We start from the raw sequence: 72,089 nt of genomic DNA on the forward strand, positions 1-72,089 counted from the left end.
CTTCCGGCATTTAAGAGGTCCCCGGCAGCGGCGCCAAAAATTAACTTGATGTTTCGCGAGGTGTATATAAAATAGCTTATATTTTTACAGGAAAATCTATTAAATACGATACAATTTTACACAAGATATTTATTTATTTAGAGAATGGATATACTTAAACCTTGCTACAACACTTATAGGCAGTGTACCTAATCGTACAGTAGTGTAGTTTTTAGTAAGTCCGGTTCGTTCCACAGGGAAATCTTTAAACAAAGCTTAACGCTATATTAGTTTACTTTTATAAAAATACAAATATATATATATATATAAGTAATATTATTAGTATAAAGGGGGGTTTTTACCGTTTAATGACCGGTTTGTCGATTTTAAAACTTCAGTCGCAGTTAAAACCAAATGTAAAAATAATAAATAAATACAAGACTTAATTTAAAGCGTAAAGTAAATAACGATAATGAAATTGCGAATAATAAAAGTGCGATAAAATAAACTTGCGATAATTAAAAAGTACGATAATTAAAAGTGCAATTAAATACAATAACAATAAATAAAATGCGATAATTAGAAGTGCAATTAAATATAAAATAAAGGAAATTAAATATGAAATAAAAGAATTATGCTTATTTAAACTTCCGTAATCATGATGTTTGACGTGTTGATTTTAATTTTTTGCCCATGGGTTAATTGTCCTTTGTCCTGGATTATTTAATATGTCCGTCTGGTTTTTGTCCATAACAGTCCATCAGTCATAAATATAAAGTGCGAGTGTCCTCGTCAAATTATCCTTATACCCGAAGTTAAATATTCCAACTAATTGGGGACTAAAACTGTAACAAGATTTTAATACTTTGTTTAATAATTACACCAGGATGTCGACTGAGTGTAACCCAAGGTTTTAATATTTTGTTATCAATTATACCAAGTGTCCTTGTATATAATTTCACCCCTGTTTTAATTATTCTAGTGGCTATTAATCCATTCCCGTGTCCGGTTAAATGAACGATTATTCGTACATATAAATACCCCGCCCATCGTGTCCGATCGAGTGTATATGGTAATTTATAGGGACGCCCAATTGTAAATCTTTATATTAACATTAACAAACTATCATTTAGTTAAACAAATATAAAGCTCATTAATAGCCCATAGTCTAATTTCCACAAGTGTCGTTCTTTTGTCCAAACCCCAATTATGGTACAAAGCCCAATTACCCAATTTTAGTAATTAGCCCAACATCATTATTGCTTCGGATTAAATAAGCATAATAATAACTTAGCTACGAGACATTAAATTAAAAAGGTTGAACATAACTTACAATAATTAAAAATAGCGTAGCGTTACACGGACAGAATTTCGACTTACACCCTTACAACATTCGCTAACATACCCTTATTATTAGGATTTAAAATTAAAATTAAAATTAAAATATAAATTATATATATTTACGTATATGAGAGAAGAGAAAGATAGATGGTTTTGTGGTGCACCAAAGCTCGATTTTTATAGGCATGTGGGCTGGAACTGGGGCTCATGCGATCGCATGGATTTATGCCTTCCAGGCCATGCGATCGCATGGCCAGCTGGGGAGGCTCATATTTGATTGTTTTCTTCTGCCGACGGTTTTACAAATAAATATAATATATTAAATAATTATAAGAATTATTTAAATATTATATTATATTTATGTGCATAGTTGACTTGTAATTTTTAGTCCGTTGCGTCGAGCGTTGAGAGTTGACTCTGGTCCCGGTTCCAGATTTTCGAACGTCCTTGCGTACAATTTAATATCTTGTACTTTGCGTTTTGAATCTTGTACTCTTGTAATTTCGAGACGTTTCTTATCAATAATTGGAACCTCTTGGATTGTATTTTGTACTTTTGAGCTTTTTGGTCGTTTGCGTCTTCAATTCGTCGAATCTGTCTTTTGTCTTCACCTTTTATTATTTAAACGAATATCACTTGTAAATAGAACAATTGCAACTAAAAGCTTGTCTTTCTTGAGGAATAATGCTATGAAATATATGTTCGTTTTTAGCATTATCACTTACAATACCGCTTTTTTTTTTTACATATAGCATGAAATATAGCACATAAAACTTTGATACAAAGTAGTTGCGAAGATAATTCTAGTTAATAAATAAGGCGTTCAGCAAAGGCAATAAAGACACGTAATTCATACGTCCAGAAACAAGTCATGCATTCTGGTTTTACCAATACCACTTCCCATCCTTGGTTTTGTGGAACATAACCGTTGTGACCGATAGTAAGACAATGTGTTGTAACGTCGTCAAAAGGATGAAGGTTACGTAATGACCAACAGTCTCGTAATAACCTAAAAACCTCATTTCTTACCCCAATTACCGACTCCGTCACTTGTGGGAACGTTTTGTTTAATAGTTGTAGCCCGATGTTCTTGTTCTCACTTTGGTGAGAAGCGAACATTACTAACCCATAAGCATAACATGCTTCTTTATGTTGCAGGTTAGCCGCTTTTTCTAAATCACGAAGTCCTATATTCGGATATATTGAGTCAAAATAATTTCATAACCCGTTGCGTAAAATAGCATTTGGGTTCCCCGCAATATATGCGTCAAAGTAAACACATCGTAACTTATGGATTTCCCAATGTGATATCCCCCATCTTTCTAACGAAAGCCTTTTATAAATCAAGGCATTCTTGGAACGTTCTTCGAATGTCTTACAAACTGATCTCGCCTTAAATAGTTGTGCCGAGGAATTCTGACCAACTCTAGACAAGATTTCATCAATCATGTCTCCGGGTAGGTCTCTTAAAATATTGGGTTGTCTATCTATTTTGTGTTTTTATACTGTAAAATAGACAAGAGTTAGATTAATAAAAAAAATACTTATTAATACAAGCAATTTTTACATATATCATAAAGCATAAGCACACTATATTACATATATTACACCACACGAATACAACTATCTTATTCCGACTCGCTTGTTTCTTCTTCTTCAGTTTTGGTTCGTTTTGCCAAGTTTCTAGGGATATATGATGTTCCCCTAATACGAGCCGTCATTTTTCACATTGGTTTAGAAAAACCTGGTGGTTTAGAGGTTCCCGGGTTATTGTCACAACTTAAGAAATACGGGTGTTGACGATACATATAAAGTTCATCGGGTTTGGAATCAAATTTCTCTATTTTTATGCCCTTTCCCTTATTGTTCTCTTTTGCCTTATTAAATTGTGTTGGGGTAATTTCTATAACATCATCGGAATCCTTGTCGGGATCCGATTCATCGGAGAATTGGTAATCCTCCCAATACTTTACTTCCTTGGCGGAAACACCATTGACCATAATTAACTTTGGTCGGTTGGTTGAGGATTTTCTTCTACTTAACCATTTTATTATTTCCCCCACTGGTTCTATTTCTTCTTCCGGTTCCGATTCTTCTTCTGGTTCCGATTCTTCTTCCGGTTCCGACTCTTCTTCCGGTTCCTCTTCGGGAACTTGTGAATCAGTCCACGAATCATTCCAATTTACATTTGACTCTTCATTATTATTAGGTGAGTCAATGGGACTTGTTCTAGAGGTAGACATCTATCACATAATATCAAACGCGTTAAGAGATTAATATATCACATAATATTCACATGTTAAAAATATATAGTTTCCAATAAAATTTATTAAGCAATCATTTTTCAAATAACACGGTCGAAGTCCAGACTCACTAATGCATCCTAATAAACTCGATAAGACACACTAATGCAAAATTTTGGTTCTCTAAGACCAACGCTCGGATACCAACTGAAATGTCCCGTTCATATTGATTATAAACGTTCCATATTAATTGATTTCGTTGCGAGGTTTTGACCTCTATATGAGACGTTTTTCAAAGACTGCATTCATTTTTAAAACAACCATAACCTTTATTTTATCAATAAAGGTTTCAAAAGCATTACGTAGATTATCAAATAATGATAATCTAAAATATACTGTTTACACACGACCATTACATAATGGTTTACAAAAGAAATATATTACATCGACATATGTTTCTTGAATGCAGTTTTTACATAATATCATACAAACATGGACTCCAAATCTTGTCCTTATTTTAGTATGCAACAGCGGAAGCTCTTAACATTCACCTGAGAATAAAACATGCTTTAAACATCAACAAAAATGTTGGTGAGTTATAGGTTTAACCTATATATATCAAATCGTAACAATAGACCACAAGATTTCATATTTCAATATACATCCCATACATAGAGATAAAAATCATTCATATGGTGAACACCTGGTAACAGACATTAACAAGATGCATATATAAAAATATCCCCATCATTCCGGGACACCCTTCGGATATGATATAAATTTCGAAGTACTAAAGCATCCGGTACTTTGGATGGGGTTTGTTAGGCCCAATAGATCTATCTTTAGGATTCGCGTCAATTAGGGTGTCTGTTCCCTAATTCTTAGATTACCAGAGTTAATAAAAAGGGGAATATTCGATTTCGATAATTCAACCATAGAATGTAGTTTCACGTACTTGTGTCTATTTTGTAAATCATTTATAAAACCTGCATGTATTCTCATCCCAAAAATATTAGATTTTAAAAGTGGGACTATAACTCACTTTCACAAATTTTTACTTCGTCGGGAAGTAAGACTTGGCCACTGGTCGATTCACGAACCTATAACAAATATGTACATATATATCAAAGTATATTCAAAATATATTTACAACACTTTTAATATATTTTGATGTTTTAAGTTTATTAAGTCAGCTGTCCTCGTTAGTTACCTATAACTAGTTGTCCAACGTTAGATGTACAGAAAAAAAAAATTGATATATATTATCTTGAATCAATCCACGACCCAGTGTATACACGTCTCAGGCTAGATCACAACTCAAAGTATATATATTTTTGGAATCAACCTCAACCCTGTATAGCTAACTCCCACATTACTGCATATAGAGTGTCTATGGTTGTTCCAAATAATATATACACATGGGTCGATATGATATGTCAAAACATTTGCATACGTGTCTATGGTATCCCAAGATTACATAATATATTAGAATACATGTATAATACAATATAAGTTAGCTAGGATATGATTAATATAGATTTGTTACCAATTTTCACGTTGCTACAACAAGAAAAATTATCCAATCTTGTTTTACCCACAACTTCTTCATTTTAAATCCGTTTTGAGTGAATCAAATTGCTATGGTTTCATATTGAACTCTATTTTATGAATCTAAACAGAAAAAGTATAGGTTTATAGTCGGAAATATAATTTACAAGTCTTTTTTGTAAAGGTAGTCATTTCAGTCGAAAGAACGACGTCTAGATGACCATTTTAGAAAACATACTTCCACTTTGAGTTTAACCATGATTTTTGGATATAGTTTCATGTTCATAAGAAAAATCATTTTCCCAGAAGAACAACTTTTAAATCAAAGTTTATCATAGTTTTTAATTAACTAACCCAAAACAGCCCGCGGTGTTACTACGACGGCGTATGTCCGGTTTTACAGTGTTCTTCGTTTTTCCAGGTTTTAAATCATTAAGTTAGCATATCATATAGATATAGAACATGTGTTTAGTTGATTTTAAAAGTCAAGTTAGAAGGATTAACTTTTGTTTGCGAACAAGTTTAGAATTAACTAAACTATGTTCTAGTGATTACAAGTTTAAACCTTCGAATAAGATAGCTTTATATGTATGAATCGAATGATGTTATGAACATCATTACTACCTCAAGTTTTCTGGATAAAGCTACTGGAAATGAGAAAAATGGATCTAGCTTCAAAGGATCCTTGGATGGCTTGAAAGTTCTTGAAGCAGAATCATGACACGAAAACAAGTTCAAGTAAGATTTTCACTCGAAATAAGATTGTTATAGTTATAGAAATTGAATCAAAGTTTGAATATGAGTATTACCTTGTATTAGAAAGATATCTTACTGTAAATAATAAAGATTTCTTGAGGTTGGATGATCACTCTACAAGATTGGAAGTAAGCTAGCAAATTTGGAAGTATTCTTGATTTTATGAAACTAGAACTTGTAGAATTTATGAAGAACACTTAGAACTTGAAGATAGAACTTGAGAGAGATTAATTAGATGAAGAAAATTTAAGAATGAAAGTGTTTGTAGGTGTTTTTGGTCGTTGGTGTATGGATTAGATATAAAGGATATGTAATTTTGTTTTCATGTAAATAAGTCATGAATGATTACTCATATTTTTGTAATTTTATGAGATATTTCATGCTAGTTGCCAAATGATGGTTCTCACATGGGCTGCTAAGAGCTGATCATTGGAGTGTATATACCAATAGTACATACATCTAAAAGCTGTGTATTGTACGAGTACGAATAAGGGTGCATACGAGTAGAATTGTTGATGAAACTGAACGAGGATGTAATTGTAAGCATTTTTGTTAAGTAGAAGTATTTTGATAAGTGTCTTGAAGTCTTTCAAAAGTGTATGAATACATATTAAAACACTACATGTATATACATTTTAACTGAGTCGTTAAGTCATCGTTAGTCGTTACATGTAAGTGTTGTTTTGAAACCTTTAGGTTAACGATCTTGTTAAATGTTGTTAACCCAATGTTTATAATATCAAATGATATTTTAAATTATTATATTATCATGATATTATGATGTACGAATATCTCTTAATATGATATATATACATTAAATGTCGTTACAACGATAATCGTTACATATATGTCTCGTTTCAAAATCATTAAGTTAGTAGTCTTGTTTTTACATATGTAGTTCATTATTAATATACTTAATGATATGTTTACTTATCATAATATCATGTTAACTATATATATAACCATATATATGTCATCATATAGTTTTTACAAGTTTTAACGTTCGTGAATCACCGGTCAACTTGGGTGGTCAATTGTCTATATGAAACCTATTTCAATTAATCAAGTCTTAACAAGTTTGATTGCTTAATATGTTGGAAACACTTAATTATGTAAATAACAATTTCATTTAATATATATATATATATATATATATATATATATATATATATATATATATATATATATATATATATATATATATAATATATATAAACATGGAAAATTTCGGGTCACTACATCAAGTCTCCTTCGTTCTAAACCCTATCAATTCTTCTATCTAAACACAAAATACCAAAAAAAGCAAAAAGAAAAAAGGCCGTCCGTCACCTTCGATGGCAATTATACCCTACTGCGGTTGTCTTTCGTTGTCCTCCTCTTTCAATTTTCTTTTATCCGATTGTCTATTTTCCCTATTCCCGTCGTTGCTTCTATTTATTCACTCAATCATATTCTTTTCAAACGTGTCTTCCAAACAGAAAGTACATGTATATCATCATTACATCAAGGCCTCTAGTGTTTTAATTTTAATAATACATCATGTTTGTCTCACCTAGATCAGATTTGAACACACCTAACCCATGTGGCCGTCACTTTTTTTCTTTATCCTTTCTTTTATTTTTGTTCATATATATATAAAAAAAAACCCCATAAATTCGGGCCAGTTCTATTCACTTGCACAATAGAACACACCGTAATTTTTTGTTTTCTTTTATAATTGTTTTTTTCTTTTCTATTATCCACGGCAATAAATAATCGGCGTGAGGCTGAGCCGCCTAGCGTAACTAGGTTCCAAACCCCGAAAAAAAGAGAGAATATATTCAAAAATTTATTTTGAAGCATTGAAGAGCATTGTTATCATCGACAGAAGTTGCATACTAAAGTGGTACTTGATCCTTAGGTACAGCAAGCCACATCGTAAAAGAAAAAAAACGCTACGGAAAAGGAGAAGCCGTCAAGAAATATGCGACTCTACAAGTGAATATCAATCGTTTTAATGCGACAAATTAAAACAAAAAAAGTTTTAGATTTTTATTTATTTATTTCATGTTTAGTGTTTTCTTCCAGTCCGAACTTTAGTGATTTCGCCGTTCGGACTGCGGGGAAGTGTTAGAGTATAGATTATGTGAGGCATGTTTAGTATAGTCCGGCCCGTTTGTGGGTTTAGAGCTTCTAGGGTTTCATTTACTCTCTATATATTGACATCAATAATAACATAATACCTACGAGGTTCAATTCTACAACAATATTAAATCTATGTTATTGACATGCTGTATCAGAACGGTTATGTGCTTGTGTTATTCACTTAACCTATTTCAGTTTAATTAAAATATCATGTTCCGAATGAGTAGATTATTACAGAACATCCAAGACATTGTTTCTATCTTGATATCTACAAATAAATTACAAATCATTACTTTTTAGTTTGCAACATATTTTTGTCTTTTGAGATGTTCTATAGGAATTGCAGCATGTATAGTACATACATTTTCTGAAAGTGTTGAGTGAATAAAAATCATTGTATGACTCAAGGGCACGTATAAATTGTGGACAATCTGATTGATTAGAAACAAAAATTTTCACTCCTTAATGCTAAAGGAAATGTAACATTTTTATCCAAAACTGAAAGAAAAAATTACGCAGTTGATCCCCGTACTCTTTTTTGTGTGGTTGCTAACCGTGTTTTGCACAAGTTACGTTTGTAGTCCCTGTCGTTATTTTTTTGACATGGACCACCAGCGTGACTTATAGATGGGCAAAAAAACCGGATCCAGATCCGATCCGGAACCGGATCCAAGCAAAACCGGACACAGCAAAAACCGGATCCGGATCCGAGATCCGATCCGGTTCCACCCGGATCCAGTTTTTCAAGAAAACCGGATTTTTTCCGGATATAAACCGGATTTTATCCGATCCGGTTTGGATCCGGATCCGGATCCGATCCGGTTTTTCAAATTTTTTTTTTTTTTTTTTTTTTTTTTTTTTTTTTTTTTTTTTGCAGTTTCAGCCTTTTTTTTGCAGTTTTTTTAGTTTTTTTTTTTTACCATTTTAACCCCACAAAGTCCATTATAAATACATGGTAATGCCTTGGTTGAAAATGTACCAACAAACATTCTCATATTTATTATGGACTACAACCGCGATATAGCAATGTAAGTCGTTCTACCTTAAGACGTGACGCCTTTAAATTATGGAAAAAAGCTAAAACTGAAATAATTGAAGGTTTTCGAACATATAAACATAGGGTTTCTATAACTTGTGATGTTTGGAGCGCACCACATGGAACGGCAAATTCTTATTTAGCCGTTACCGCTCATTGGTCGACAATCAAACCCAATTGCTGACCAACCCGGATCATCTTCTCGAAGGAGCCGAGACCTCAAAATAAGTCTTTTTAACTTGGTACGTGAAGACGCTTCCAAACGAGCACGAACATCGGCACCCACAAGCGAGTTGGGAAATTATAAGATGGCAAACTTTGCACTAAACATGAGTGAAGAACAATTTAACAACCTTGACATTTTAAAGTGTTTTTATTGTTCGAATAAAAGTGCTTTTATTTTTATTATTGTATCGTTCGAATAAAAGTGTTATTTATATAATTGTATTGTTCGAATATTGTTATTTATATTATCTATTGTGTTGAGCACTTGAGCGTTATAACTTTTCTTTATACCGATTATATTATTGTTGTCAAACGTTAAAAAAAATAGAACCGGTAAAAATATAATTCGCAAAATCGAATCCTAGTCCAAGAAAAATCCGAAAAAATCCGATCGAGATCCGAAAAAGAACCGGTTCCGGAAAAAAATCCGAAAAAAATCCGACGCCGAGAACCGGAACCGGATCCGGAACCGGTTCCGAAAAATCCGGACAAAAAAATCCGGTTTTTTTTTTGTCCGAATCCGGTTTTTTATCCGATTTGTGCATCTATAGCGTGACTTGTGTAAATTACGCTGAACAATTACGTCAAATAAGATATGTATTTCTTTTCGTCAATTTCCTATGCTCTTCCAAAATATGACATGTTTGTATTGACCGTATATGTAGTAATAAAATTGATTTGCTTTTCAACAAAAAAGAAAAAAAAAACAAGTACGTACCACACGCATAATCAATAGTAAACCACATGGATCGGCCGCGGAAAATTTTCAGACTAAAATATAATTGTTACATAATTTTTTTATTCATCATATCACGATCTTATATATCACATGTCTCTTATTTCTAATTGTTGGGAAAATATCCCACATCGATCATGGACAAAAACAAATGTATGCATATAAGTCAAAGGAGAAGTCTCTCTATCACCAATTGGTTTTAGAAAATGATGACTCTTAGACTTATATGTTGTACATGTTGTTGAACTATACAATTTATTAATTCTGTCATGGTATCAGAGCTTAGGTAAACGGTTTTACAAAGCGAGTCCGAGTCAGGCCCCCATGTGTGTGCCGCCGTCGCTACAAAGAGATTGAGTCAGGCCTTCTTCTTGCCGCCATCTCTACAACCGTTCCACGCCTCGATGTGAGAGGGCGTGTTGGGAAAATATCACACATCGATCATGGACAAAAACAAATGTGTGCATAAACAAATGTGTGCATATAAGTCAAAGGGGAAGTCCCTCTATCACCAATTGGTTTTAGAAAAGGATGACTCTTAGACTTATATGTTGTACATGTTGTTGAACTATGCTGAACTATGCGATTTATTAATTCTGTCACTAATTTCTTATTATATGACACACCTAATATTTCATGTGACCTTAGTTAGTACTATAAATCCCTAAGGGAACTCCACAATCATGAGCCCATCTTTCAAGCCTGATTAATTTTTTTTTTTTAATATGCAAAATGCCTTCTGATTATCATTTTTTACTCTTTACAATACTCATGTTATCTTGGGGTTTCACTTTTGTCAAAATCACACATGCAGTAAGTGGTGAGACAGTACTTGTTAATGGTTGGACACCCATCAAGAATTTGAAAAACACAAAGGTTGTGGACGTTGGAAAGTTTGCAGTAGCAAGACACAACTTTGAAGACAAGACACGATTAGTCTTCGACCATTTGGTTAATGGTGAGACCCGATCACAGGGAGGAACAGAGTACAATATAACAATCGCTGCCAATGAAGGTGATAACGATGATGATGATACAATGAAGAACTATGTTGCGGTTGTTTTTGATATATCATTTCGAAATTTCATGCATCTTGCTTCTTTTAGAGGACCTGTCTAAAATGATTTACTACACTTTGAAGTCTTGTATTTCAACAGAATTAATTAAATTATGCAACACTGCCGAAATATTCCAAATAATAATGCCGGTATTCACGTTTATTAAGTTCCTTTCTATTAATTACAAGTATTAGATGTCAAAAGATATAATACAAAAATGAATATGAAGAGTAAAAGTAAAAAAGATAGACACGAGATGTATTAAAACAACAAAATTGAAGCGCTTGACATTTACCAAGGTTGTCCTTTAATTAACACGGTTGTCCTGGCACGCATGAAAGTACACCAGCGCCACTAGTGAGTTGTGGAACGTTTGACCCTGGTTCAACTGGAATCATGCCTTGTTGTTGTTCAGGTGTTAATGTAGGGTCAGACCCTGAATCAACAAAATAGGCTCCGTTTTCAAATACATCATTTGAATCTGTTCTCCAATTCCAGTTCTTCCATTCTGCCTCCGAGGCATAATTCCTTTGTGTCACCTTCAAAATATTCAAACTATATGCTTTAGTATCAATTGAGACATAATGTGCACGTAAATGGTTAAACGGTTAAGTTATTCCATGTTCACATCATGTGATCTTTTTCTACCATTTTTCATGCTAGATAGTGAAGTTTGAACCTTAGACTTCAACAACAGATCCATAATTTTTTCGACGGGATCTGCCCTGCTTGTGAGGATATCAAAACGACAACCACTAGGCTTTTTTGAATGGTTACATAATGTGTACATATCAAAACTTATATAATGGATGCATCGAGTATTTTTAATGCAAAACAAACTACTTGTAAAATATTCTTACAGTTGGTAACGTGTACCTGTTTTGTATTTTTGTCATCGGAAGCCAAGAATTTGTTTCCTTGGCTGAGGATAGTAGGGCTTGCACTACCACCGATGGCGTACATTTTCCATTTGTTGTAGTCGTTGTTGACAACTTGGAAAAATCCAAATCGACATCTAGGCATTCTTTGGGTACATCCTTCATCAAACCTGTTGTATGCAACTGTGACACGCATATTTTTATCTTCACTGTGACTATCGTCTGCTCCAAGCAATAGGACCTGTTTAGATATTGTAAAATTCAGTATGTATGATAGATACATGACATACGATCGTTTTGATAGATACATTTGACATCATATATCACTGATCAAAATTTCAAAGCAGCAAATATGTTACATGCTCTGTCCTTTACACTCGTTTCGCATGTGGTCCCAGTCCCGTACTTTACACTCGTTAAGTTGTATCTGTAAACCAAGGGACCTCTCGTGAACGAGTGTAAAGTACGAGGACCCTACATGTAAAAAAAGTTTAGAGACCCCACATGAAATTTGGAGTAAACCACAATGACTCTTCATTTAATTTTGTCGGTCTTCAATGTATAAAAAGTTAGTCGTTTACACTTTGTTAAACATAACATTTTGTGCAAATTGCTCCACATGCCAACCACGAGGTTTGAATCCCCAAGATAGGGCCCACATAAGATTTTCGCATAGAAATATACTTGAATGCTAAATTTTGATGATTCTTACTTTGTCGTGATCATGGAACCTGCAATTAGAAATGGTTACGTCAGTGCTACCCACAGTGACGTCAAGTAGCCCATCTGGACCTTTACTCAGCGTGCAATGGTCGATCCAAACCTTGGTTGATGTTTTAACAGCGACAGCATCACCATCGCAAGCTGATTTTCCACCATAACCGTCCATAACTTTAACATCATGGATATTAATATTGTGCACAATAACATTGGAGACGGTATGAATTGTTAGACCTCCGCCACCCGTGATCTCAACTTTTGCACCTCGTCCATCAATCGTTTTGTCGCTAGTGAAATGAAGCGTGTGTTTTAACGTGATGACCATATCTTTTTCGAATATGATCCATAACGGTTTAGGTTGGTTGACTGCCCACCGAAGGGTCCCTTCCTCCGGATTCTCACCACTGTCGTCTGCATTAGACGTCACAGTGTAAATCTCCCCGGCTGCACCGCCTGTTGTTCCCTTCGCGAAACCAATGACACAATCGACTAATGCTTTTCGGTTATCGGCCCAATCCGATTTGCATCTCCAACACTTGTCTATTGGGTTTGTTGATCCACATGATTGTAGGTTCCTTGTTGTATTCTTTTCCGTGATAGAACTGAGACAATTACAGTATCAAACGTTAATCTATCTACATCTACATTACTATGAAAAAGAAGAATTTAAGGGAGTGTTTTGTTATATACATATAATATAATATATATAATAATTATAATATATACATGTTCTCTAAATGAGTAAACGTATATGATTTGTTTTTATTGTATTTTTACTCAGTTGTACATGGCCTAATGCCCTAGTCGGTAATACCATGACCATTTTCAACCTTATTCCATGGCAGCCATGCTGCCAGTGAGGGTTGAACCTCACACCTTGAGAATCATGCTGTAACCACTAGGCTAGGATGATTTATGTACGTTTTCTGGTTTTTCATATTTATTCGAATAATTGTCCTAACCTAAAATGTTCGAAAAGTAGTAAACGAAAAAAGAAACTTACGCCTCGACATCTCCTGCGTATTTTCCAGAGAACAACTCGGGATTATACGCAGTGTTGTCATCATTAGAACGTGCACCCCCATAGTCTACGAGATCTGCAATCGTTAATTTATCATCATCATCCCGAGCTAAAATAGATGGCACTATAAAAGCAGAGGTCAAGGTGAAAAATAAAGCGAAATGATGAATGCTCATTGTAGGACTTCTAATCAGTACTTAATGTAAAGTTTGTTTATTAGGGATTTATATATGAATCACTATTGTGATTCTGTATTGCTAATTAGAAATAGTTGTTTGATTACTTTATATATATATATATATATACATATAGAAATAAGAGGTTTACCAATAAAAACTATGTTTGCATCAAATGCTCAGAGCCAAGAGAAAATAGGAGGACCATGATTGAAGAACAATACGCAACATTCATCAAATTTCATTCGGGTCAAACAAGTAAATAAAATGAGAGATAGAGAGTGTTTGTCGAGTGAAATTATCATTTGTATATAGCAAAGTAAATTATGCTTCTGCTAATGATAAACTAAGATAAATTTCTACGTTATATATCGCGATTCATCAAAAAACTTACTTTAAAACTGAAAAAACAAATGTGTATGTGAAACCCGTGATTCACTATTCCATGTTTCATGGATTCTATTTTTTTGATTAACTATTTATTTATTTTGGAAGTTTCAATTAAACTGTATCAATTAGGGGTAATTTCATTTGTCACCAAGTGTTGGGTGCATGTTCCACATTGAAAGTAATGTCTCAAGGGCTGATGGACTTCTCTATCATAGACTATCATAGACCACCAGAATTCAACTGGACTTATATGTTAGACATGTTATACGACTAAGAACTCAATCTTGAATAGTGGTATTATAGCTTTGGTTGTAGCCCGTATGTGGATGGCGCAATGTGGCGCAGACCCCTCACGTATGTTGACCTCGACTAACGGTGAGCCATCCTAGAGCCTTATATCGAAAGTCTCCCTAACACACCTCGAGTTTCGAGTTTCGAGTTTCGGTGATATTAATTAAGGCTGGATCATGATTATCATCAAAGTGGAGGCTTAATGGACTTGGGTTTGAAAGGAAGATCGTAGGGTGCAAACCCAAGTCCCACACTAGAATTCAAAAGAAAATAAATTATGCTTATAAGGTCATATATTACTCTCTCTATCACAAATTGATTTTAGAGTACTTGAACCGTGGTAAACTTACACATTAAACATGTTTTCGAGCTACGAATTCGGACCTAACACTAATATGTTATCAAATTGCAAGAGATGTGATTAAAATTGTGAAAACTCTTATATTCACTTCATGCTATTCATTCCATCTTTAACTACATTCATACGCTATTTGTTCATTCCATCCTTAACTACTTGGTTGGTCCCCACATGTGTTAATCGTAATAAAGACAACGATTTTTTATATCGGCTAAAACGTGACGTTTTTACTCTCGACATTACCCCATTCACATTGAAGTAATCATGTTTATCAAAGAAAAGGGCATTTATTTGCTTTATTTTGTAGTTCAAGTGATTACGAAGGCTATAAAAGAAGAATCGAAGAAAACGGGTTTTAAACAAAGAATGTAGAGCGAAAACGGTGAAACTCAATTTACGATTCCGATGACGAAGTGATGACCGGGTAACGGCCTTAATCATGGACTGGAAGACCAAAACCACCTCTAAGGTGTAACGACCCGACAAAATCGTCATTGACGGCGCCGTTAACTTAGGTCCCGTTGCGTGGTCATAGTCCCTAAATGAGACGCGTTTGACCAAAATTATGCCGCATTCATTTGAAACGTGTAAGACTTACAAAGTTTAGTTACCAAACGGTTCGACAAAGAGTTTAAGTTTACAAAAGTTATAAAGTATAAATGAAATAACTTGCGACATAATTAGTTGAAAATCACGGTTGCTATAAATAGCGTAAGTATGTAAACAGTTGCTTGAACCCAAAGGTGTTATCTCTAGCGTATGCATGTATGCTTGACCTCAAGCAAGTAATCAAAGTGTGCGGAAGCATGTATCAAGTAGCCAAGTATGAACCTGAGAAACATATAGAAAACTGTCAATGAAAAACGTTGGTGAAATCGTAGGTGTATTTGTAAACGTTGTTTTGAACCACAAGATTTTGTATTTCCATAACGTTGATTATCTGAATCGTTTGCATTCCAAAAGTATGTTCGCGAGCACCCAATTATCAAACTTAACTGTTTTGTACCCTGTTACGTAGTGTTAGAACATACACTATACTCGAAAATATATTTCATCCGCTAACGGTAGCGAACCATCCGAATGATGGCTCGTCAAGCCCATGTGATCACATAACATAAGTTCACATTTACACCCTGCAAGTGTAACTAATGATAATTGAATTGAGGCTTTTTGTTCTAACTCGATGTGGAATGTTTGTTTTCGTACTTGTGTTCAAAGTATAAAAGTATGATACGTATATGTTGCTCATCCCATAGTTTAAAGAGTAAAAGTTGTTGAAAAGGTGGGACTATGATCTCACCGTAGTTGCATGCCAAAGTACTTGTAATTAAACGTTATGCAATGAAAGTTGCTTAGCCTTGACCTAAACAAATAAGTTATATCAATTATCGATTACGACACAAGGTCGGTCGAAATGTGTTCAATTAGTCCTATGGCTCGTTACGACTCGATTATATAGCATGTGAATCAAGTTGTCAAGTTTCATGCAAGAATCAAGTATTGAAGAGGATTAGAACGATTGCATAAGTTTTTGGTTAAGTTTGACTAAAAGTCAACCTTGGTCAAAGTCAAAGTCAATGGGGTCGGGTCGGGTATCCGAAATTTTTTCTAAGTTATATAATCATATGTGAGCATGTTGGCCAAGTTTCATGTTAATCGGGGGTGCGTAGCATAGTTAGAATTAAACGAAAAATAACAATTTTGGACAGCCCCTGATAGATCATTTGGACGACGTCCAAAATGGCTGAATGGCGTCCAGCAGTGAAGGGTGGGACCGCGTCCAAGGGATTGGGACGGCGTCCAAATGTATTACAGATTGCTGCTGCTCCAATTTGACAAGTCTCGAACCAAACACTTTCAAACACAATTTATGAACCGAAAACATTCAAAACACGTATCTTATATCATTGGAAAGGTACTTTGACGAGGAATACAACTAAATATATATCATCAAACAATTACATCATTTAAAATGATCAAATCCTCATCGAATGATCGTTAAAAGTTCATCATTGAAGTTTCAAGTTCGTAAAACGCATTTTATGATTCGGGAACTTACTACAAACATATAATATGCCGTTTCGAAGAAAATTACGCATACAATGCAACTAAACACTTACCAACAACATTGCAAAGCATTTGGTGCATCAAAAGTTCGTTTGAAAATCTATCAAACCCTAACCAAGAATCATGAAATCAATAATCATGTTAATGAGGTCTTACAAAGCCAACCAATATATCAAATTGAAGCTAATGATGCTAATAACACATTTAACACGATAGGTTTAACATCTAACAACATTTAATCAATCAAAATCAAAGATTAAACTAACCCATTTCAAGTGTTCATGCTAGTTACACCAAATAACAAGATCGAGCATACAAATTACATACATGACATCACAATGAGCCATAGACACTAACTAACACCATTTCAAGTCAAAAACACCAAGGACATGAAATCTAGAGTTTTAAGAAAATTACCCAAATGAGATGAAATTAGTATCAAGTTGTAGAGGATGAAGAGAGGATCACGAATATGTAGTCGGATTTGTTGTGAGCTTCCTAGATCCGAATTAGATGATGAATCCTTGTTTGTGTGAGTTGAGAGAAAAAGGGAAGTAAGAAAAGGGAAAGAGATGGTGAACGAATGAGTGGAGGTGGTGAGGTGGTTGACTAGTCAACCACTAGTCACCTCTTTGGTCAAGTGGCAAAACTAGTCCCTCGAATTTGGATGCGGGTGCGTGAATTAACCAAACGAATTATTTTGAAATACACGAGAGTAAACGGGAGATGTTATAATCCAATAACGAAAATATTAAGAACGAATCTATATACGAACGATATTATCAAAATAAAAAGACAGACGTTAAAATAATTTAACGAAAAAATGCGGGATGTTACATAAGGAACGACCAAAGAGAATGACCCAAACCAAGAATTAGTTTTTGGCCCAAAGGAACGACCCAAAGAAACGACATCATCATCAATAATGACACAAATCAAGATCCAATCTTGGACCATGGGAACATCCTGAAGGTACGGCTTGGCCTATTCCTTAGCCTAGGAACGGCCTGCAAGAACGGCTTGGCCAGAAACTTTGCCCTATAAATAGTGGCACTTGGTTCTCATTACAAGCACATCCAAAAACACACACACTTCAAATACTTCACTTAGAATATCAATTTCCTAGCTAGTTTTAGTAGTTGTAATAGTTATGGAGGTACTCTGAGACCGTGTGATCAGGGGCAAACTTTCTTGTACGCTACTAGTTGAGGTTTTCTATAACCTTTAAACTATTCGCATTATTTTTAAACATGCTTTGTATATATTTTGCTTATTTGATTATGAGTACTAGAATTTCCATGCTAGCTTAAAAAGTCTGTATGTTGCTATGATAGAAACTTAGGTTAGAGTAGGCATGTAACACTTAGTACGATTATTGTTGTTTAGCCAAAATTAAGATTTCGATAAACTTGTATGTTAGGTCTTAAGGATTATCAAACTTAGGTTGTGGTTGAGACCTGCCAAATAATAGAAACTTAGCTACTTTATAGTTCCAAGGACACTCACTTACTCTATCCTTGAAGCGTCTATGAACTCGGCATGGTCGGTGTTCCAGAGGCAACCTTTGTGCTTTCGAGACACGGAACCTAGGATTTGAGATGAGAAAAACCTAGACTACCTGGTAAATGTTTCCGAGAGACATCTTAAGACATTTACAAATTATTAGATCCGCATCCAAATGTAAGATTCACCCTATTGCATGTTCTTGTCTGATTGTTGCTTTATAATTGTTTCTACCGTTATTGCCAGTGCGTTATTTTATCTGTATTGATTTTCAGCTTCACACTTTAATGTCCAATGTCTGTATAATAGTTAGGATAGTCTGATTTCCCTTAGAATGATGAAAATTTTGTATGCACTGATCCATTATATCAACTTAACCCATAAGCTCCTCCTGTTTGTGGTCATATTAAATCAACGGTATGTCGTTATTCAACCGAGAAATTAGTTATGATAACAAGGTTTATGTAACACCCTAGTTATGGGCCTAAATGAAATAGGTATATTGTGTTATTTTATTATTATAATTTAAATATGATATTTAAATTATGAGTAATTCATACGATTTAATTATAAGGAGTGAAATAATAAATTATGAGTTGATAATTTATTATGTGACTAAATTAATGTGCTCGTGACGATGGTCACAGAAATATTAGTTCGTGTAATTTAGACCTCGTTAGGATTGCTTAACGAGGTACGTTGGGTTCCAGATAACTGATAAATACCTGTGTGTCTTAAATTAAAAAAAAAAATGAGACGTGATGGCTTTTGTGGTAGATCACACGTGTTGGTCCTGTGGCTATATCTTCAATTATTTCATTTGTTTCAAGTGTATCCAAAGACACACACATCCTTATCTACTTTTGGGTAAAAAGAAATTGCACACATATGCATATACTCTCACGCACCATAACTTAAATTTCATAAGTTGACTTTTGAATTCATATGTGCAATTTTGAGTCTATGCAATTCGTGAACTATAACCGTATACAAGGTAATTCTATTTAATTTATATTGATGAATTTATGAGTAATTGTTAGTTTATTAACAAAATTACACACATGTACATATATAATCATCTATTGATTTTAGCATGGGATTACATATGCATACATGCTATTCAGATTCAGAGACAAGATTATATGTATGACTTATATTTATTATTATATGAGTTTTTATATAAATCCTAGATTCTTGTGTAATTAAATGGGGTTTTATTAGTTTTGATAATTATAGGGTTGTGATCAAATCTTGTGGTTTGATGTGTTTATACTTAAACTGAATTTGGTTATAGTTCATATATATTATATACATAATTCGGGTATACTTGATTTGTGTTAAATTTCTATAAATTGTGATTTAAGTTTTAGGGTTCATGTTTGTATAAATTGGGGATTTTGGTACTTTGATCCTAAATCTTGTGTATAAGTATTAGATCTTAGTAATTTTGAGTAAGGAATATGTGTATATATGTTTTGTGAATATTTTCTGTTAAATGTGAAGCGCAATTCAACACTTGAACACTATACTAACTTGAGATATTTTGTGATGATTCTCAGGTGATAGACGAAAAGGTGAAGACTCAGTGATATAAGACAACTGAATGCTTGTGCTTCCAGGTGAGTGGGATTATCTTTATGGATGTGATTATACAGTGACAAGTATAGTGATCCGTGTCATGCTTAATTAGACTGTGTAATGAGTATGTGACCAGTGCAGTGACTATATGTGATTATGTGTGCACCCAGCGAACGTCGAGGTGTTTTGTGCGACATGCGTCGAGGTGTTTTGTGCGACGTAAGAGGTCAATGCTATTTACCTTGGTGTCGGGTAGTAGTATTGGGTCCAAGCGTTACTGATTGGTGGTATAGTATGAATGACGAGTGCGTCACGTCTGGAAGACTATACCAGTGATTCATTAATGGGGGCTATCGGTATATTCCAGCTTGATCAGCTACGGGTTGCCGGTCCTCTTGTTTATGGCTTTAAGTGATTAGTGACCAGTGTCTTTAAGCTGTCCTTGATGCTTGTAGTGATGTCCACCTAGATATTGTAATTCACTTAGCGTTATGCTAATTCCCCCACAGTGTTTTGCCCTGCAGGTGTGTATTAGCAGCTTTTGGTGGGTTTTGCAAGGCAAGTCAAGATGTTTGACACAGTGTATAACTCTGATGTTTTGTAATAATCTATATGGTCAACTAGTTTGTATTAATAACGTAACACCTGTGATTTCGTGTAATCATATTACTATGTATTAATATATGATGTGTAAACTTTAAAGTCTTTCGCTGTGAGTGCTCAAAAAAAAAATGTGTATGTAAAAAGGTACGGTGTTACAATTTAGTATCAGAGCATAGGTTTGGCAGTATGCGCACTGTGTACGTGACTTACTCCCAAACTTATTGAAATGGCCCGTTCATATTAATTATAAACGTTTCATATTAATTGGTTTCTTTGCGAGGTTTTGAGCTCTATATGAGACGTTTTTCAAATCTTGCATTCGTTTTTAAAAATAACCATAACCTTTATTATTGAATAAAGGTCTTAATGACATAATTTAGATTGTCTATCAAAGACAATCTCCTCAAATAAATAAGTTTTTACACAACCCATTGCAATATGATCAAATATATTACAACAAATACTCCGAATGCAAGTTTAAACAATATAAACAATTATGCCGACTCCAAATCTTGACCTTGGGTTGACATACGACAGCGGAAGCGTTTTTAATATTCACCTGAGAATAAACATGCTTAAAACGTCAACAAAAATGTTGGTGAGTCATAGGTTTAATTTCTATATAATAATCATAACATTTAATAAGCTACAAGATTTCATTTAATTAAATGCGCAGGATCATTACAACTGCAAAAATCATTCATACGATGAGTCGCCTGGTAACCGACCTTAACATAGAGCACTTAAGATATCTGGCATCATACATTCCACTATTCAAATGTATGACAAGAACCCTTCGAAGTACTAAAGTATTTCCACTATTCAAAAATGGGGGTGGTTGGTGCCTGTAGATCTACCTTTAGGATTCGCGTCAATTAGTGTTTTTCACTAATTCTTAGGTTACCAAGCATAATAATAATAAGTACAGATATCCGGTATAACAAAACAGTCGTAGAATGTAGTTTCATGAACTTGTGCTTATTTTGTAAAACATTTATAAATTTGCATGTATTCTGATCCCAAAATAATTTAGATAGTAAAAATGGGACTATAACTCACTTGTGATGATTTCCGAATAGATGGTGATAAGACTTGGCCTTTTGACAAATTCACGAACCTAATAATAATATTCTTGTGTCAAATATATATATATATATATATATATATATATATATATATATATATATATATATATATATATATATATATATATATAAAATTAATATTTCATACTTATGATACTTGTGATAATTTTAATTGTCCATTGTTAGTAGTCCAATGTCCGTAGTCCAATAGTCCAATAGTATAAATATATATATAAATATAAATGCGTATATTGTGTTAGAATTCACTAACACTATAATATATTGTCTTAATATAAAAAGACACATAATATGTATATTGTCTGAAGCAATCCGCGACCCATTGTATACACGTCTCATGCTCGATCACAACTCAAAGTATATAATATTTTGGAATCCACTTCGACCCACAGCTAAATCGAAATTACTGCCAATGGTGTCTTATAGTTCATTCCAATAATATATATAGAAGAAAGCAAAATGATATGTCAAAATGCTGTATACGGATCCACGGTGATCAATTCATATATATATATGGTGTCATACGATCTTTATTAAGACTATAATATATTGTCGTAGAACTTAATCACGACTATTATAAATTGTATTTCCATAAGTTCGGGAACAAGACATGTATAAATACATGTAGGATACAAGGTAAGTTAGCTAGGATAAGGTTAGCTTCCATTTTTATTAATCAAAACCGTAGCTAAAAACAAGCAAAAATATCCAATTTTGTTTTACCCATAATTTCTTCGTTACAAATCCGTTTTGAGTGATTCGAGTTGCCATGGTTTCGTATCGAACTCAAAATTATTAATCTTAACAGAAAAAGTATAAGTTTATAGTCGAAAATACAGCTTAGGTGTCAAATAAGAGAAGATAGTCATATCCGTCGTAAGAACGACATCTTGATGACCCTTTTGAAAAACATACTTTCACTTAGATTTTAACCATGGATTTTAGATATATTTCATATCCATATAAAATAAGATTTTTCACCAAAGTAAATCTTTTAATTCAAAGTTTAAGATAGGTTTTTAAAATTAAACTCAAAACAGTCCCCGATGATCTATGACGGCGTATGTTCAGTTTTAAGGTGTTCTTCGTGTTTACAAGTTTTATATCCTTATGTTAGCTTGACATACTTTCATAATACATGTGTTGAAGTATTTTAATAGTCAAGTTAGAAGGATTAAATTTGTTTGTGAACAAGTTTAGAATTAATCTAAACTATGTTCTTGTTGTTGTAAGTTATAAACTCATAATAAGATAGCTATATGGATATGAATCGAAAAAGATTATGAATAAGGTGACTACCTCAAATTAAATGAACAAAGTTGCTGAGAAAATAAGATGATAATCTTGTGATCAAAGATATCCTTGATGGCTTGTAATCCTTGGAGTAGAATCATAGAATGAACAAAAGTTCGAATAAGATTTCTATCTTGAATTAAGATAGTTATAAGTATATGAATTGAACCAAAGCTTATATATGATTCTTACCTTGATAAAGAGGAGTATATGAGTTAACAAAGTGTTCTTGAAGGTAGTTTATGATCAAAGTGAATGAAGATTTTCTAGTACTTGAAGTATGTGTGTTTAAAGAGTGTTTAAAGAGTAAGAAATGGAGAGAATACTTGGAGTTCTTGTGTGTGAGTATTATGAGAGTGAAGGTAAGTTAAATAGCTGATATGAATGAGTAAAAAGAGTGTTAAAAGTCGTGGTTCATGCATATGGTTAAGAGACTTTATCAAAATTTGGAATATAGCATAATAATGCAAACTAGAAGTTAAATGTTGGTTCCCACAAGTCTCCATCATGTTTATCCTTGTCTTGTGACTCATAGGGCTGCTAAGGAGGCTATAATTGGTATTTCATATTGGTATATACTCATAGTATTTAAGTATGGAAGCTGGGTATGATACGAGTATAAATACCAAATGAATACGAATAGAATTCTTGATGGAATTGAATGAGATTATGAGTATAGCTATCTTTGTTGAGTATAAGTATGTTAGTATATATGTTTAAGTCCTTCAAAATTGTATTAATACATATTAATACAATACATATACATACATTTTAATTTAGAAGTTATTACAACGTTAATCGTTATATATATATATATATATATATATATATATATAATCTTGAAGTCTTTAAGTTAGTAATCTCATTTTATGTATATAACCAATTGTTATTATATGTAATGAGATACTTAAATATCATTTTATCAAATCATAAGTATATATATATCCATATATACATCATTATATAATTATTTCGGGTTATGACGTTCGTGAATCGTCAGACAAACTGGGTGGCCAAACATTTGTATAAAATTCATTTCAAATAACCAAATCTTAATGAGTTTGATTGTTTAACATGTTGGAAACATTAATTATGTAAATATTAATCTTCTATATATTAGCGGAAAAATCCGGGTCGTTACATTACACACCCGTTAAATTAAATGTGGGTACTTCAGCTTCATTTGGTCTTCTCGTTCCCAAGTAAATTCAGGTCCTCTACGATCATTCCATCGAACCTTAACGATTGGTATCTTACTTTGTTTGAGTCGTTTGACCTCACGGTCCATAATTTCGACGGGTTCTTCGATGAAATTTAGTTTCTCGTCAATCTTAATTTCATCTAAAGGGATAATGAGATCTTCGGTAGCTAGGCATTTCTTTAGGTTCGAAACATGAAAGGTGTTGTGAATCTTTTCTACTTGTGGAGGTAGCTCAAGTCGATAGGCCACCGGCCCAATGCGTTTTTCAATCTTGAATGGCCCAATGTATCTTGGGCTCAATTTCCCTCGCTTTCCAAAACGAATAGCACCTTTCCAAGGTGATACCTTAAGCATAACCATATCACCCTCCTCAAACTCTAAAGGTTTTCTCCTAACATCTGCATAGCTCTTTTGTCGACTCCGGGCTGTTTTCAATCATTGCTGAATCTGAATGATTTTATCGGTGGTTTCTTGGATAATTTCTGGACTTGTAATCTGTTTATCCCCCACATCACTCCAACAAATCGGAGACCTGCACTTCCTACCATAAAGTGCCTCGAATGGTGCCACCTCAATACTAGAATGGTAGCTGTTGTTATAGGAAAACTCAGCTAACGGTAGATGTCGATCCCAACTGCTTCCAAAATCAATAACACATGCGCGTAGCATGTCTTCGAGTTTCTGAATCATCCTTTCACTCTACCCATCAGTTTGTGGATGATAGGCAGTACTTAAATCTAGAGAGTTCCCAACGCTTCTTGTAATGCCTGCCAGAATCTGGAAGTAAATCTACTATCACGATCAGAGATAATAGAGATTGGTATACCATGTCTAGAAACAACTTCTTTCAGGTATAATCGTGCTAATTTCTCTATATCATCCTCTTCTTTTATTGGTAGAAAGTGTGCTGACTTAGTAAGACGATCGACTCTTACCCAGATCATATCATAACCACCTGCGGTTCTCGGTAACTTAGCAATGAAATCCATGGTAATGTTTTCCCATTTCCATTCTGGGATTTCAGGTTGTTGGAGTAGACCCGATGGTTTCTGATGTTCAGCTTTGACTTTAGAACAAGTCAAACATGCTCCTACATATGTGGCTATATCGGCCTTCATTCCTGGCCACCAAAAGTTTCTCTTGAAGTCTTGGTACATTTTCCCCGCTCCGGGATGTATTGAATATCTGGTTTTATGTGCTTCATCTAGTACCACTTTCCTCAAATCCCCATTCTTTGGTACCCAAATTCTTTCAGCTAAATACCTGGTTCCGTCTTCCCGAATATTAAGCTGTTTTTCTAATCCTTTGGGTATTTCCTTTCCAAAAATTCCTTCCTTCAAAACCTCCTGTTGTGCCTCTTTTATTCGAGTAGTAAGATTAGTATGAATAATCATGTTCATAGCTTTTACTCGAATAGGTTCTCTTTCCTTTCGACTCAAGGCATCAGCTACCACATTCGCTTTCCCCGGGTGGTAACGGATTTCACAATCATAATCATTTAACAGCTCAACCCACCTACGCTGCCTCATATTTAGTTTCTTTTGATTTAAAATATGTTGGAGACTTTTGTGGTCGGTGTATACAATAAACTTGACCCCATATAGATAATGTCTCCACATCTTTAATGCAAAAACAATGGCGCCCAATTCCAGATCATGTGTGGTGTAGTTTTATTCATGAATTTTGAGTTGTCGAGAAGCATATGCAATCACCTTCTTCCGTTGCATAACAACACACCCAAAACCCATTCTTGATGCGTCGCAATAGATAACAAAATCTTTCATTCCATCAGGTAACGATAAAATAGGTGCCGTAGTCAACTTCTTTTTCAACAATTGGAAGGCACCCTCTTGTTCAGAAGTCCATTCATAATTTTTCCCCTTGTGTGTCAAGGCAGTTAAAGGTTTGGCTACTCGGGAGAAATCATGAATAAATCTCCTATAATAACCGGCTAAACCCAAAAATTGACGTATTTGCGTTGGAGTTTTCGGGGTTTCTCAATTTTTGATGGCTTCGATCTTGGCGGGATCAACTTTGATTCCATTACTACTGACTACGTGGCCAAGAAATTGTACTTCATTTAACCAAAAAGCGCACTTAGAGAATTTTGCATAAAGTTGTTCTTTTCTTAACAACTCTAATACAAGTCTCAAGTGTTGTTCGTGTTCTTGGTTATTCTTCGAATAGATAAGAATGTCATCAATAAAGACAATAACAAACTTATCTAAATATGGACTACATACTCGGTGATGAGATCCATGAAAACTGCGGGTGAATTGGTTAGACCGAATGGCATAACCATGAATTCGTAATGGCCATAACGAGTTCTGAAGGCTGTTTTTGGTATATCGGCTTCTTTAACCCTCAGTTGATGATAACCCGATCTTAAGTCGATTTTGGAGTATACGCTCGAACCTTGGAGTTGATCAAATAGGTCGTCGATTCGGGGTAAAGGGTATCGGTTTTTGATGGTTACTTTGTTCAGCTCACGGTAATCGATACACATGCGAAAAGACACATCTTTCTTTTTAACGAACAGAATTGGAGCTCCCCATGGTGACGTACTCAGTCGGATAAAATCACGTTCTAATAATTCTTGTAGCTGACTTTGTAATTATTTCATTTCGGTGGGCGCAAGTCTATATGGAGCACGAGCTATTGGTGCGGCTCCTGGTACAAGATCTATTTGAAATTCAACGGATCGGTGTGGAGGTAGTCCCCGTAATTCGTCCGGAAACACCTCAGGAAATTCTCTTGCAACAGGAACGTCATCGATTTTCTTTTCTTCTTTCTCAACCTTCTTGACTTGTGCTTGTATGGCATAGCAACCTTTTCTTATTAGTTTTCACGCCTTCAAATTACTAATAAGATTTAATTTGGCATTACCCTTTTCTCCGTACACCATTAAGGGTAATCTGTTTTCTCTCGAAATGCAAATCGCCTTCTCATGACAAACAACTTTGGCTTTCACCTTGGACATCCAGTCCATTCCAATAATTACGTCGAAGCTTCCCAATTCCACCGGTATTAAATCAATTGCAAACATTTCGCTAACTAAACTAATTTTTCAATTTCGGCAAATTTTATCAACCTTAATTAGTTTACCGTTTGCTACTTCAACTATACACTTTTTATCCAAAGGCGTTAACGGGCAATTTAATTTGGCACAAAATTCTCTACTCATATAACTTCTATCGGCACCCGAATCAAATAAAACATAAGCAGGTGTATTGTTGAAAAGAAACGTACCCGTAACAAGCTCCGGGTCTTCATGTGCTTTCTCCCCATTAATGTTGAAGGCTCTCCCACGACCTTGCCTATTTCCATTCCTGCACTGGTTTATGGTATGGCCCGGTTTTCTACATCCATAGCAAACAACGCCGTTATTATTTGTTCCGGCATTATTTACTCCTTTGTTTCTATTTGGTCCGTAGACTTCACACTTTGTCGCAATATGGCCATTCCTATTACACTTGGTACATAATTCTCTACAATACCATTCCGGATGAAACGTATCACACCTGGGGCATATAGTTCTTTGCCTTTTGTTGTCGTTGTTGTTGTAGTTGTTGTTAGGGTTATTGTTGTTGAGTCGTTTGTTGTTGTTATTGTTGTGATTGGGATTGTTGTTGTTGTTATTATTATTGGGATGGTTGTTGCAGTTATTGTTACGGTTGTTATTGCGATTATTGTTGTTGTTGGGGTGGTTGCGATTGTTGTTGTTTTGATTGTTGTTATTGTACTGGTGACCCTGATCACTGCTTTCCTCCCACTTTCTTTTTCCCTGTTTCATTATGGCCTCCTCGGCCGCTTCTTTCTTTAGCCTTCCTGTAATTTGGCTTATCAATTTGTGGGCTATACGGCTCGCTTTCTGCATTGTTGCAGGGTCGTTAGCACCTACATGCTCTTGGATTCGTTCCGGCAACCCTTTTATGAATGCTTCAATTTTTGCTTCTTCGTCCTCAAATGCTCCAGGACACATTAAAGCCAGTTCATTGAAACGTCGCTCGTAGGTAGTGACATCTAACCCTTGGGTTGTCAGTGCTTTAAGCTCTGCCTTGAGCTTGTTGATTTCGGTTCTGGGACGGTACTCTTCCGTCATCATGTGCTCGAAAGCGGACCATGGAAGTGCTGTAGTGACCCGAAATTTTCCATGTTTATATATATTAATTGAGATTGATATTTACATGATTAAATGTTTCCAACATGTTAAGCAATCAAACTTGTTAAGACTTGATTAATTGAAATATGTTTCATATAGACAATTGACCACCCAAGTTGACCGGTGATTCACGAACGTTAAAACTTGTAAAAACTATATGATGACATATATATGGATATATATATAGTTAACATGATACTATGATAAGTAAACATATCATTAAGTATATTAACAATGAACTACATATGTAAAAACAAGACTACTAACTTAATGATTTTTAAACGAGACATATATGTAACGATTATCGTTGTAAAGACATTTAATGTATATATATCATATTAAGAGATATTCATACATGATAATATCATGATAATATAATAATTTAAAATCTCATTTGATATTATAAACATTGGGTTAACAACATTTAACAAGATCGTTATCCTAAAGGTTTCAAAACAACACTTACATGTAACGACTAACGATGACTTAACGACTCGGTTAAAATGTATATACATGTAGTGTTTTAATATGTATTTATACACTTTTGAAAGACTTCAATACACTTATCAAAATACTTCTACTTAACAAAAATGCTTACAATTACATCCTCGTTCAGTTTCATCAACAATTCTACTCGTATACACCCGTATTCGTACTCGTACAATACACAGCTTTTAGATGTATGTACTATTGGTATATACACTCCAATGATCAGCTCTTAGCAGCCCATGTGAGTCACCTAACACATGTGGGAACCATCATTTGGCAACTAGCATGAAATATCTCATAAAATTACAAAAATATGAGTAATCATTCATGACTTATTTACATGAAAACAAAATTACATATCCTTTATATCTAATCCATACACCAACGACCAAAAACACCTACAAACACTTTCATTCTTCAATTTTCTTCATCTAATTGATCTCTCTCAAGTTCTATCTTCAAGTTCTAAGTGTTCTTCATAAATTCTACAAGTTCTAGTTACATAAAATCAAGAATACTTTCAAGTTTGCTAGCTCACTTCTAATCTTGTAAGGTGATCATCCAACCTCAAGAAATCTTTGTTTCTTACATTAGGTTATCATTCTAATACAAGGTAATAATCATATTCAAACTTTGGTTCAATTTCTATAACTATAACAATCTTATTTCAAGTGATGATCTTACTTGAACTTGTTTTCGTGTCATGATTCTGCTTCAAGAACTTCGAGCCATCCAAGGAACCGTTGAAGCTAGATCCATTTTTCTCTTTTTTAGTAGGTTTATCTAAGGAACTTAAGGTAGTAATGATGTTCATAACATCATTCGATTCATACATATAAAGCTATCTTATTCGAAGGTTTAAACTTGTAATCACTAGAACATAGTTTAGTTAATTCTAAACTTGTTCGCAAACAAAAGTTAATCCTTCTAACTTGACTTTTAAAATCAACTAAACACATGTTCTATATCTATATTATATGCTAACTTAATGATTTAAAACCTGGAAACACGAAAAACACCGTAAAACAGGATTTACGCCGTCGTAGTAACACCGCGGGCTATTTTGGGTTAGTTAATTAAAAACTATGATAAACTTTGATTTAAAAGTTGTTATTCTGAGAAAATGATTTTTATTATGAACATGAAACTATATCCAAAAATTATGGTTAAACTCAAAGTGGAAGTATGTTTTCTAAAATGGTCATCTAGACGTCGTTCTTTCGACTGAAATGACTACCTTTACAAAAACGACTTGTAACTTATTTTTCCGACTATAAACCTATACTTTTTCTGTTTAGATTCATAAAATAGAGTTTAATATGAAACCATAGCAATTTGATTCACTCAAAACGGATTTAAAATGAAGAAGTTATGGGTAAAACAAGATTGGATAATTTTTCTCATTTTAGCTACGTGAAAATTGGTAACAAATCTATTCCAACCATAACTTAATCAACTTGTATTGTATATTATGTAATCTTGAGATACCATAGACACGTATACAATGTTTCGACCTATCATGTCGACACATCTATATATATTTCGGAACAACCATAGACACTCTATATGTGAATGTTGGAGTTAGCTATACAGGGTTGAGGTTGATTCCAAAATATATATAGTTTGAGTTGTGATCAATACTGAGATACGAATACACTGGGTCGTGGATTGATTCAAGATAATATTTATCGATTTATTTCTGTACATCTAACTGTGGACAACTAGTTGTAGGTTACTAACGAGGACAGCAGACTTAATAAACTTAAAACATCAAAATATATTAAAAGTGTTATAAATATATTTTGAACATACTTTGATATATATGTATATATTGTTATAGGTTCGTGAATCAACCAGTGGCCAAGTCTTACTTCCCGACGAAGTAAAAATCTGTGAAAGTGAGTTATAGTCCCTCTTTTAAAATCTAATATTTTTGGGATGAGAATACATGCAGGTTTTATAAATGATTTACAAAATAGACACAAGTACGTGAAACTACATTCTATGGTTGAATTATCGAAATCGAATATGCCCCTTTTTATTAAGTCTGGTAATCTAAGAATTAGGGAACAGACACCCTAATTGACGCGAATCCTAAAGATAGAACTATTGGGCCTAACAAACCCCATCCAAAGTACCGGATACTTTAGTACTTCGAAATTTATATCATATCCGAAGGGTGTCCCGGAATGATGGGGATATTCTTATATATGTATCTTGTTAATGTCGGTTACCAGGTGTTCACCATATGAATGATTTTTATCTCTATGTATGGGATGTGTATTGAAATATGAAATCTTGTGGTCTATTATTATGATTTGATATATATAGGTTAAAGCTATAACTCACCAACATTTTTGTTGACGTTTTAAGCATGTTTATTCTCAGGTGATTATTAAGAGCTTCCGCTGTCGCATACTTAAATAAGGACGAGATTTGGAGTCCATGCTTGTATGATATTGTGTAAAAACTGCATTCAAGAAACTTATTTTGTTGTAACATATTTGTATTGTAAACCATTATGTAATGGTCGTGTGTAAACAGGATATTTTAGATTATCATTATTTGATAATCTACGTAAAGCTTTTTAAACATTTATTGATGAAATAAAGGTTATGGTTTGTTTTAAAATGAATGCAGTCTTTGAAAAACGTCTCATATAGAGGTCAAAACCTCGCAACGAAATCAATTAATATGGAACGTTTTTAATCAATAAGAACGGGACATTTCAGTTGGTATCCGAGCGTTGGTCTTAGAGAACCAGAATTTTGCATTAGTGTGTCTTATCGAGTTTGTTAGGATGCATTAGTGAGTCTGGACTTCGACCGTGTTTACTTGAAAAATGATTTCTTAACAAATTTTGTTGGAAACTATATATTTTTAACATGTGAATATTATGTGATATATTAATCTCTTAACGCATTTGATATTATGTGATAGATGTGTACCTCTAGAACAAGTCCCATTGACTCACCTAATAATAATGAAGAGTCAAATGTAAATTGGAATGATTCGTGGACTGATTCACAAGTTCCCGAAGAGGAACCGGAAGAAGAGTCGGAACCGGAAGAAGAATCGGAACCGGAAGAAGAATCGGAACCGGATGAAGAAATAGAACCGGTGGGGGAAATAATAAAACGGTTAAGTAAAAGAAAATCCTCAACCAACCGACCAAGGTTAATTATGGTCAATGGTGTTTCCGCCAAGGAAGCAAAATATTGGGAGGATTACCAATTCTCCGATGAATCGGATTCCGACGAGAATTCCGATGATGTTATAGATATTACCCCAACTGAATTTAAAAAGGCAAAAGAAAATAATAAGGGAAAGGGCATAAAAATAGAGAAATCTAATTCCAACCCCGATGAACTTTATATGTATTGTCAACCCCCGAAGTCCTTAAGTTGTAACAATGACCCGGGAACCTCTAAACCACCAGGTTTTTCTAAACCAATGTGGAAAATGACAGGTCGTATTAGGGGAACATCATATATCCCTAGAAACTTGTCAAAACGAACCAAAACCGAAGAAGAAGAAACGAGCGAGTCGGAATAAGATAGTTGTATTCGTGTGGTGTAATATATGTAATATAGTGTGCTTATGCTTTATGATATATGTAAAAATTGCTTGTATTAATAAGTATTTTTTTTTTATGAATCTAACTCTTGTATATTTTACAGTATAAAAACACAAAATGGATAGACAACCCAATATTTTAAGAGACCTACCCGGAGACATGATTGATGAAATCTTGTCTATAGTCGGTCAGAATTCCTCAGCACAACTATTTAAAGCGAGATCAGTTTGTAAGACATTCGAAGAACGTTCCAAGAATGCCTTGGTTTATAAAAGGCTTTCGTTCGAAAGATGGGGGATATCACATTGGGAAATCCATAAGTTACGATGTGTTTACTTTGACGCATATATTGCGGGGAACCCAAATGCTATTTTACGCAATGGGTTAAGAAATTATTTTGACTCAATATATCCGAATATTGGACTTCGTGATTTAGAAAAAGCGGCTAACATGCAACATAAAGAAGCATTTTATGCTTATGGATTAGTAATGTTCGCTTCTCACCAAAGTGAGAACAAGAACATCGGGCTACAACTATTAAACAAAATGTTCCCACAAGTGACGGAGTCGGTAATTGGGGTAAGAAATGAGGTTTTTAGATTGTTACGGGACTGTTGGAAATTACGTAACCCTCGTCCCTTTGACGATGTTACAACACGCTGTCTTATCAACGGCCATAACGGTTATGTTCCACAAGACCAAGGATGGGAAGTAATCCTAGTAAAACCAGAATGCATGACTTGTTTCTGGACGTATGAATTACGTGTCTTTATTGCCTTTGCTGAACGACTTGTGTACTAGCTAGAATTATCTTCACAACCATCTTGTATCAAATTTATTGTGTGCTATATTTCATGCTATATGTAAAATAAGCGGTATTGTAAGTTTGTAAAATATTGTGTAAAAGTTTGAACGCGAAATATTATTATAATCAGTTTTTCATATAGAATTGTAGTAGTTGAATTGTATATTAGCTACTGAGTATGAACTTAACGGGTAGGTACTACCCGAATTTAAACTTATAAAACGCTAATATGAAGAAAAAGCTTTTATAAATGAGTTCATATTATGCTACGAAATACTATTAACTACTCTTAATATTCTGTATGATTAACTTGTTCCATTTGACTATTTTGAAGGAAATGGCACCGACTACTCGACACACCGTGAATATGAATGAAGAGGAATTCCGTACTTTTCTAGCTTCAAACATAGCCGCAGTACAGGCTGTGCTACATACCAACAATAACCTTGGATCTAGCAGTACAGGAAATCGTGTAGGATGCACCTACAAAGAATTCACTGCCTGCAAACCTTTGGAATTTGATGGAACCGAAGGACCGATCGGATTGAAACAGTGGACCGAGAAGGTCGAATCGGTGTTTGCCATAAGTAAGTGTACTGAAGAGGACAAAGTGAAGTACGCTACGCATACCTTCACAGGTTCTGCGTTAACATGGTGGAATACCTATCTAGAGCAAGTGGGACAAGACGATGCGTACGCACTACCGTGGTCAGCATTCAAGCACTTGATGAACGAGAAGTACCATCCCAGAACCGAGGTCAATAAGCTCAAGATAGAACTTAGAGGGTTACGAACCCAAGGATTTGATATTACCACGTACAAAAGATGATTCACAGAATTGTACCTATTGTGTCCGGGAGCGTTCGAAGATGAGGAAGAGAAGATCGACGCGTTTGTGAAAGGATTACCGGAAAGAATCCAAGAAGATATAAGTTCACACGAGCCCGCCTCCATACAACAGGCATGTAGAATGGCTCACAAACTAGTGAACCAGATTGGAGAAAGAATTAAAGAACAGACGGCTGAAGAGGCCAATGTGAAGCAAGTCAAAAGAAAGTGGGAGGAAAACAGTGATAAGAATAACCAATACAACAACAGCAATTACAATAATAATCGCAACAATTATCCCAACAATCGCAACATCAATCGCAACTATAACAAACGGCCCAACAACAACAACAACAACAACAACAACAACAACAACAACAACAACAACTACAACAATCATCCCAACAACAATAATAACCGCAACAACAACAACAATCAGAAGCAGCTATGCCAAAGGTATGAAAAGTATCACTCTGGGTTCTGCACCAAATTTTGCAACAAGTGTAAAAGAAATGGTCATAGCGCGACAAAGTGTGAGGCCTACGGACCAGGGGTTAATAGAACGAAAGGAACAAATGGTGTCGGAACGAGTAATGGCGGAGCAAGTAGTGTCGGAGCAAGTTATGCCAATGTAGTTTGTTATAAATGTGGAAAACCGGGCCACATTATTAGAAATTGCCCAAACCAGGAGAACACGAATGGATAAGGCCGCGGAAGAGTTTTCAATATTAATGCGGCAGAGGCACAGGAAGACCCGGAGCTTGTTACGGGTACGTTTCTTATTGACAATAAATCTGCTTATGTTTTATTTGATTCGGGTGCGGATAGAAGCTATATGAGTAGAGATTTTTGTGCTAAATTAAGTTGTCCATTGACGCCTTTGGATAGTAAATTTTTACTCGAATTAGCAAATGGTAAATTAATTTCAGCAGATAATATATGTCGGAATCGAGAAATTAAACTGGTTAGCGAAACATTTAAGATTGATTTGATACCAGTAGAGTTAGGGAGTTTTGATGTGATAATCGGTATGGACTGGTTGAAAGAAGTGAAAGCAGAGATCGTTTGTTACAAAAATGCAATTCGCATTATACGAGAAAAAGGAAAACCCTTAATGGTGTACGGAGAAAAGGGTAACACGAAGCTACATCTTACTAGTAATTTGAAGGCACAAAAACTAATAAGAAAAGGTTGCTATGCTGTTCTAGCACACGTCGAGAAAGTACAAACTGAAGAAAAGAGCATCAATGATGTTCCCATTGCAAAAGAATTTCCTGATGTATTTTCGAAAGAATTACCGGAATTACCCCCACATCGATCCGTTGAATTTCAAATAGATCTTGTACCAGGAGCTGCACCAATAGCTCGTGCTCCTTACAAACTCGTACCCAGCGAGATGAAAGAACTGCAAAGCCAATTACAAGAACTTTTAGAGCGTGGTTTCATTCGACCAAGCACATCACCGTGGGGAGCTCCTGTTTTGTTTGTCAAGAAGAAAGATGGTACATTCAGGTTGTGTATCAACTACCGAGAGTTGAACAAACTTACCATCAAGAACCGCTACCCACTACCGAGAATCGACGACTTATTTGATCAACTACAAGGCTCGTCTGTTTATTCAAAGATTGACTTACGTTCCGGGTATCATCAAATGCGGGTGAAATAAGATGATATTCCAAAGACTGCTTTCAGAACACGTTACGGTCATTACGAGTTTATGGTCATGTCGTTTGGTTTAACTAATGCACCAGCTGTGTTCATGGACCTTATGAACCGAGTGTGTGGACCATACCTTGACAAGTTTGTCATTGTTTTCATTGATGACATACTTATTTACTCAAAGAATGACCAAGAACACGGTGAACATTTGAGAAAGGTGTTAGAAGTATTGAGGAAGGAAGAATTGTACGCTAAGTTTTCAAAGTGTGCATTTTGGTTGGAAGAATTTCAATTCCTCGGTCACATAGTGAACAAAGAAGGTATTAAGGTGGATCCGGCAAAGATAGAAACTGTTGAAAAGTGGGAAACCCCAAAAACTCTGAAACACATACGCCAGTTTTCAGGACTAGCTGGTTACTACAGAAGGTTCATCCAAGACTTTTCCAGAATAGCAAAACCCTTGACTGCATTAACGCATAAAGGGAAGAAATTTGAATGGAATGATGAACAAGAGAAAGCGTTTCAGTTATTGAAGAAAAAGCTAACTACGGCACCTATATTGTCATTGCCTGAAGGGAATGATGATTTTGTGATTTATTGTGACGCATCAAAGCAAGGTCTCGGTTGTGTATTAATGCAACGAACGAAGGTGATTGCTTATGCGTCTAGACAATTGAAGATTCACGAACAAAATTATACGACGCATGATTTGGAATTAGGCGCGGTTGATTTTGCATTAAAGACTTGGAGGCACTACTTATATGGGGTCAAAAGTATTATATATACCGACCACAAAAGTCTTCAACACATATTTAATCAGAAACAACTGAATATGAGGCAGCGTAGATGGATTGAATTGTTGAATGATTACGACTTTGAGATTCGTTACCACCCGGGGAAGGCAAATGTGGTAGCCGATGCCTTGAGCAGGAAGGACAGAGAACCCATTCGAGTAAAATCTATGAATATAATGATTCATAATAACCTTACTACTCAAATAAAGGAGGCGCAACAAGGAGTTTTAAAAGAGGAAAATTTAAAGGATGAAATACCCAAAGGATCGGAGAAGCATCTTAATATTCGGGAAGACGGAACCCGGTATAGGGCTGAAAGGATTTGGGTACCAAAATTTGGAGATATGAGAGAAATGGTACTTAGAGAAGCTCATAAAACCAGATACTCAATACATCCTGGAACAGGGAAGATGTACAAGGATCTTAAGAAACATTTTTGGTGGCCAGGTATGAAAGCCGATATTGCTAAATATGTAGGAGAATGTTTGTCGTGTTCTAAGGTCAAAGCTGAACATCAGAAACCATCAGGTCTACTACAACAACCTGAAATCCCGGAATGGAAATGGGAAAATATTACCATGGATTTCATTACTAAATTGCCAAGGACTGCAAGTGGTTTTGATACTATTTGGGTAATAGTTGATCGTCTCACCAAATCAGCACACTTCCTGCCAATAAGAGAAGATGACAAGATGGAGAAGTTAGCACGACTGTATTTGAAGGAATTCGTCTCCAGACATGGAATACCAATCTCTATTATCTCTGATAGGGATGGCAGATTTATTTCAAGATTCTGGCAGACATTACAGCAAGCATTAGGAACTCGTCTAGACATGAGTACTGCCTATCATCCACAAACTGATGGGTAGAGCGAAAGGACGATACAAACGCTTGAAGACATGCTACGAGCATGTGTTATTGATTTCGGAAACAGTTGGGATCGACATCTACCGTTAGCAGAATTTTCCTACAACAACAGCTACCATTCAAGCATTGAGATGGTGCCTTTTGAAGTACTTTATGGTAAAAAGTGCAGGTCTCCGATTTGTTGGAGTGAAGTGGGGGATAGACAAATTACGGGTCCGGAGATTATACAAGAAACTACCGAGAAGATCATCCAAATTCAACAACGGTTGAAAACCGCCCAAAGTCGACAAAAGAGCTACGCTGACATTAAAAGAAAAGATATAGAATTTGAAATTGGAGAGATGGTCATGCTTAAAGTTGCACCTTGGAAAGGCGTTGTTCGATTTAGTAAACGAGGGAAATTAAATCCAAGGTATATTGGACCATTCAAGATTATTGATCGTGTCGGACCAGTAGCTTACCGACTTGAGTTACCTCAACAACTCGCGGCTGTACATAACACTTTCCACGTCTCGAATTTGAAGAAATGTTTTGCTAAAGAAGATCTCACTATTTCGTTAGATGAAATCCAAATCAACGAAAAACTCCAATTCATCGAAGAACCCGTCGAAATAATGGATCGTGAGGTTAAAAGACTTAAGCAAAACAAGATACCAATTGTTAAGGTTTGATGGAATGCTCGTAGAGGACCTGAGTTCACCTGGGAGCATGAAGATCAGATGAAGAAGAAATACCCGCATTTATTTCCAGAAGATACGTCAACACCTCCAACTTCTTAAAATTTCGGGACGAAATTTATTTAACGGGTAGGTACTGTAGTGACCCGAACTTTTCCATGTTTATATATATTAATTGAGATTGATATTTACATGATTAAATTTTTCCAACATGTTAAGCAATCAAACTTTTTATGACTTGATTAATTGAAATATGTTTCATATAGACAATTGACCACCCAAGTTGACCGGTGATTCACGAACGTTAAAACTTGTAAAAACTATATGATGACATATATATGGATATATATATATATATAGTTAACATGATACTATGATAAGTAAACATATCATTAAGTATATTAACAATGAACTACATATGTAAAAACAAGACTACTAACTTAATGATTTTTAAACGAGACATATATGTAACGATTATCGTTGTAAAGACATTTAATGTATATATATCATATTAAGAGATATTCATACATGATAATATCATGATAATATAATAATTTAAAATCTCATTTGATATTATAAACATTGGGTTAACAACATTTAACAAGATCGTTAACCTAAAGGTTTCAAAACAACACTTACATGTAACGACTAACGATGACTTAACGACTCGGTTAAAATGTATATACATGTAGTGTTTTAATATGTATTTATACACTTTTGAAAGACTTCAATACACTTATCAAAATACTTCTACTTAACAAAAATGCTTACAATTACATCCTCGTTCAGTTTCATAAACAATTCTACTCGTATACACCCGTATTCGTACTCGTACAATACACAGCTTTTAGATGTATGTACTATTGGTATATACACTCCAATGATCAGCTCTTAGCAGCCCATGTGAGTCACCTAACACATATGGGAACCATCATTTGGTAACTAGCATGAAATATCTCATAAAATTACAAAAATATGAGTAATCATTCATGACTTATTTACATGAAAACAAAATTACATATCCTTTATATCTAATCCATACACCAACGACCAAAAACACCTACAAACACTTTCATTCTTCAATTTTCTTCATCTAATTGATCTCTCTCAAGTTCTATCTTCAAGTTCTAAGTGTTACTTCATAAATTCTACAAGTTCTAGTTACATAAAATCAAGAATACTTTCAAGTTTGCTAGCTCACTTCCAATCTTGTAAGGTGATCATCCAACCTCAAGAAATCTTTGTTTCTTACAGTAGGTTATCATTCTAATAGAAGGTAATAATCATATTCAAACTTTGGTTCAATTTCTATAACTATAACAATCTTATTTCAAGTGATGATCTTACTTGAACTTGTTTTCGTGTCATGATTCTGCTTCAAGAACTTCGAGCCATCCAAGGATCCGTTGAAGCTAGATCCATTTTTCTCTTTTTCAGTAGGTTTATCCAAGGAACTTAAGGTAGTAATGATGTTCATAACATCATTCGATTCATACATATAAAGCTATCTTATTCGAAGGTTTAAACTTGTAATCACTAGAACATAGTTTAGTTAATTCTAAACTTGTTCGCAAACAAAAGTTAATCCTTCTAACTTGACTTTTAAAATCAACTAAACACATGTTCTATATCTATATGATATGCTAACTTAATGATTTAAAACCTGAAAACACGAAAAACACCGTAAAACCGGATTTACGCCGTCGTAGTAACACCGCGGGCTGTTTTGGGTTAGTTAATTAAAAACTATGATAAACTTTGATTTAAAAGTTGTTATTCTGAGAAAATGATTTTTATTATGAACATGAAACTATAGCCAAAAATTATGGTTAAACTCAAAGTGGAAGTATGTTTTCTAAAATGGTCATCTAGACGTCGTTCTTTCGACTGAAATGACTACCTTTACAAAAACGACTTGTAACTTATTTTTCCGACTATAAACCTATACTTTTTCTGTTTAGATTCATAAAATAGAGTTTAATATGAAACCATAGCAATTTGATTCACTCAAAACGGATTTAAAATGAAGAAGTTATGGGTAAAACAAGATTGGATAATTTTTCTCATTTTAGCTACGCGAAAATTGGTAACAAATCTATTCCAACCATAACTTAATCAACTTGTATTGTATATTATGTAATCTTGAGATACCATAGACACGTATACAATGTTTCGACCTATCATGTCGACACATCTATATATATTTTGGAACAACCATAGACACTATATATGTGAATGTTGGAGTTAGCTATACAGGGTTGAGGTTGATTTCAAAATATATATAGTTTGAGTTGTGATCAATACTGAGATACGTATACACTGGGTCGTGGATTGATTCAAGATAATATTTATCGATTTATTTCTGTACATCTAACTGTGGACAACTAGTTGTAGGTTACTAACGAGGACAGCTGACTTAATAAACTTAAAACATCAAAATATATTAAAAGTGTTGTAAATATATTTTGAACATACTTTGATATATATGTATATATTGTTATAGGTTCGTGAATCAACCAGTGGCCAAGTCTTACTTCCCGACGAAGTAAAAATCTGTGAAAGTGAGTTATAGTCCCACTTTTAAAATCTAATATTTTTGGGATGAGAATACATGCAGGTTTTATAAATGATTTACGAAATAGACACAAGTAATTGAAACTACATTCTATGGTTGAATTATTAAACTGAATATGCTCCTTTTTATTAAGTCTGGTAATCTAAGAATTAGGGAACAGACACCCTAATTGACGCGAATCCTAAAGATAGATCTATTGGGCCTAACAAACCCCATCCAAAGTACCGGATGCTTTAGTACTTCAAAATTTATATCATATCCGAAGGGTGTCCCGTAATGATGGGGATATTCTTATATATGCATCTTGTTAATGTCGGTTACCAGGTGTTCACCATATGAATGATTTTTATCTCTATGTATGGGATGTGTATTGAAATATGAAATCTTGTGGTCTATTATTATGATTTGATATATATAGGTTAAACCTATAACTCACCAACATTTTTGTTGACGTTTTAAGCATGTTTATTCTCAGGTGATTATTAAGAGCTTCCGCTGTCGCATACTTAAATAAGGACGAGATTTGGAGTCCATGCTTGTATGATATTGTGTAAAAACTGCATTCAAGAAACTTATTTTGTTGTAACATATTTGTATTGTAAACCATTATGTAATGGTCGTGTGTAAACAGGATATTTTAGATTATCATTATTTGATAATCTACGTAAAGCTTTTTAAACCTTTATTGATGAAATAAAGGTTATGGTTTGTTTTAAAATGAATGCAGTCTTTGAAAAACGTCTCATATAGAGGTCAAAACCTCGCAACGAAATCAATTAATATGGAACGTTTTTAATCAATAAGAACGGGACATTTCAAGTACGTAGGCGGTATTCTGTCCTACGTAATCCATGTAGGTATTCCACCATGTCAAAGCAGTACCCCTGAAAGAATGTGTGGCATACTTAACTTTATCCTCTTCTGCGCAGTTGCTGATTCCGAACACGGCTTCAACCTTCTCTGTCCTCTGCTTTAGTCCAACGGGTCCTTCAGTTCCTTCAAACTCATTGGGTTTGCAGGCCATAAAAGCTTTGTAGGAACATCCTACCCGGTTGCCATTATTTCCTCCACTGCTGGAACCCGATTGGTTATTGTTGTTCATTGCATTCACCACTGCAGCCATATTTGCAGTGAAAGCTTGAAGTTCTTCTGTGTTCAATTGTTGTTGTCTAGTAGCTGGAGGAGCCATTTCCTTCAAAAATAGCCGACTGAATTAATCATATAGAATTTTAGAAGTAGCCAAAAAGTATTTTGTAGCTTAATATGAACTTATTATTATAAAAGCCTTTTCTTCATATTAGCGTTTTATAACTATAATAATGTTCATACTTAGCAGCTAACACACAAATTAACTACTAAAATTCTAATATGAAAAACTATGGTAAGTTATTACGTTACTACGTAATAATAAGTTGTAATAATAATAATAAACCTTAAATGTTTATTTTTATTATTATACAATCATAAGGAAAATTACATTGCGGATTTTCTTACAAACTTAAACACACAATATAATACATATATACAATGCATGGAATACAGGATAGCTGCCGATGGTTCAAGGACGGCGAGATTTCTTAGATGTTGAAGTTGTTTCTTTCTCGGCCAAACGTTTGGATTTTTGTTTGGATAGTTCTTTTTCCAATTCCTCCCAATTGGTTCTTTCGGCTAATTGTTTGGGAGCAAAACCAACAGTCGTTATACGAGCGGTCATTTTATAAACTGGTCTCTTAGGTGGTTCAGGTGGATGATCACAAATATTTTGGGTCATAATAGGTTCATCGGTTTTGGGATCGGGTATAACAGTCAAAGATTTTCCCAAATCACGTTGTGGTTCGGTAATTTCCACAACTTCTTCAGGATCCTCTTCTTCGGGTTCCTCTTCGGGATCTTCTTCTGGATCCTCTTCTAGAACCTCTACTGGCAATTGTGAATCTTCCCAATTTTTCCAACAATTTTCCACTTTAATGGTGGCACCAAAAGTTAACTTTTCCGTTGGTTCATAAGTCGTATGATTTGACTCAGCCTCCGAATCACTTGATAAGTAAATGAAATCTGAATCACTAGAGATGCTTATATGATCGGATGAAGTCATCTATCATATAATAGCAGGCACGTTAAGAGAATGATATATCTTATAATATTTATATGTTAATAATCTTATGTTTCCAACAATTATATTAAGCAATCATTTTTAAAATAATTACGGTCGAAGTCCAGACTCACTAATGCATCAAAAATCAGTTAGACACACTAATGAAAAATTTTCTGATTCTCTAAGACCAACGCTCGGATACCAACTGAAATGCCCCGTTCATATTATTTATAAATGTTTCATATTAATTGGTTTCTTTGCGAGGTTTTGACCTCTATATGAGACGTTTTTCAAATCTTGCATTCGTTTTTAAAAATAACCATAACCTTTATTATTGAATAAAGGTCTTAATGACATAATTTAGATTGTCTATCAAAGACAATCTCCTCAAATAAATAAGTTTTTACACAACCCATTACAATATGATCAAATATATTACAACAAATACTCCGAATGCAAGTTTAAACAATATAAACAATTATGCCGACTCCAAATCTTGACCTTGGGTTGACATACGACAGCGGAAGCGTTTTTAATATTCACCTGAGAATAAACATGCTTAAAACGTCAACAAAAATGTTGGTGAGTCATAGGTTTAATTTCTATATAATAATCATAACATTTAATAAGCCACAAGATTTCATTTAATTAAATGCGCAGGATCATTACAACTGCAAAAATCATTCATACGATGAGTCGCCTGGTAACCGACCTTAACATAGAGCGCTTAAGATATCTGGCATCATACATTCCACTATTCAAATGTATGACAAGAACCCTTCGAAGTACTAAAGCATTTCCACTATTCGAAAATGGGGGTGGTTGGTGCCCGTAGATCTACCTTTAGGATTCGCGTCAATTAGTGTTTTTCACTAATTCTTAGGTTACCAAGCATAATAATAATAAGTACAGATATCCGGTATAACAAAACAGTCGTAGAATGTAGTTTCATGAACTTGTGCTTATTTTGTAAAACATTTATAAATTTGCATGTATTCTCATCCCAAAATAATTTAGATAGTAAAAATGGGACTATAACTCACTTGTGATGATTTCTGAATAGATGGTGATAAGACTTGGCTTTTTGACAAATTCACGAACCTAATAATAATATTCTTGTGTCAAGATATATATATATATATATATATATATATATATATATATATGTATATATATATATATATATGTATATATATATATATGTATATATATATATAATTAATATTCCATACTTATGATACTTGTGATAATTTTAATTGTCCATTGTTAGTAGTCCAATGTCCGTAGTCCAATAGTCCAATAGTATAAATATATATATATAAATATAAATGCGTATATTGTGTTAGAATTCACTAACACTATAATATATTGTCTTAATATAATAAGACACGTAATATGTATATTGTCTGAAGCAATCCTCGACCCATTGTATACATGTCTCAGGCTCGATCACAACTCAAAGTATATAATATTTTGGAAACCACTTCGACCCACAGCTAACTCGAAATTACTGTCAATGGTGTCTTATAGTTCGTTCCAATAATATATATAGAAGAAATCAAAATGATATGTAAAAACGCTGTATACGGATCCACGGTGATCAAGTCATATATATATATGGTGTCTTACGATCTTTATTAAGACTATAATATATTGTCGTAGAACTTAATCACAACTATTATAAATTGTATTTCCATAAGTTCGGGAACAAAACATGTATAAATACATATAGGATACAAGGTAAGTTAGCTAGGATAAGGTTAGCTTCCATTTTTATTAATCAAAACCGTAGCTAAAAACAAGCAAAAATATCCAATTTTGTTTTACCCATAATTTCTTCGTTACAAATCCGTTTTGAGTGATTCGAGTTGCCATGGTTTCGTATCGAACTCAAAATTATTAATCTTAACAGAAAAAGTATAAGTTTATAGTCGAAAATACAGCTTAGGTGTCAAATAAGAGAAGATAGTCATATCCGTCGTAAGAACGACATCTTGATGACCCTTTTGAAAAACATACTTTCACTTAGATTTTAACCATGGATTTTAGATATATTTCATATCCATATAAAATAAGATTTTTCACCAAAGTAAATCTTTTAATTCAAAGTTTAAGATAGGTTTTTAAAATTAAACTCAAAACAGTCCCCGATGATCTATGACGGCGTATGTTCAGTTTTAAGGTGTTCTTCGTGTTTACAAGTTTTATATCCTTATGTTAGCTTGAAATACTTTCATAATACATGTGTTGAAGTATTTTAATAGTCAAGTTAGAAGGATTAAATTTGTTTGTGAACAAGTTTAGAATTAATCTAAACTATGTTCTTGTTGTTGTAAGTTATAAACTCATAATAAGATAGCTATATGGATATGAATCGAAAAAGATTATGAATAAGGTGACTACCTCAAATTAAATGAACAAAGTTGCTGAGAAAATAAGATGATAATCTTGTGATCAAAGATATCCTTGATGGCTTGTAATCCTTGGAGTAGAATCATAGAATGAACAAAAGTTCGAATAAGATTTCTATCTTGAATTAAGATAGTTATAAGTATATGAATTGAACCAAAGCTTATATATGATTCTTACCTTGATAAAGAGGAGTATATGAGTTAACAAAGTGTTCTTGAAGCTAGTTTATGATCAAAGTGAATGAAGATTTTCTAGTACTTGAAGTATGTGTGTTTAAAGAGTGTTTAAAGAGTAAGAAATGGAGAGAATACTTGGAGTTCTTGTGTGTGAGTATTATGAGAGTGAAGGTAAGTTAAATAGCTGATATGAATGAGTAAAAAGATTGTTAAAAGTCGTGGTTCATGAATATGGTTAAGAGACTTTATTAAAATTTGGAATATAGCATAATAATGCAAACTAGAAGTTAAATGTTGGTTCCCACAAGTCTCCATCATGTTTATCCTTGTCTTGTGACTCATAGGGATGCTAAGGAGGCTATAATTGGTATTTCATATTGGTATATACTCATAGTATTTAAGTATGGAAGCTGGGTATGATACGAGTATAAATACCGAATGAATACGAATAGAATTCTTGATGGAATTGAATGAGATTATGAGTATAGCTATATTTGTTGAGTATAAGTATGTTAGTATATATGTTTAAGTCCTTCAAAAGTGTATTAATACATATTAATACAATACATATACATACATTTTAATTTAGAAGTTATTACAACGTTAATCGTTATATATATATATGTATATAATCTTCAAGTCTTTAAGTTAGTAATCTCATTTTATGTATATAACCAATTGTTATTATATGTAATGAGATACTTAAATATCATTTTATCAAATCATAAGTATATATATATATATCCATATATACATCATTATATAATTATTTCGAGTTATGACGTTCATGAATCGTCATACAAACTGGGTGGCCAAACATTTGTATAAAATTCATTTCAAATAACCAAATCTTAATGAGTTTGATTGCTTAACATGTTATAAACATTAATTATGTAAATATTAATCTTCTATATATTAGCGGAAAAATCCGGGTCGTTACACTTATGAATGTGTCGTGTCAAACATCCGAGTTGGGAATAAGTGAATGTAGAGATATGTGCCTAGGTGATTGTGCTTAGTGATAGGTGCTAACAGGTTATCAACTAAGCTTTTGTGAGATGATGTGTTTGCAGACAGGTATGGCTGACCAGATCAGAAATAACGATGCCTCTGTGACTCTCGGACCCGAAATATTTAGAGCGCCATCAGTGGAACATAGTCCCGAAAGTGATCCAGATGAATATGTTCATCAGCTAGAAAGTCAATTACAGGAAACTCGAGAAAAGGTAAAGAAATTGGAGGCCCATATCAGGCATTCAACTATGGTGTCTAAAGCTAACGATCCACCGATACCTCCAGGGTTTACTGGTACTCAGTTTACATCTGGCCCATCGGGTAGTGCTTCTCAACCATTCCAGTCTCAACCTCAAGTTATACCTCAAGTTCCATATCAATCTTCCCAACAATAGCAGTACCCTCTTCAATATCAGTACGCGACAATGAATCCATTTCAAACTCCTATGTTTCAGCAAGTGGTGAAGGAGAAGAAAAAGTGTACGTTCAAGCAGTTTATGGACTGCAAGCCCTCTGAGTATTCGGGTCATCGCGATCCGATTGTGATAATAAATTGGCTAAGGGAAGTTAAACGGGCACTGAAAGCCTGTCAATGTGAACCAGAATTGCGGGTAACTTATGCTAGCTGACTGTTAAAGAATCAAGCTATAGTTTGGTGGGATACAATTACTGCTCCATTATCTGAAGTGCAACTCAATCAGGTCACATGGGAACAATTTTCTGCAAAGGTCCAAGAGCAGTATTGCACCGCATTTGATATCAATCGATTGAAGCAAGAGTTCATGCAAATGACGATGACTGAAGAAATGACAGTCGATGAAGCATTTGAGCAGTTTATGGACAAGTTAAGGTTTGTGCATCAATGGATACCTGACGAACAATCTAGAGTTCAACGGTTTGTAGAAATTTTGCGACCAGAGTATCGCACGGTTGCAAGACTTGCTACGACTTTGTCACAAGCACAAATGTTGGCAAAGATAACTGAAAGTGATATTAAGGCAGCCAGAAGTGTGAAAACTGAAAGTGTGTCGCAAGTGAAATCAGCGGCAAGTCAGTCTAGCCAACAATTAAAGAAATCAAGTCGGTTTTAGTTAAAAGGACAATCTAGCCAGGGTGGATCAGTGTCAAGCAGTCAGAAGACATGGTGTAGAATGTGTAAGTCTTCGCATAGTGGGCAGTGTACAACCTTTACGAAACGTTGTTTGCGTTGTGGTACAGTGGGACATGAGCCTCAAGATTGTTCATTTAAGAATAATGTGTGTTGGAATTGTCAAAAAGAGGGTCACAGATCTGTAGAGTGTCCAGATGTAAGAAAGAGTTATTCCGGGGTGGGGTCTGGGTCAGGGGTACGTGCTGTGTCAGCTGGGGGATCATCTGCTTCCTTTGTGGGGAAGAAGCCCAAGAATCCTCTATAACCTGAAGTTAGAGCCTTTCAGATGTCAGTAGACGCCGCCACTGCTACTGACGCTGCCACTGGTACTTACGATGCAATAACAGGTATGTTCTTAGTAAATTATGTGCCGGCTCATGTACTATTTGAATGTGGAGCAAATTGCTCGTTTGTGTCAACTACATTTTGTGCTAAGTTAAATGTGCCTGTTAGTGTAATAAATGAACCCTTAAGCGTCGAAGTGGGTGACGGTAGGATAGTTCCAGTTACAAAATTTGTGTCTGGAATTACTATTGACATAGAGGGTAGTCTTTTCCATGTGACTTGCTTAGTGATGCCTATACCAAGCTTTGATGTAGTTTTAGGCATGAATTGGCTTAGTGACCATAAGGCCAGTATTAAATGCGATAGGAAAGTTATTTCTTTTTCGGTGGATGGTGGAAAACGGGTAGTGGCTCGTGGTGATCGCGGTGGGTTCCGTTGTCCATTATTGTCGATGATGAAAGCTCGGAAATCTTTGTCTAAGGGATGTGATTCTTTCTTAGCTTATGCGATCGATGTAAAGAAGGAAAAGAAAGTAGTGTCCGATATTCCTGTGGTGTCTGAATATCCAGAAGTGTTCCCAGATGAATTGCCAGGCTTACCGCCGATTAGGGAAGTTGAATATAAGATCTAGTTAGTGCCAGGGGCTACGCCGGTTGCTAAAGTTCCATATAGATTAGCTCCTTCAGAAATTTATGAAATGATGTCTCAAATTCAAGAGCTGTTGGACCGCGGGTTCATTCGTCCGAGTTCTTCGCCGTGGGGTGCACCAGTGTTATTCGTGAAAAAGAAAGATGGCATGCTCCGAATATGTATAGATTATCGTGAATTAAATAAAAGAATAGTGAAGAATAAGTATCCTCTTCCGAGGATAGATGACTTATTCGATCAGCTTCAAGGAGCTTCGTTCTTTTCGAAAATAGATCTACGTTCGGGATATCACCAGGTTCGTGTTGCTGAATCTGAAATTCCTAAGACTGCATTTCGTACTCGTTATGGTCATTATGAGTTCTTAGTGATGCCGTTTGGGTTAACCAATTCTCCAGCAATTTTTATGGATCTTATGAATAGAGTGTGTAAATCATTTTTGGATAAGTTTGTTATCGTGTTCATTGATGACATCTTAGTGTACTCCAAGACCGAATCCGAGCATGCTGAGCATTTAAGACAAGTGTTGGAAATCTTGAAACGTGAACAACTATATGCAAAATTTTCCAAGTGTGAGTTCTGGTTACGTGAAGTTCAATTTTTGGGTCATATTATCTGTGCAGAAGGTATAAAAGTGGATCCGTCTAAAATTGAAGCTGTGATGAATTGGAATTCATCAAAGAATCCGACAGAAATCAAGAGTTTTCTAGGATTGGCCGGTTACTACCGACGATTTATTAAAGATTTTTCAAAGATTGCAAGTTCTTTGACAAAGTTAACTAGAAAGGATGTGTCTTTTCAGTGGGGTAATGAATAGGAAAATGCGTTTTAGACTTTGAAAAGTTTATTGTGTCAAGCACCAGTGTTAACTTTACCTGAGGGATCCGACGACTTCGTTGTGTACTGCGATGCATCCTTATCCGGTTTGGGTTGTGTATTAATGCAAAGAGATCGTGTAATTGCGTATGCGTCTCGACAGTTAAAACCAAGTGAAAAGAATTATCCAGCATATGATTTAGAAATGGCTGCAGTAGTGTTTGCATTAAAGCTGTGGAGGCATTATCTTTATGGTACGCATTGTGTTATCTGCACCGATCATAAAAGTTTACAGTATATTTTTTCGCAGAAAGAGATGAATATGCGACAGAGACGGTGGCAAGAACTAATTAAGGATTATGATTGTGAGATCAGATATCATCCTGGCAAAGCAAACGTCGTGGCTGATGCGTTAAGTCGTAAGAAATTCGCTGACAGTGTAAAGTTTATGCGAATTGAGATTGTGTCTGACTTAGTGGATCGACTAAAGAAAACTCAACTCGAAGCATTACGAGATGAACATTTGAAATCTGAGTTAATGGTGAAAAGAAGAGTAGAATTGATGAATGATTCTCGGGGATTAAAAACTTATCGTGAAAGAGTTTGGGTGTCGTTACTTGGAGGATTGAGGGATTTAATCTTAAATGAAGCACATAAATCGAGATTATATGTGCATCCCGGTAGTATGAAAATGTACCATGATCTGAAAGTGTTATATTGGTGGCCAACTATGAAAGCAGACATCGCGCAATACGTGGAAAAGTGTCATATTTGCGCCCAAGTGAAAGCAGAACACCAAAAACCATATGGGTCTTTGTGTCAATTAGAGATTCCAGAGTGGAAATGGGAACATATCACCATGGATTTTGTGACAAAACTACCTAGAACCCAGAAAGGAAATGACATGATTTGGGTAATAGTGGATCGTTTAACCAAAAGTGCGCATTTTCTAACTACCAGTAAAACAGCGTCGTTGACCAAATTAGCTCAGTTGTACCTGAATGAAATAGTATCACGACATGGGATACCGTTATCTATTGTGTCAGATAGAGATTCGAGATTTGTGTCCAGTTTCTGGAATAGTCTACAAGAGAATTTGGGTACTCGAGTCAACCTTAGTACAACTTATCATCCTCAGACTGACGGTCAAAGTGAATGAACTATCCAGATCTTAGAGGATATGTTAAGGGCTTGTGTGTTAGAGTATGGTGGATCGTGGGATTATCATCTGCCATTGATCGAATTTGCTTACAACAATTCCTATCATTCAAGTATTGGCATGCCGCCTTATGAAATGTTGTATGGTAGAAAGTGTCGAACTCCATCGTGTTGGTTAGAGGCAGGTGAGAAACAGTTTGCGGGTCCAGAAATTGTGCAGCTGACTGCGAAAAAAGTGGCTATCGAACGTGAAAAGATGAAAGCTGCAAGAGATCGACAAAAGATGTATGCAGATCCTCGTCGATGACCAATGACATTTATCGTGGGTGAACGTGTGTATTTAAAAGTGTCACCATGGAAGGGTGTAATTCGGTTCGGCAAACGAGGAAAACTAGCTCCAAGGTACATTGGTCCTTTTAAAATTCGTTAAGTGCTAAACGATCAAACCGTAGTGTTAGATCTTCCTCCAGAGTTAGCTGGTATTCATGACACGTTCAACATCTGCTATATACGTAAGTGTAAAGTGGACAATGAAAATCAAATTTTTCCGCTCCAAGATCTGAAAGTAGATTCAAGTAAGAAATTGGTGGAAGAACCAGTGAGGATCGTCGACAGAAAAGTGACTAAGTTACGTAAAAAGCAGATTCCCATGGTGCGTGTGGAATGGAAGCATAGTTTAGGCACCAATCTGACATGGGAGACCGAGGAGTTGATGACCTTTAAATACCCTCATCTGTTTAACCGTGACCAGATTTCGAGGACAAAATCTTTTTAAGGGGGATAGATTTGTAACACCCTGGTTATGGGCCTAAATGAAATAGGTATATTGTGTTATTTTATTATTATAATTTAAATATGATATTTAAATTATGAGTAATTCATACGATTTAATTATAAGGAGTGAAATAATAAATTATGAGTTGATAATTTATTATGTGACTAAATTAATGTGCTCGTGACGATGGTCACAGAAATATTTGTTCGTGTAATTTAGACCTCGTTAGGACTGCTTAACGAGGTACGTTGGGTTCCAGATAACTGATAAATACCCGTGTGTATTAATTTAAAAAAAATGAGATGTGATGGCTTTTGTGGTGGATCACACGCGTTGGTCCTGTGGCTATATCTTCAATTATTTCATTTGTTTCAAGTGTATCCAAAGACACACACATCCTTACCTACTTTTGGGTAAAAAGAAATTGCACACATATGCATATACTCTCACGCAACATAGCTTAAATTTCATAAGTTGACTTTTGAATTCATATGTGCAATTTTGAGTCTATGCAATTCGTGAACTATAACCGTATACAAGGTAATTCTATTTAATTTATATTGATGAATTTATGAGTAATTGTTAGTTTATTAACAAAATTACACACATGTACATATATAATCATCTAATGATTTTAGCATGGGATTACATATGCATACATGCTATTTAGATCCAGAGACAAGATTATATGTATGACTTATATTTATTATTATATGAGTTTTTATATAAATCCTAGATTCTTGTGTAATTAAATGAGGTTTTATTAGTTTTGAGAATTATAGGGTTGTGATTAAATTTTGTGATTTGATGTGTTTATACTTAAACTGAATTTTGTTATAGTTCATATATATTATATACATAATTCGGGTATACTTGATTTGTGTTAAATTTGTATAAATTGTGATTTAAGTTTTAGGGTTCATGTTTATATAAATTGTGGATTTTGGTACTTTGATCCTAAATCTTGTGTATAAGTATTAGATCTTAGTAATTTTGAGTAAGGAATATGTGTATATATGTTTTGTGAATATTTTCTGTTAAATGTGAAGAGCGATTCAACACTTGAACACTATACTAACTTGAGATATTTTGTGATGATTCTCAGGTGATAGACGAAAAGGTGAAGACTCAGTGATATAAGACAACTGAGTGCTTGTGCTTCCAGGTGAGTGAGATTATCTTTATGGATGCGATTATACAGTGACAAGTATAGTGATCCGTGTCATGCTTAATTAGACTGTGTAATGAGTATGTGACCAGTGCAGTGACTATATGTGATTATGTGCGCACCCAGTGAACGTCGAGGTGTTTTGTGCGACGTAAGAGGTCAATGCTATTTACCTTGGTGTCGGGTAGTAGTATTGGGTCCAAGCGTTACTGATTGGTGGTATAGTGTGAATGACGAGTGCGTCACGTCAGGAAGACTATACCAGTGATTCAGTAATGGGGGCTATCGGTATATTCCAGCTTGATCAGCTACGGGTTGCCGATCCTCTTGTTTATGGCTTTAAGTGATTAGTGACCAGTGTCTTTAAGCTGTGCTTGATGCTTGTAGTGATGTCCACCTAGATTTTGTCATTCACTTAACGTTATGCTAATTCCCCCACAGTGTTTTGCCCTGCAGGTGTGTATTAGCAGCTTTTGGTGAGTTTTGCAAGGCAGGTCAAGATGTTTGACACAGTGTATAACTCTGATGTTTTGTAATAATCTATATGGTCAACTGGTTTGTATTAATAACGTAACACCTGTGATTTCGTGTAATCATATTACTATGTATTAATATATGATGTGTAAACTTTAAAGTCTTTCGCTGTGAGTGCTCAAAAAAATGTGTATGTAAAAAGGTATAGTGTTACAGTTTAGGATTAGAATATAACTGCGGACTTGACTTTGTGGCTATACAGGATAACCTCATGGATAAATAAGTAGGTTTCAACTGCACATGCTGATTTGGAGTTGTAATTTCTCTCTTTGTTTAATTAATCCATATTAGCTAGTATTTGACCAAACCCATATATCTTCTATGCATTCCATCCAATACAACAATAATAACAACAACAACAACAAAATCCAATACCACATAAGTGGTGTATGAGGGAGGTGAGATGTAGACAATCCTTCCCCTATCCGAGAATAAAGTCAAGTCATTTCTCCACCTAGAGTGAAAACACTCTCAAAAATAGAGAAAATCATCCATCTCTCTATTCGACGGATAGAGAGATTGCTTCCGAGTGGACCGCCTGCCAATAAGTAGGAAAAAGTTTTTTAAAAAATAAAATAAAATAAAAAATAAAATTAAGACACCATGAAAATGATAAAATTAAATTTTCATGAGTTTTAAATCCTGCCTGAAATTTAATTTAGGTTCTAAGAGTCAGTCAAGTCGTCAATAAATCGACGCTTGGCCGGAGGTCCATTACCTTTAACTAATGCATTCCATCCAATAAAACATGTTAATACAATGTAATGGTTCACTCCATTACCTTTAACTAAATACAACTATAAAAGATAAAAATAAGTTCTTTTCACAGAATATACAACCTATAGATGCAAGAATAAATGGGTTGCAACTGGTTAACAAGGTTGTTCGGGTACGCAAGAAAGTGCACCAGCCGAACTAGTGAGTTTCGGAGCCGATTCTCCTGGTTCAGCTTCAATCATTCCCTCTGTTTGTTCAGGGGATAATTGAGGATCCGACCCTGATGCTATGAAAATCGCCCCGTTTTCAAGAACATCTTTTTCTGTTCTCCAATTCCATTTCATGTACTCTGGCTCTGGTGCATCAGCTCTTATACACACCTTTAAAACCATATCAGTATTTATTAATCATTATGTAACCATCTCAACAATATATAAAGATGATAAATGATTTAAAAAGAGTACATGTTTCTTGGCAGGGTCATCAGGAGCCACAAATCGATTGCCTTGGCTTAGGATGGTTGGGTTGGAGCTACCACCAATGGCGTACGTTCCCCATTTTTCGTAGTTGTTGTTGACAACTTGGAAAAATCCGAATCGACATCTAGGCATCCGTTGACCACATCCTTCAGCAAAGTGGTTAAATGCGACTGTGGCTTGCATCTTCTCGTCGTGATGACCATGTGCATCGTTAGCCCCAAGTAATATCATCTGTTTATGTAATGTAAATTTAGGTGACATAATAATATAGGAATGATAAATTAAGAACACTTTAGAAACAAGAACAGGTATAAGACATCAGATTCAAAAGATTAAAAGAATGTTGAATGTGCATTTATAAACAGATAAAGTTTTCACCGTTCAACCTACAAAGGGTGGGGGTATTTAATTTACTCAAACGTATGCACTTTCTCGGCCGTTTTTTGCGTTGATGAATTTGTTAGTTTGTTGAAAGCGTTGGGTTTTTTCCGCTTAGTGTTTTAGTTTCGTTATGATCAAGATGAGGCTCGGTATAGATAGTTTGTTATTGAGCCTCATCGCGGTTTCTCTCGTTGTATCCTTGTTGAAGACGTTTTCTATTTGAAAACGTTTTCTGTATTTATATAAGCTTTCGTTATTTTGCAAAAAAAAAAAGAAAAAAAAAAAAAAAAAAAACTAAGCTTGTAGTTTTTGACACTTTTTGAACGAGTTTTTACGCTTAAAAGTGTGAATATAAGTTAAAAGCGTGGAAAATATGGCGACAATTTTTTTTTTATTTCGACGCATGAAAAAATCTTACGTTTAAAATTTTTAAGTGTTATCAACTTTTTGACACTTTTAAATGTCATTGAGTTTTTTTTTTTTTTTTTTTACGCTTTGAAGTGTAGAAAATTTTGTGACACTTATACGTGTCAAAAACATGTCAAACTATTCACGCTTTGAAGTGTCAAAAATAATGGAATCGTCAAAAAGTGAAACTTCTTTTATAGTGACGAACCTAACTGGGTTATCCTATGATGATTTTTGACCCTTTCCTTGCAACTGCTAATCATGCACACCTATTATTCGACACATATTTGAGATGCATAGTACGTAAATTGCAAGTTTCTTACTTTATCGTGATTGGTGAACTTGCAGTTAGAAAGGGTTATGGCTGTGCTACCCAATGTTACATCAATAAGTCCATCTTCGCCCTTGCTAACCGTGCAATGGTCGATCCAAATCTTCGAAGAACCAGTAACGCAAATAGCGTCACCATCGCTCTTTTGTCTAACTCCCGGTGGACCATCCGAATTCTTAATCATTCCACCGTCGGTTACTTTAACATCATGAATTTGTATCCCATGAATAATCACATTTTTAACGTTCATTAGAGTAAACCCTGCGCCCGTAATCTCCACTTTCGCACCTCTACCATCAATCGTCTTATCGCTTTGCGTCACAAGTTCATGTTTTAAAGTAATCACCATATCTTTTTCAAAGATGATCCACAAAGGTTTGTTTTGGGTGACACCGAAACGCAATGTTCCTTCTTTTGGATTTGCGGCGTCATCATCTGTTGGGTCGGTCACCTTGTAGATTTCCCCACCTTTTCCACCTGTCGTTCCTTTAGCGAAACCTTGTGCGCAGTCAGCTAACGCTTCTCGGTTCGCCTCCCAATCGGGTTTACACCTCCAACATTTGTCTATTATGTTATTTGCTTCACATGCTGTTAACGCCCGCCTTGTTGAATTAGATTCTTCAAAAGACGCCCTATAAAAAAACTTAGATGTATGACTATTGACACGTGATATCCAGTGGCGGATCCAGAACTTTTTCCACAATGTTAGAAAGTGTAATACATAACATAATAAGATAATAGCTTAACCCGTATAAATATTTTTTTAAAAATTCGGTTTTCAGGGCAGCCGACCCCGATTGCACCATGCAAGGTCCACCGTGATCATACGGTTACATGGCACGTAAATGTTAAAGGAGATTCAAGACGAAATACTCACACTTCGAGCTCACTCTGACGAACGGCTTGGGCCGAGAAGACAGAGGCCAACGTCAAAAATACAACGAAACAATGCTTCCCCATTGTATGATTATTATTTTTTCAAGGTTTTTTTTTGCTTTATTTAAGTAATGTTTTTTTTATTCTTTATTATTGTATGATTCGTAAAAGAGAATCATTTCACAAAACAAGCCAATGACTTGCTTATTCTTATTATTATGCTCTAGTTTGAAATTTTTATCGTTTAAATAATAATAAAAGATGTTTTTATATATAAACCGAGGAATGAGCGGTTTACCAAGAGAATACTCGGTCAACAGTTTGCAACAAAAAATGCGGGACAAGAAAAATATGTGATCAACGAGAAACAAAATTTGGCAAGGAAAATTCAACCTAGCTAATTGGATTGATTGATTCGTAACTTCAATTTATATATAATGGAAAGGCCACTTTTTCTACTTTATAACCTTCTTCCAAAAAAACATGAATCTAAGCATAAACCAGTATTGATCTGGACCCAGCTAATCGTGTTACAACTGACTCGTAAACGACAACATGATTGAAAGATTCTACGATTTTTTAAATTAGTATTGATCTGGACCCAGAACTCAATCAATTACATTGACAAATACACTAATAAACATTGTAAAAATCAATACAAACCAAACGAAAATAATAACTTGCTTTAACTTTTTAACCCAACCCGAAAGAGAGTGAGTGGTGGATTCAAAGAAAAGTTATTCTAACTTTGTGTTAAGTTGTAGCTCATATAGTAGGACTGCCTCTTTTAGTATCTTAGTGTGAGCTCAGGAGTTTGACTCCCGTGGGGTGCAACATTGCACACAAGGTTGCCCCTTTACTCTTGAATTTCACCCAAAAGTGCCTTCCGCACATCGATTTGCGAGGGCAGTGGGGGAGGGGGTTTTACCGCCCATACCCTTGGATTGGGCCGGGTTTCCTCCTGGGAAGCAGTTGGAGGCGGGTTATGCAACTGTAGGAGATGAACGCGTAGGTGGTTAACTCTAGGCAGTGGCGAATCCAGGATTTCACATCAATGGAGGCAAAAATTTTTTAAGGAAAACAATGAATAAAATGACAGATTTATAGCAATTCTTAACTATTTACATAAATATAATGGTTATTCAAGTATTCAAATAATCAGTTAACTTCAAGCCTATTCAAATATTTAAAAAATGGTTTGATTAAACATGTATCAATGAACAAACAATTAAACATAACCTTATTCAAATATAAACAATTACGGAGTATAAATTATAGGTAACATAAAGTCTCTCCATATTATATATATATATATATATATATATATATATATATATATAATATATAATATAATACAATTACAAATACAAGATTAAACACATATATTGATTCAAATGTATCGGCGTATAGGGCAAGCCTAAAAAATAAAAGAAGTGAAAGCCCATTTTTTAACGTTTAAAGGACGTAGTATTAAATAAGTGAATGGCTGAATTTGGACCGGGGGCAACCAATTTTAAATTTGGGCTTATATTAAATATTAGGGCTTATCACCTTTTTGCCCACTTTTTTACCCCTTTCTGAGCTGGAACTTTTTTTTTTTTTTTTTTTTTTTTTTAGAATTTGTCCGCGCAAGATGCAAGGATCATTAGTTCTTGCGACTTGCGCCCTTGCGTGCAAACGCAAGGCTCAAGGTTTATGACTTGCGTCCTTGCGGCTTTGCGCCTTGCGTCTTATCAGAATGGATTTTTTCTGATTTCTGGATAAGATTTTGTTAGATTTTTTGTACCTTTACGGATAAGATTATGTACCTGTGTATTTATTGAGGCTAGAACTCCAGATTAATCATTTCATTTCACTTCATTTCCAAATAGATCATGTCATTAGAGCATCGTTAAGGTACCAACTTTTATCTATTTTTTCACTAATTTGTGTATTAATGAGTTGTAGTAATGATGAAGCATTTGTTGTTCATGTACGTTGTGGGGGTAATTTTGAATTTGTTAACAACATACCTATGTATCTGCCTCTTGATTGTTTTAGAACCAGATTAAAACTACCACTTGCTCCACAAAAACCAATAAATCGAAGAGTATTGTTAAGGAAAATTCTTAAAAAAATTGAATTGCCACCTAATGCACCTGTTTCGCTAAGATATATTAATAATAATCATATTTTTGATATTACTGATGATCATGAAGATTTTTTTGAGTTTTTAAAACACGCTATCTCAAACGAGCCTATTGATATTTATGTTGTCGACAAAGTTAGAATGCTTCAACCCGGACAAAATCCACAAACACACCATCTCCAACAAAACCTAAAAACACACCAGCCCCAACAAAATCCACAAACACACCATCTCCAACAAAACCTCCGAATACTCGAGTCTCAACCAAACAAACAAACACACCATCTGCAAAAAGAATAGGATGAAATACACAATTTCGAACCAAACCTCGAAAAAACACCATTTGGAAGAAGAACAGGCTGAAATACCACCTCCAAACACAGAAGAATTTGACTTCTTCAACCATGGTGCCGAGAACGTGTGTAAAATAAAAAGAACCCGTTTATACCCGTTGTTGCGTCTAGTGAATCGGATGAAGCAAGTGACGAGGAAGATGAAGATGAAGAAGATGAAGAAAAACAAGATTTATTCTGGAATATGCCAACTCTACACAGTCAGCAAGATGAAGAAAACCCAGAATTTACGACCCCAATTCCAACCACGTATCAGGTATCTGATTTGGTCAAAGTTCGTCAAACGTTTTCGAACAAGGAAGAATTCCTAAACCAGCTATTTACAAAATGCCTTGAAGAAAACTTTCAAATAAAGCCTGTAAAGTCGGACAAATCTCGGTACACCGATAAATGTGTGTTGCCAAATTGTGAGTGGAAATGTAGTGCATACAAAATAAGACACACTGAAAACTTTATGGTTAAGAAGTTGCATGACGTACACACATGCTCACGCACACAAATTATGGGAAACAATAAACATGCTACTAAAAAGGTGTTAGGTAGTATTCTTATGGATTCGTTCAAGGCTGCTAATCGAGAGTATAAACCAAAAGATATACGTGATGATGTAGCCAATCGGTTTAGAGTGAGCATATCATACAATCAAGCATGGTGGGCCAAGTGTCAAGCAATAGAGATGTTACGTGGCAGTAGTGATGACTCCTTTAGAATGCTTCCAATTTACCTTCATAACCTTAAGATCCACAACCCGGGGACCATCACCAATTTGGTTACCAACAAAGAAAATAAATTTGTGATGTGTTACATGTCCATTGGCGTAGTTGTAAGTAAATATATATTAGCAAAAACCAATTTTAATATGTACACCATACGCAAGGACGCAAGATACACCTTGCGCCTACAAGTACGCAAGGACGCAAGTCACACCTTGCGACTGGCAGTAAAGACGCAAGGACGCAAGGCTTCACTTGCACTTAGTAGGCGCAAGACAGAAGAGTGTGTCTTGTGCCCTGCGCCTGGTGTATAAGGCATCATTGATAATATTTGATTTACTGTGAAAATTTCATGCAGATTCGATCATTTGTGCAACATGTTCGCCCGATAATCATCGTCGATGCTGCACATTTAAAGGGTAGGTACCTGGGTACTAATTTAGTTGCTGTTGCGATGGATGGCAATAATGGAATTTTGCCATTGGCTTATGGAATTGGTGAAGGCGAGACAAACAGTGTTTGGTCATGGTTTTTTGGCAACCTAAGAGATCATTTAATGAGTTATGGTATGGTTGATCGTATGTCATAGATTACTTTTATTTCTGATCGTGCTGCTTCAATAGCACACGGCATTGCAAATGTGTTTCCGGAAGCGTTTCACGCTCATTGCGCACGTCATTTATTCATGAACATCAAAACTAAATCCAACAAGATGAAATTCTTCGAATGGCACTATTGAAAAATGGTTAAGGCTTACCGTGCGTCAGATTTTCAGGATCATCTTGATGTATTTCGAAGGAGATTGAAAGCATCTTATAAAGTGCTATGTGAGGATGGTATCAATAGATGGTCCAGAAGTCAATCTACTCATATTAGGTATTCATACCTTACAAGCAATAGTGTAGAGTCTATAAACTCTCAATCAAGACATGCTCGTAAACTACCCGTTTGCATGTTGTTCGAATTTTTTCATTGTTCAATACAGGATTGGTATTTCAAACATCGCAACAAATCAGTTAGTCTTACTTCACCGGTTACTCCATATGTTGAACGTAAACTAGCTAAGAGGATGGACAAATCAAGAAGATGGCGAGCATTTCCATCGACAAATGATCTAATAGAGGTACATGATGGACGAAAAAATGGATTGGTTAATCTACAAGATAAAACTTGTTCATGTGGTCAATGGCAATTATCAGGCATACCCTGCGGTCATGTGATTGCATCAGCATGACTCTTCGAAGTGGAGGATATTAGTTGTTATGTATCACATTGGTTCACCTCTCAAACATACATAAATACGTATTCCGAACACATTCTTCCTCTCCCCCATCGGTCTGAATGGTCGGATCCGGGACCCGGGATTTTGCAAATTGTACACCCCCCAGTTCTAAAGAAAAGACAACCTGGACGTCCTAAAGGTAAAAAATGCATTCCTTCAAAAGGTGAAGAAACTACAAAAAAAGTAAGAAATTGTAGTCGTTGCAAAGAACTAGGTCATTCTCGATCAACATGCCCAGCTGCTTATGACCGAACAGGTGAATCAACTTCTCAACGGGCAAGTAACACAACCTCAAAGTCGAAAGAGACAGTCGAACCATCTCAAGCTTATCAATCTCAGTTTTATCCAACGTACAATTTAGGTAGTAATTAGTTCCCGGAATACGTTTATTTTCAGGAACAATTTAAGGTGTGATTTCGTCCCTTGTTGTAATATTGTTTAATATTGGACCTGTTTAATTTTTATTTTATGATGTGATTTCGTGTGTTACTTCATATGTTGTAATACTGAATGCACAAGCTATTGTTACAATAATAATAAAAAAGGTTGAGGTGCAAGTCATACCTTGCACCACCATAAAAAACCGGCGCAAGGTCGCAAGATGGACCTTGTGCCTGATACTAAACAGGACGCAAGGTCGCAAGAAACACCTTGCTCAAACTTCTAAACACGAGGCGCAAGGACGCAAGACGCTTCTTGCACCTGATGCTAAAAACGAGGCACAAGGTCGCAAGAAGCACCTTGCTCCCTTGACTATAATGAGACGCAGGGTCACAAGGTCTAATTAATTACCTTTGCGCCTGCAAAAAATAGTTTTGGACCTGTTCACAATTTACAACATTTACAGTTTTATCTACAACTTACATAATTAAATACAGTTTTCAAAATAAAACCTCAGTTACCAAATTTTTCTTTCTCTTTCGGTGGGGGTTCCTGGGTATCAAAGCGTGCACGAAAGAAGGTCTTGGCCATTCTCAGTCTGTAGTCTTCTGTAGCCTTTTTAGGATCTCCAATGTTGGGAATTTCATCCCACCCAAAGATCACCCTCTCCATATGGATGCAGACCCAAACACCACAGTCCCCATTACCACCTCTTTGCACTGGCACGACTGGTGCTGCCTCTATCATGAACTCTATACTCTCCTTGTTTTCCAAGTATTCAACAATCTGGGAGTCTTACTTTTGGTTAAAGTAATCAATTGCTCTTAAGTATACAGGCAATTGATCTCCCAGATCTTTGGTGAGCTGGGCAATTTCTTGATCAGCATGACCGGGCAAACTATCATACACCAATATCTTCTGGTCCTCCAAGTTCAACACAATGAGAATAAAGTGTTCAGCATCGTAAAAGTGAACGGGGATCAAAATCTGCAAAAAATCATACACAATATTAGCTGAACTGAAGTAGGCGCAAGTGTAGTGACCCGAACTTTTCCATATTTATATATATTAATTGAGATTGATATTTACATGACTAAATGTTTCCAACGTGTTAAGCAATCAAACTTGTTAAGACTTGATTAAATGAAATAAGTTTCATATAGACAATTGATCACCCAAGTTGACCGGCAATTCACGAACGTTACAAATTTGTAAAAACTACATGTTGTGGTATATATAGACATATATATATGGTTGACATGAGATTATGATGAGTAAGTATCTCACTAAGTATATTAACAATGTGTGATATACATAAGAAATGAGATTATTAAGTTAAGAAACTCGAAATGATATATATAACGATTATCGTTATGATAACGTCTACTAAATACATATGTATCATATTAAGATATTGATACACTATATTTAACATGATAAAATGATATTTAAATATATCATTAAGTGTGTTAACAATAAACTACATATGTAAAAACAAGACTACTAACTCAAGAATTACGAAACGAGACTTATATGTAACGATTATCGTTGTAACGATATTTTAATGTATATATCATATTAAGAGATATTCATACATCATAATATCATGATAACATAATAATTTAACATCTCATTTGATATAATAAACATTGGGTTAACAACATTAATTGAGATCGTTAACTTAAAGGTTTCAAAACAACACTTACATGTAACGACTAACGAAGACTTAACGACTCCATTAGAATGTATATACATGTTGTGTTTTGATATGTATTCTTACACTTTTGAAAGACTTCAAGACACATAACAAAGTACTTCTACTTAACAAAAATGCTTACAATTATATCCTCGTTCAGTTTCATCAACAATTCTACTCGTATGCACCCGTATTCGTACTCATACAATACACAGCTTTTAGATGTATGTACTATTGGTATATACACTCCAATGATCAGCTCTTAGCAGCCTATATGAGTCACCTAACACATGTAGCAAACATCATTTGGCAACTAGCATGAAATATCTCATAAAATTACAAAAATATTAGTAATCATTCATGACTTATTTACATGAAAACAAAATTACATATCCTTTATATCTAATCCATATACCAACGACCAAAAACACCTACAAACACTTTAATTCTTCAATTTTCTTCATCTAATTGATCTCTCTCAAGTTCCATCTTCAAGTTCTAAGTGTTCTTCATAAATTCCATAAGTATAGTTTCATAAAAATCAAGAATACTTCCAAGTTTGCAAGTCTACTTCCAAGATTTCTAATCCTTTTCAAGTAATCATCTAAGATCAAGGAACCTTTGTTATTTATAGTAGGTTATCTTTCTAATTCAAGGTAATATTCATATTCAAACTTTTATTCAATTTCTACAACTATAACAATCTTATTTCGAGTGAAAATCTTACTTGAACTGTTTTCGTGTCATGATTCTGCTTGAAGAAATTTCAAGCCATCCAAGGATCCTTTGAAGCTAGATCCATTTTCCTCATTTCCAGTAGTTTTATCCAAAAAACTTGAGGTAGTAATGATGTTCATAACATCATTCGATTCATACATATAAAGCTATCTTATTCGAATGCTTAAACTTGTAATCACTAGAACATAGTTTAGTTAATTCTAAACTTGTTCGCAAACAAAAGTTAATCCTTCTAACTTGACTTTTAAAATCAACTAAACACATGTTCTATATCTATATGATATGCTAACTTAATGATTTAAAACCTGGAAACACGATGAACACCATAAAATCGGATATACGCCGTCGTAGTGAAACCTGGGGCTGTTTTGGTTTGGATAATTAAAAACTATGATAAACTTTGATTTAAAAGTTGTTCTTCTGGGAAAATGATTTTTCATATGAACATGAAACTATATCCAAAAATCTTGGTTAAACTCGAAGTGAAAGTATGTTTTTCAAAATGGTCATCAAGATGTCGTTCTTTCGACGGAAATGACTACCTCTTTAGTAATTGACATGTAACTTAAATTTCTGACTATAAACCTATACTTTTTCTGCTTAGATTCTTAAATTATAGTTCAATATGAAACCATAGCAATTTGATTCACTCAAAACGGATTTAAAATGAAGAAGTTATGGGTAAAACAAGATTGGATATTTTTGATCTTTTTAGCTACGGAAAATGTTTAACAAATCTATACAAATCATATCCTAGCTAACTTATATTGTATTATACATGTATTCTAATATATTATGTAATCTTGGGATACCATAGACACGTATGCAAATGTTTTGACATATCATATCGACCCATGTATATATATTATTTAGAACAACCATAGACACTCTATATGCAGTAATGTTGGAGTTAGCTATACAGGGTTGAGGTTGATTCCAAAAATATATATACTTTGAGTTGTGATCTAGCCTGAGATGTGTATACACTGGGTCGTGGATTGATTCAGGATAATATATATCGATTTATTTCTGTACATCTAACTGTGGACAACAAGTTGTAGGTTATTAACGAGGACAGCTGACTTAATACACTCAAATCTTTAAAACATAATAAAAATGGTTGTAATTATATTTTGATCATACTTTGATATATATGTACATATTTGTATAGGTTCGTGAATCGATCCGTGGCCAAGTCTTATTTCCGAGGAAAGAAATATCTGTGAAAGTGAGTTATAGTCCCACTTTTAAAATCTAATATTTTTGGGATGAGAATACATGCAGGTTTTATAAATGATTTACAAAATAGACACAAGTACGTGAAACTACATTCTATGGTTGAATTATCGAAATCGAATATGCCCCTTTTTATTAAGTCAGGTAATCTAAGAATTAGGGAACAGACACCCTAATTGACGCGAATCCTAAAGATAGATCTATTGGGCCTAACAAACCCCATCCAAAGAACCTGATGCTTTAGTACTTCAAAATTTATATCATATCCGAAGGGTGTTCCGGAATGATGGGGATATTCTTATATATGCATCTTGTTAATGTCAGTTACCAGGTGTTCACCATATGAATGATTTTTATCTCTATGTACGGGATGTGTATTGAAATATGAAATCTTGTGGTCTATTGTTACGATTTGATATATATAGGTTAAACCTATAACTCACCAACATTTTTGTTCACGTTTAAAGCATGTTTATTCTCAGGTGAATACTAAGAGCTTCCGCTGTTGCATACTAAAATAAGGACAAGATTTGGAGTCCATGTTTGTATGATATTATGTAAAAACTGCATTTAAGAAACATATGTCGATGTAATATATTTCTATTGTAAACCATTATGTAATGGTCATGTGTAAACAGTATATTTTAGATTATCATTATTTGATAATCTACGTAACGCTTTTAAAACATTTATTGATAAAATAAAGGTTATGGTTGTTTTAAAAATGAATGTAGTCTTTGAAAAACGTCTCATATAGAGGTCAAAACCTCGCAACGAAATAAATTAATAAGGAACGTTTATAATCAATATGAACGGGACATTTCAGTTGGTATCCGAGCGTTGGTCTTAGAGAACCAAAAAATTTGCATTAGTGTGTCTTATCGAGTTTGTTAGGATGCATTAGTGAGTCTGGACTTCGACCGTGTTTTCTTTAAACATGATTGCTTAACATTTTTGTTAGAAACTATATATTATTAACATGTAAATATTATGTGATATATTACTCTCTTAACATGTTTGATATTGTGTGATAGATGTCTACCTCTAGCATAAATCCCATTGACTCACCTAATAATAACGAAGAGTCGAATATATATTGGCAAGATTCACAAGTTCCCGAAGAACCGGAAGAAGAGGAAACGGAACCGGAAGAAGAGGAACCGGAAGAAGAGAAACCAGAAGAAGAGGAACCGGAAGAAAAAGAGGTTCCGGAGGGGGGAATAGTAGGAACCACAGAAAGTCGGTCAAATAAAATAAAATCCTCAACCAATGGACCAAAGTTAATAATGGTCAATGGTGTTTCCGCTAAGGAAGCAAAATATTGGGAATATTACCAATTTTCCGATGAATCGGATCCTGATGAGGATTCCGATGATGTTATAGAAATTACCCCGACCCAATTTAATGAGGCAAAAGAAAATAATAAGGGAAAAGGCATCAAAATAGAGAAATCTGATTCCGACCCCGATGAACTTTATATGTACCATCAACATCCGTATTTTCAATATCGTGACAATAACTCGGGAACCTCTAAACCACAAGGTTTTTCTAAACCAATGTGGAAAACGACGGCTCGTATTAGAGGAACATCATATATCCCTAGAAAATTAGGAAAAAGAACCAAGTCCGAAGAAGAAGAAACCAGTGATTCAGATTAGAGGGGTGTGAGCATGTTGTGTAATAAATGTATTGTAGTGTGCTTGTACTTTTATGTTCTATGTAAAAATTGCTTGTATTGTTTTTTATTACGAATCTAATCCTTGTCTATTTTACAGTATAAAAACAAAATGGACGTTAAGGTTAGACAACCGAATATTTTAGAAGACCTACCAGAGGATATGATTGAGGAAATCGTGTCTAGAGTCGGTCAGAATTCATCAGCACATTTAGTTATGGCGAAATTAACTTGTCAAACATTTGAAAGACTTTCCAGAAATGCCTTAGTTTATAAAAGGCTTTCCTTTGATAGGTGGGGTTTATCATATTGGGGAGACTTTAAGTTACGCCGTGTTTTCTTTAAAGCGTTAAATGCGGGGAACCCAAATGCAATTTTACGCTACGGGTTAAGAACCTATTTTGACTCAACATATCCCAACATAGGATTTCGTGAATTAGAAAGAGCTTCTAACATGCAACATAAAGAAGCATGTTATGCTTACGGGTTAGTGATGTTCACTTCTTACCAAAATGAGAAAAAGAACATCGGATTGCAGCTTTTAAATAAAACTTTCCCACAAGTGACGGATTCAGTAGTTGGGGTGAGAAACAAGGTTTTTAGATTATTACGGGGCTGTTGGACATTACGAAACCCTCGTCCTTTTGACGACATTACAACATGCTGCCTAGCCAATGGTCATAACGGTTATTTTCCACAAGACCAAGGATGGGAAGTCGTCTTAGTAAAACCAGAATGCATGACTTGTTTCTGGACTTATGAATTACGTGTCTTTATTTCCTTTGCTGAACAACTTGCGTGTTAACTAGATTTATCTTCAAAACTGTCCTGTATCATAGTGTACTATATTTCATGTTATATGTAATATAGCGAAGTTGTAAGTTTGAAGAATATTTGTATGTGATATATTATTATAATCAGTTTTTCATATGGAATTGTAGCAGTTGAATTGTATATTAGCTACTAAGTATGAACTTAACGGGTAGGTAGTACCCGAATTTAAACTTATAAAATGCTAATATGAAGAAAAAGCTTTTATAAATGAGTTCATATTATGCTACGAGATACTATTGACTACTCTTAATATTCTGTATGATTAACTTGTTTCATTTGAATATTTTGAAGGAAATGGCACCGACTACTCGACACACCTTGAATATGAGCGAAGAGGAATTTCGTGCCTTTCTTGCTTCAAACATAGCCGCAGTACAGGCCGCGCTACATACCAACAATAACTCTGAATCTAGCAATATAGCTAACGGCGCAAGAAATCATGTAGGATACTCCTACAAGGAATTCACTGCCTGCAAACCTTCAGAATTTGATGGGACCGAAGGACCAATCGGATTGAAACGGTGGACCGAGAAAGTTGAATCGGTGTTTGCCATAAGTAAGTGTGCTGAAGGAGACAAAGTGAAGTACGCTACGCATACCTTCACAGGTATTGCGTTAACATAGTGGAATACCTATTGATGCTATGCGAGGTGTATATAAAATAGCTTTATTTTTACAACTAAATACTATTAAATACGATACAATTTTACACAAGATATTTATTTATTTATAGAATGGATATACTTAAACCTTGCTACAACACTTATAGGCAGTGTACCTAATCGTACAGTAGTGTAGTTTTTAGTAAGTCCGGTTCGTTCCACAGGGAATCTTTTAAACAAAGCTTAACGCTATATTAGTTTTAATTTATAAAAAAAAATACAAATATATATAAGTATTATTATTATTAAAAAGGGGGGTTTTTTACCGTTTAATGACCGGTTTGTCGATTTTAAAACTTAGTCGCAGTTAAAACCTAATGTAAAATATTAAAAATAAATACAAGACTTAATTTAAAGCGTAAAGTAAATAACGATAATGAAATTGCGATAAATAAAAGTGCGATAAAATAAAATTGCGATAATTAAAAAGTACGATAATTAAAAGTGCAATTAAATAACAATAAATAAAAGTGCGATAATTAGAAGTGCAATTAAATATAAAATAAAGGAAATTAAATATGAAATAAAAGAATTATGCTTATTTAAACTTCCGTAATCATGATGTTTGACGTGTTGATTTTAGTTTTATGCCCATGGGTTAATTGTCCTTTGTCCTGGATTATTTAATATGTCCGTCTGGTTTTGTCCATAACAGTCCATCAGTCATAAATATAAAGTGCGAGTATCCTCGTCAAATTATCCTTATACCCGAAGTCAAATATTCCAACTAATTGGGGACTTAAACTGTAACAAGATTTTAATATTTTGTTTAATAATTACACCAGGTTATCGACTGCGTGTAACCCAAGGTTTTAATACTTTATTATCAATTATGCCAAGTGTCCTTGTACATAAATTCACTCCTGTTTTAATAATTCCATAGACTATTAATTCATTCCCGTGTCCGGTTAAATGAACGATTATTCGTACATATAAATTCCCCGCCCATCGTGTCCGATCGAGTGTATATGGTTATTTATAGGGACGTCCAATTGTAAATTTTTATATTAAAATTAACAAACTATCATTTAGTTAAACAAATATAAAGCCCATTAATAGCCCATAGTCTAATTTCCACAAGTGTCGTTCTTTTGTCCAAACCCCAATTATGGTACAAAGCCCAATTACCCAAATTTATATATTTTTAGCCCAACATCATGATTACTTCGGATTAGATAAGCATAATAATAACTTAGCTGCGAGACATTAAATTAAAAAGGTTGAACATAACTTACAATGATTAAAAATAGCGTAGCGTTACACGGACAGAATTTCGACTTACACCCTTACAACATTTGCTAACATACCCTTATTATTAGGATTTAAAATTAAAATTAAAATATATATATATATATATATATATATATATATATATATATATATATATATATATATATATATATATATATATATATATATTACGTATGAATGAGGAGAAGAAAAAGATATATAAAACGTTCAGAATGCGCGAGCTTTTATAGGCATTTTTGTCCAGGACAGCTCCGCGAGTCGCGGTATTTTTGCACTACAAACTCCGCAAGTCACGGAGTTCGTAAATCCAGCTCACACAAGTTTGGATCCTAGTCTGCCGACGGTTTTAATATATAAATATAATATATATATAATATATATAATTAATTATATATTATATTATATTTATATACATAGTTAACTTGTAATTTTTAGTCCGTTGCGTCGAGCGTTGAGAGTTGACTCTGGTCCCGGTTCCGGATTTTCGAACGTCCTTGCGTACTATTTTATATCGTGTACTTTGCGTTTTGCGTCTTGTACTCTTGTCATTTTTAGACGTTTCTCATCAATAATTTGAACCTTTTTGATTGTATCTTGTACTTTTTAGCTTTTTGGACCTTTGCGTCTTCAATTCTTCGAATCTGCCTTTTGTCTTCACCTTTTAATATTTAAACGAATATCATTTGTAAATAGAACAATTGCAACTAAAAGCTTGTCTTTCTTGAGGGATAATGCAATGAAATATATGTTCGTTTTTAGCATTATCAAATATTTCCACACTTGAGTGTTGCTTGTCCTCAAGTAATATAGTCTTGAAATACTAGAATCACTTCTTTATTCTTCACACTTTGTACATCAGTGGTTTCTTTACGGCGGTATAAACAATGGTAGTAACGTTATGGTTTACAGTCCCACATGAATATAAAAATTTAGATCCATTAAGGAAATTGGATCTTTATGAAAACATTTGATCTTTTGAAAATTAAATCTAGCTTTTACCCTAGATAAGTTTTCCGGAATAACCCTTCACCGGTGTTTGCAAATTCTTTTTGTGGGTTTGGTGGGTTTCAGATTTGAAAATTTTAGCTCAAAACTTACGGTTTTGTGTCACCCACTTGCTAACCTTGTATTGGGAAAGCAACACGTCCAGTATACTTGCTCTGTATATTACCTTTCGGTAAACTACCGTCCGGTTGTAAAGGAAAGCGTTGAACAAGCAACTGTTAAGGCAAAATCCCCTGACATGCTTTTAATTATGCTCTATAACGTGTCGGACGCAATTACTATCCTTTGTAGGAGCAATAGTAAAGCTCACCCTTATAATTTTCCGGTCTGGCACAAGGTCCTGTCTTTGACCATGCTATGCAACCACCGTTCTTACGGTTGACACCCGATTTGGTTCAGGTGACCTAATGAATTTCAGTTGAATTCCTAGGATTTTACGTTCAATGGTAATGAACGCATTGAAAATAGGTTTTTAGAAAACAAATCTGTTTGTAATTTTGATCAAAATATTTTCTCATTCAAGCTCGAGTTTAGAGTTCATTGAATTCCATGAGTTTGTAATTCTCAATCTTTAAGGTCAATCTCTAGGATTGAGTAATATCAGGCTTAAATGCTGATTTTTAATCTTTAAGGAGATTATCCTTTCTGGGGATCTGATTCATTAGTCTTATCAAGCTAATTTGCATGGCGTCCTCCCCATTTTACAAGACAGATCCTCTCATGGTTAGGATAAGTCTGACCACTTGGCGACCCTGTTTTATGCTGAGGTCCGTGGATTTCCTGCTGATTTTAGTGATGACTTTTCTAGATTTTTCGTCAACCTACAGCTGGTCTGGACGACAACTTCATGACCTAAATCAAGAAGCGCGTTTCTCTTTCGGAAGACTTTACTTCCTTTTAATGATGGAATTGATTCATCGTGTAGATCCATCTCTTCTTTTCTTTCATCAGGTAAAACAGTTAATTATCGTCCAAAACAAAAGTATTTTCAATTATTTGTACAAAAATATGTGATATATATTTTGAATAACTTGGTAAATTTTCCCACACTTGGCTTTTATTTTCTTTTATTTGCCTTTTTATTGTCCTCTATTTCATTTTAAATGGATTCTAACATTTTGGTTTTTTTCTCAATTTATGTCCTTTCCAAGGTAACAATAATTTCGGTGTTAACACCTAGTTTTATCGTTCATAAATATGTATAAACATGATTTTAAATTCATTTAGTTGAAAATTTTGAAAAATTTTACTAGAATTGGGTAGTCAGTATATATGACTAGGGCTGTTCTTTGTTATCAGAGAGCACTAGATTCTAATACAACTACTGCGTTACTAGTATTTTTAATGGTAACCAAGTGTTTAAATAAAAATTTTTAAAATCCGAAAGAATTTAACCCCCTTCCCATACTTAAGATCTTGCAATGCCCTCATTTGCAAGAAATCAGTAACAATTTAAATTATTGAGGGTGATTAGCGTAGAAAAATGATTAAATTTTACCAAAGTTTCCAAACATATTGTTGTTTGTGTTGAATGATAAATGGTGCACATCATTTGTTCATTCCGTCTTGTTATTATTTCACATATATTTTGCATCTTGTCGTCAAAATTAGTTGCTTTTGCTGAACTTAATGCCAGTCTTTGAAAATGCGTTGTTTTACCCTGTTGTGTACATAAGATAAACTGCAAACATGTACATATTTTTGAAGTTTGGTATATTACCCCACATTCAAAAATTATTAAAATCTAATAATAAAAGTTAGAAAATTATAAAAACTATTACAATATCAACATAAGTGCTAAATGTAGTAACATTACAAAAATAAAATAAATAAAAATAAATAAACTAGGGTTGATACTGATACCAGTAGGGGTTCCATGCATAACTGTATGTGTTATAAAATGCTTCAGCTGGGTTATAAGTAGGATACGGTGGTTGGATCTCTATAGACCAGGGAGGAAATACGGGCTTTGGAGTAGGAATATAGTTTCTACCTATATGTTGGCAATGAGCTATGATGTGGTTTTGATGAACTTGCCAATCTTCAAATGCTCG

At 34.6% G+C, this 72,089-nt stretch overlaps 4 protein-coding genes and 1 long non-coding RNA gene across 5 annotated transcripts; 3 read left to right on the forward strand and 2 right to left on the reverse strand.

Annotated features, from left to right (window-relative positions):
* The first annotated feature begins 10,720 nt into the window (after positions 1 to 10,720).
* LOC139849651 (cysteine proteinase inhibitor 5-like) lies at positions 10,721 to 11,107 on the forward strand. Its single transcript, XM_071839284.1, has one exon. It carries the CDS (start codon positions 10,721 to 10,723, stop codon positions 11,105 to 11,107), a length of 387 nt encoding a protein of 128 aa, XP_071695385.1.
* A 250-nt stretch (positions 11,108 to 11,357) lies between these two features.
* On the reverse strand, positions 11,358 to 13,841 carry LOC139849652 (pectate lyase 2-like). The gene is made up of 4 exons (XM_071839286.1): positions 13,648 to 13,841; positions 12,637 to 13,246; positions 11,923 to 12,165; positions 11,358 to 11,585 (listed from the first exon to the last, which is right to left on the reverse strand). The coding sequence occupies exons 1-4, from the start codon at positions 13,839 to 13,841 to the stop codon at positions 11,358 to 11,360; spliced, it is 1,275 nt and encodes a 424-aa protein (XP_071695387.1).
* Positions 13,842 to 47,794: 33,953 nt separating this feature from the next.
* Positions 47,795 to 48,424, forward strand: LOC139849653 (uncharacterized). Its single transcript, XM_071839287.1, has one exon. The coding sequence runs from the start codon at positions 47,795 to 47,797 to the stop codon at positions 48,422 to 48,424; it is 630 nt and encodes a 209-aa protein (XP_071695388.1).
* A 3,180-nt stretch (positions 48,425 to 51,604) lies between these two features.
* LOC139847502 (uncharacterized) lies at positions 51,605 to 52,931 on the forward strand. The gene is made up of 3 exons (XR_011759549.1): positions 51,605 to 51,727; positions 52,293 to 52,352; positions 52,797 to 52,931. It is a non-coding gene; the product is annotated as an uncharacterized lncRNA (long non-coding RNA).
* An 830-nt stretch (positions 52,932 to 53,761) lies between these two features.
* Positions 53,762 to 56,165, reverse strand: LOC139849654 (pectate lyase 1-like). Its single transcript, XM_071839288.1, has 4 exons — positions 56,083 to 56,165; positions 55,198 to 55,837; positions 54,071 to 54,316; positions 53,762 to 53,986 (listed from the first exon to the last, which is right to left on the reverse strand). The coding sequence occupies exons 1-4, from the start codon at positions 56,163 to 56,165 to the stop codon at positions 53,762 to 53,764; spliced, it is 1,194 nt and encodes a 397-aa protein (XP_071695389.1).
* Between the last annotated feature and the right edge of the window lie 15,924 nt (positions 56,166 to 72,089).

This window comes from Rutidosis leptorrhynchoides, chromosome 5 (assembly GCF_046630445.1).
Source record: "Rutidosis leptorrhynchoides isolate AG116_Rl617_1_P2 chromosome 5, CSIRO_AGI_Rlap_v1, whole genome shotgun sequence".
In the NCBI taxonomy this organism is placed as follows: domain Eukaryota; kingdom Viridiplantae; phylum Streptophyta; class Magnoliopsida; order Asterales; family Asteraceae; genus Rutidosis; species Rutidosis leptorrhynchoides.

Excerpts from the sequence above, each read along its gene's own strand:
- LOC139849652 (XM_071839286.1), bottom strand. The coding sequence starts at position 13,841 with ATGAGCATTCATCATTTCGCTTTATTTTTCACCTTGACCTCTGCTTTT. Across the intron at positions 13,247-13,647 it reads TACGCAGGAGATGTCGAGGC|TTCTATCACGGAAAAGAATA; the intron begins GTAAGTTTCTTT and ends TAATTGTCTCAG. Across the intron at positions 12,166-12,636 it reads GGTTCCATGATCACGACAAA|GTCCTATTGCTTGGAGCAGA; the intron begins GTAAGAATCATC and ends ATATCTAAACAG.
- LOC139849653 (XM_071839287.1), top strand. The coding sequence starts at position 47,795 with ATGTCAGTAGACGCCGCCACTGCTACTGACGCTGCCACTGGTACTTAC.
- LOC139849651 (XM_071839284.1), top strand. The coding sequence starts at position 10,721 with ATGCCTTCTGATTATCATTTTTTACTCTTTACAATACTCATGTTATCT.
- LOC139849654 (XM_071839288.1), bottom strand. The coding sequence starts at position 56,165 with ATGGGGAAGCATTGTTTCGTTGTATTTTTGACGTTGGCCTCTGTCTTC. Across the intron at positions 55,838-56,082 it reads CGTCAGAGTGAGCTCGAAGT|GGCGTCTTTTGAAGAATCTA; the intron begins GTGAGTATTTCG and ends GTTTTTTTATAG. Across the intron at positions 54,317-55,197 it reads AGTTCACCAATCACGATAAA|ATGATATTACTTGGGGCTAA; the intron begins GTAAGAAACTTG and ends TTACATAAACAG.